Raw genomic sequence first — 72,089 nt, 5'->3', positions numbered from 1 at the left:
GAAAATCGTATTGAACAGGTATAAGAGGCATTCAAGAGTTTCCTCGGGTAGGTGCTTGAGCATCTCATAATTAATACTGTCTAATCCTGGCGCAGAGTTTTTGCAGTTGCGCAAAGCTATTTTTAATTCTTGCATCGTGAATAGGCAATTGTACCCATCGCTATGGGATTTTCGGAAGGAGAAGGGTATTGGACTCCGCAAATTTTTTATATGTTAGGAATGCTGTTGTGTAATTCGCGCAACTCGATATGTGCTCAAAGTGTTCACCTAAAGAATCTGCTTGCCCTTCTAATGTAGTAGCACTGCCATTTACCACGGGAAAGGGTAGAGTGGTATTCCCCTTCAGCCTTCGAACCCTACTGTACACTTTCTGGCTATCTTCATATGAGTTTACTGAGCCGATATAATTTCTCCAACTAGCTCTCTTGGCTTCCCAACAACGAATACGTCTTCCATTTGCTTTTGAACGTTTTAAATTTATAAAGTTTTCTTCTGTTGGATATTTGGAAAACGTACGCCACGCTTTGTTTTGTTCTTTTCGGTCTTGCTTGCACTCTTGATTCCACCAGGGCTTAGGATTCTATATTTTACTAGAGGTTTGTGGTATCAATTGTTTCGCGGCATGAATAATGTGTTCAGTTATATAGGCGGTCATTTCTTCAATGTCAAGCTGCCTTACGTATTCAAACACATACAAGCGAGCTCTTTGAATTCTTCCCAGTTTGCAGCATTTAGCTTCCAGTTTTTTGGATTTACAAGTGGATCATACGTATGTATCGCCTCTAAGAGAACTGGAAAATGGTCGCTTCCAAAGGAGTCTGTGAGAGCTCTCCATTCAAACAATGGCAGAAGTGTTGCAGAACCAACCGCCAGATCTATTGAGGAGTAGGTGTTATGTGCAGTGCTATAATAAGTCGGGAACGTTTTGCTAAGTAGGGATGTTGCAGAGGATAGAAGGAATTTTTCAATTACGCGGCCTCTTGCATCACAGCGTGAGTCCCCCCAGAGTCCACTATGAGCGTTAAAATCACCAACCACAATATACGGCTCAGGAAGCGCTCTATTAGTTTTTCAAACTCAGTAATGTCGATCCGCTTGTCTGGTGGAATGTACAAAGAGCATACAGTAACAAGCCTATTAAGCAAAATAGCTCGTATGGCTACTGCCTCATAAGGCGTGTTAAGTTGGAGATTTTGGCATGCAACAGTCTTTGATATTGCTACGGAATAGTATTACCGATGACGAAGAGGCGAGCAGTACGAAGACGACGACAACGATTGGAGGCTAGCGCGGGCTGTTGCATCTTGGCCAAGTGCGGCGTATTACGTTGTAAATATACTTGTATATAGCTTTTCATTTGCGTCTTCTTACGTAACATATCTGGTGGAGGTGGACGTTCCCTGTACCTCGTCACGGAGCTTCGCAGTGGACGGTACGTCGAGCCTAGCTTCATGGCTCCCGGCGATGACAATTCGACTCAGCCGCCTCCAACCCCTCCTGCCACTTCGACGACCTACATCTCTCTCCCTGCTCCTCGTGATCCTGGCGTATTCTCGGGCAAAGATGGGGACGACGTCGACGACTGGATCAGCCTGTACGAACACGTCAGCCGCAATAACCGGTGGGACCCTACTATCATGCTCGCCAACGTAGTCTTTTACCTCGGTGGCACACCTCGCGTTTGGTTTCGGACGCACGAAGAGGAGCTCACCAGTTGGGATTCGTTCAAGCAAAAGCTCCGAGACTTGTTCGGCAACCCCTACGGTCACAAACTTGCCGCGCAGAAGGCGCTTTCCGGCCGTGTGCAGACGTCAACAGAGCCCTATGTCACGTACATTCAGGACGTCCTGGCTCTGTGCCGCAAAGTTGATGCACACATGCCTGAGTCAGACAAGGTATCCCACATCCTCAAAGGCATTGCCGATGACGCCTTCAACTTGCTCGTGTTCAACAACGTCGCGACGGTGGATGCTGTTATCAAAGAGTGCCGCCGCCTGGAACTCGCTAAAAGCAGACGTATCGATCAGCAGTTTGCCCGTTTGCCCAACACCCCAGCGACTTCTTCCTGTGCCGACGCTCCTCGTCCCAACAACACCGGCGATATTACCAAGATCGTTCGGCGTGAGATTGAGGCCGCCTATCCGGCTGCCTTCGACTCCAGCCCCACCAACGCACCGGCAGTCACGGTTTCCCTGATCCAGGCAGTTGTCCGCCAGGAGTTCGAAAACATGGGCCTTCACACCATCTGCTCAGCCCATCACCCTGAAACCCATCCGGCTTCTTCGATTCCGCCCCGTCCCGCATCGTCTTACCCACCACGTTTCCGCAACCCAGCTGAATGGCGCACTGCTGACGACAAGCCCATTTGTTTTCACTGCCGTCGCATCGGGCACATTTCTCGGCACTGTCGCAGTCGCTGGACTTCCCCGACCCGGTCTGCTTATACTGCCTATTCTCGACCCTCGGGTGGCCCTTCTCGTCCTTATGCCGCACGCTCCGATAATGCCGCCACTGACTCTCCTGCGCCGAACCGCCCCTATTCTCGTTCACCTTCGCCCCAAGGACGACAATCTCGCTCTCCCCAGCCCCGTCGCTCCTTTTCGCCGACTCCCTTCGGACGCCGCTCCCAGCCGGAAAACTGAATGATGCAGCGCCTCGAGGTGACGCTGCATTGCTCCCTACGCCGCCAAATCCTCCACTGACGTTGCCCACTCATCTGAACCTTCTTGACGTGCAAGTCGACGGTGTTCCTGTATCTGCTCTCATAGAAACTGGGGCGCATTTGTCGGTAATGAGCGCGGACTTTCGTACCCGCCTGAAAAAAATAATCACGCCCGCCACGACGCTTGTTGTTCGTGTCGCCGATGGCGGAACAGCCCCCGTAATTGGTATGTGTTCCGCCCGCGTCTCCTTCGCCGATCGCTCAACAGTCGTGCTATTCACGGTCATCGCCCACTGTCCCCATGACATCATCCTCGGCTTAGACTTCCTCTCCGCACATTCTGCTCTAATTGATTGTTCCGCCAATACTCTCCGCCTTGACCTGCCTGTTCTGGATCCCGCTGAACCACACCCCAGTCGCCTCAGTTCCGTCGACTTTGTTCGCTTGCCACCTATGGCACTGACTTACGTTGACCTAGTGTCATCCCCACCAGTGCCCGACGGTCACTATATCGCGGCTCCTATACAAGACGTCCTCCTTACACACGGGATCACGGTGCCTCATACCGTTTTATCTATTACGGCTAATTGCGTCTGCCTGCCCGTGGTCAATTTTGGCTTGACGACACAAGTGCTGCCACGCGGGATGTCTCTGGCCCAGCTTTGCTCATTCGAAGATCACTCAATAGCATTTATTGAGGTAGACAGCCATTCAGCCGTCCCTCCTCTACCATCTCAGTCGACAACTTGCACCATCGCCGACTTACAGAAAATGATTGCGCCCGACATGCCGTCCGAGCACGCTCGTGAGCTCTACCGCGTTCTGTTTTCCTACAACGATATTTTTGACTTTCACGATCGTCCTTTGGCCCAAACTACAACTGTTAAACATCGCATTAATACCGGCGATGCCCCTCCTATTCATCGCCGCCCGTATCGAGTGTCACCGGTTGAGCGTCAAGTTATTCACGCTGAAGTTCGCAAAATGCTTGCCAATAACATCATAGAACCGTCATGTAGTCCATGGGCGTCACCGGTTGTACTGGTAAAAAAGAAGGATGGCTCATGGCGCTTTTGCGTGGATTATCGGCACCTTAACAGGGTTACCAAAAAGGACGTGTATCCCCTACCTCGGATCGATGACGCCCTTGACTGCCTCCATGGTGCTCGCTACTTCTCTTCTATTGACCTCCGCTCCGGCTACTGGCAGATTGCTGTGGACGATCTCGACCGCGAGAAGACTGCTTTTGTAACTCCGGACGGTCTTTATCAATTCAAAGTGATGCCGTTTGGTCTATGTAACGCTCCTGCCACTTTTGAACGCATGATGGACTCCCTTCTTCACGGTTTCAAATGGTCCATATGCCTGTGCTACTTGGACGACGTCATAGTATTCTCCCCAACGTTCGCTACGCACCTCGAGCGCCTCTCGGCAGTCCTGGACGTTTTTCGTCGCGCCGGTCTGCAACTGAACGCATCGAAGTGCCAATTCGGCCGTCGCCAGATTACCGTCCTTGGGCATCTCGTTGACGGGAACGGAGTGCAACCGGACCCAGGCAAGATCCATGCTGTTACGCACTTTCCTGTTCCGAAGTGTGTCAAGGATGTGCGCAGCTTCATCGGCCTTTGTTCCTACTTCCGCCGTTTCGTGAAAAATTTCGCGGCCATCGCACGACCACTAACCGAGCTTTTGAAAAAAGACGCTCCTTTCCAGTGGGGCGATAACGAGGCCTCTGCATTCTCGCATCTAATCGACGTTCTCACAACGCCTCCCGTTCTGGCCCATTTCGATCCTTCTGCGCCTACCGAAGTTCGTACTGATGCCAGCGGTCACGGAATTGGCGCAGTACTGGCACAACGCCAGCGCGGCAAGGACCGTGTTATCGCTTACGCCAGCAGGCTACTCTCACCCGCGGAGCGCAACTATTCCATCACTGAGCGTGAGTGTCTGGCCCTAGTTTGGGCGGTTGCGAAGTTCCGCCCATACTTATATGGCCGACCCTTTTCCGTTATCACCGACCATCACGCGCTTTGTTGGTTATGCTCATTGAAAGACCCTTCAGGAAGACTTGGTCGCTGGGCCTTACGCCTCCAAGAATATTCGTTCTCTGTCACCTACAAATCTGGCCGACTACACAAGGACGCTGACTGCCTGTCTCGCTACCCGGTAGACGAGCCTGACGACGCCGACAGTAGTACCGCCGACGGCATTTTCTCTGTGTCTGCCTTCGCTAACATCGCCGATGAGCAGTACCGAGACCTATCGCTGCGAGTACTCATCCGTTCGCCGATATGTCCTCCAGGGCGGCATTCTGTACCGAAGGAACTTCCTCCCTGACGGATCTGATCTTCTTCTTGTCGTGCCAAAACATCTACGACAGACTGTGCTCTTTGAGATGCATGACGCACCTACTGCAGGACATCTTGGCGTAACCCGCACGTACGACCGCGTCCGCCGCCGCTTCTATTGGCCTGGCCTCGCTCGCTCCGTCCGACAGTATGTTGCTGCCTGCGATACCTGCCAGCGTCGGAAAACACCTCAGGTGCTACCTGCCGGTCATCTCCAGCCGATCACCTTCCCTGTGGAACCGTTCTTTCGTGTTGGATTAGACCTCCTCGGTCCCTTTCCCACGTCATCCTCTGGGAACAAATGGGTAGCCGTCGCAACTGATTACGCCACCCGATACGCTATCACGCGGGCTCTCCCTACCAGTTGCGCCACTGACGTCGCGGACTTTCTCTTGCGTGACATTATCTTACTTCATGGCGCCCCGCGACAGTTGCTCACTGACCGTGGTCGTAACTTCCTCTCGAAAGTTATCGCCGACATTGTACGTTCCTGCTCCACTCAACACAAGCTGACTACCTCATACCATCCTCAAACCAATGGCCTGACAGAGCGGTTAAACCATACTCTTACCGATATGCTGTCAAAGTACGTTTCCAAGGACCACCGCGACTGGGACATTGCCCTTCCTTACGTCACATTCGCTTATAATTCTTCCCGGCACGACACCGCCGGATTTTCTCCCTTTTATCTGCTCTACGGTCGCGAACCGACCTTGCCCCTTGACACGGCACTTCCTCCTGCTTCGATCTCAACAAGCGAGTATGCGCGCGACGCCATCGCTCTCGCCGACCATGCACGCCAGCTTGCCCGTGCTCGACTGACGGACTCGCAAACCACTCAGCAGCGTCAGTACAACGCCCGCCACCGTGACGTACAGTTTTCGCCTGGTGCGCTCGTGCTCCTCTGGTCGCCCTCCCGTCACGTCGGACTTTCAGAGAAGCTCCTTTCGCGATACACAGGGCCCTACCGCGTGCTGCGCCAGGTGACGCCTGTGACGTACGAAATTGCCCCTGTGAGCTCAACCTCGTCATCTACTGTGGCACCTAGTGATGTTGTGCACGTCAGTAGGCTCAAGGCCTACTACACTGTTTCCAAGTCCGGCCTTTAGTCGCTCCGGGACGGCGCTTTTGCCGCCGGGGGTAGTGCTACGGAATAGTATTACCGATGACGAAGAGGCGAGCAGTACGAAGACGACGACAACGATTGGAGGCTAGCGCGGGCTGTTGCCTCTTGGCCAAGTGCGGCGTATTACGTTGTAAATATACTTGTATATAGCTTTTCATTTGCGTCTTCTTACGTAACAATATTATTATTTCCACGCCACCTGATGCAGCATGTCCATCATCATGATCTTTACAAAAATTCCAAACTGAGTTAGAAAGTTCGAGTCACATGATTTTAAGTGCGTCTCCTGAACACAGAACACTCTAGGCTTATACATAGATAACAATTCTTTGATGTCATCTAGGTTATGCAAAAGCCCTCTGGCATTCCATTGCAATATCTGAACACCCATTATGACAAAGGTGTTTTTGGGAGTGTTCTGTGTGTCCTGTCCTGACGCCTGTCCTGACGCCTGTCCTGACGCCTGTCCTCGACATTACAAAATGGTTTGAAGATAGACATAATATGAGCAGTCCTCAAATCGAAAGATGCTATCGTCTTGGAAGGCCTTCACGTGACCATCCATGCCCCGTGATTATGATACTTCTGGACTACCACGAGAAAGTGTCGGTTTTAAAGTGGTCTCAAGCTTAAGGAAACCGATTACCGTACTTCAGAAGATCTTTCACTATGTGTCCGGAATATTCGCAAAAAGCTTTGGGAAGCGTCTCAGAGCTTTAGGAACAACGGGTGCGCGGTCCGCATATGGTTTGACCATATATTTATCGATAAAGTACGCTACAACTGGAGCAGCGTTTCTAAAACATTAGATAAAGTACTTCGTAACACACCACTAAATAGTGTCAGACCTGCCACTCCACCTTGACTCCTACGTCGCAAAACCAATGACCTCCGTGTAATAAATGTCACCGCAAGAAGCCTTCTCAATAAATTTTCCGACTTCATCTCTCTAGTAACTGCTCATCCCCATATTATAGGCATTATGGAAACCTGGCTGCATGACGGCATATACGACTCCGAAGTTGCGTTAAATGGATATACGTTGGTAAGAGCAGACAGACCAAATGGTAGAGGCGGCGGTGTCGCCCTGTATATGCAATCCCACCTGAAATTTGCAGTTCTCGAAACCCCATTTGAAATTGAATTGCTTTTGTGTATGTTTCATTTGGAAATGTCATCCGCACTAATTGGAGTGTTTTACCGGCCTCCCGGCTCTTGTGGTGATCAGTTCGGTTTTGTTAGCAACATCTTGCATGATGTGAAGTCATCAAATATAATACTTATGGGAGATTTTAATGCACCAGGCAATAACTGGCCCTCTCTCACCATTACCAGCTACGACGTTTATCTCTAAAGAAAATTATTGCGCCTTTCCTATCACTCGGTCTTAAACAGATTGTCCACGAGAACCCCAGGTAAACGGCTGTCCTATATTTAGTTTTTCTTAGCTCAAGTCTTTTCGAAAGTGGCTTTCAGTGCTGCGTTACCGACGGGATTTGTGACCATAAAGCCGTAGTGTTCTCAGTTGGCTGTATTGTTCCCAAATCGCGGATTAAGTACTGCACTTTTCGTGATTTTAGCTGCACCAATGATGCTGCAGTCATCGACACACTTAGCGAATCATATGAGAAGTTTCATGAATTAGCTTTGAACAGTGATGTTGATGTTGCCGTAGGGTTTTTTGAGAATATTGTTGAAACATGTATTAACCAGTTTGTTCCCTTGAAAAAAAAATTACCGATGATTACGTTACTTCCTAATGCGAAATTTGAGCGCAGCAAATGCGAGCCTTTGTTTGCGTTTGGCCTCGGCCTCGGCCACGCGAACGGTAGAGTCTTCTCTGCGACGGCGATGAGCTTCTGCTTCAGCCTCGCTTACTGCTGGTTGCTCTCGACGGCGGCGATGAGCCTCCGCTTCGGCGGTGCGAACGGCAGGGTCTTCTCGGCGGCGGCGCTTAGCCTCTGCTTCGGCGACGCGTACTCCTGGATCATCTCGACGGCGGCGACGGTAAGCTTCTTCTTCGGCGGCACGCACCTCTGGATTCTGACGGCGACGGCGCTGGGCCACTGCTCTGGCAGCTCGTTTAGTAGCAGCAGCAGCAGCAGCAGACGGAGGACTTCCATCGGTCGTCTCGCTCATGGCTCAGAAAGAACTGGCAGATAATTTCGCAGTGGCGAACGGCAGCGGCAATTTCGGCTCGGGCGGTGCACATATACAGATCCGCCGCCACCGATCTGGCTCTCTGATTGCCACCGCACAGGGCGAACGGCAGCGGCAATTTCGGCTCGGGCGGTGCACATATACAGATCCGCCGCCACCGATCTGGCTCTCTGATTGCCATTGCACAGGGGTTGCATTGGAGGAGGAGCGAAGAAAGGAATTAAGTGCGAGCCGGCGCTTTGACAACCGGAGACTCGCAGGAAGAGGGGGGAGGAGGGCGGCGTGTACACCCAGCGGCAAACGATGGGGGCAGAAGCGCGCGCAGCAAGCGGACAACACGATAAAGGGAGGAGGGAAGAGATAGCAGCGACTGACTGATGCCGCTGACGCCGATAGTGAGTCAACCCCAGCTGCGGAGTTGATTTCAGGGACAACGCCGCCGATGCCGACACAAACAATATGATACCCTCGCTTCCGCAACGCTAAGAACCAGGTCTAGCCGTGGGAAGGTGGTCACGTATTCGTCGACGTGCCGGGGCCTACGTGAAATAACCGGCGCGTCGGCAACTGAAGAGCACCCTATTCGCCACACAAGAACAGGGGGGGGGGGACCCTTTCCTCCTCTTTCTGCATGGCGGCGACGGCGTTCTATGCAGTCACGTTATCTTGACTCTCTAGCGGCGTCAGCGGCATCCAGCGGTATCAGTCGGTCGCTGCTAGCGCTGGGGGGATGAAAGGGGGGCGGAGCTGGTTACGAGGCCGACGACAACGCCGACGACGACGCGAAACCCAGGAACGGACGCCCAAAAGCTGCGCTCTAAAAATCCCGGCAGGCACTTCTTAAATAAAAACAACTTGCAAGATGGGCTGCGTGGGAATCGAACCAGGGTCTCCGGAGTGTGAGGCAGAGACGCTACCACTCAGCCACGACTTCGACGCTTCCAAGCGGTACAAAACCACCTCAAGTGAATGCGGTGTTGTCTTAGAAACGCGCCGTAGAAAGTTATACTCCGGTGTATCTCGGTAATTATGAGCATGTAACTTGCAGTAGTTTCAGTTACACGAGTAGCGAAGTACGTTTCCGCTACATTTCTTCTGTGGTTTCCGCACACGCAGAGCCATCTTGCGGCAAACACGAAAGACCCCCTTCCTCTCAATGTACGGCGCTGCCCCGACAGGTGGCGCGCCACGCGCGCATTGGGGCATTGCGGAGACCGGTGCGAGGCGCGTCGCGGCCCCGACACCCTCTCCCCTGACGACACCTTGCCGTGCTCCCACACGGGTTGGAGAATCAAGCCTTTCTTTAGATCACTATCTGTATATCTCTCTGCCCGTGCCGATCACGACGTTTGGCTGGCGTAGATCGTTTCCCCCTCCGAGACACCGAATTCTTTGGTTCATTCCGCTTGCTCAGGCGCACGTTTTGTTGCCGCGCCGAACGCTGCGTTGCTCGACGCTCACCGCGTGATTGGTGGGTGCAAAGTCCGATGCGGGGCGCCTCGTAAGTGATCGCTGCGCCGTAGCGCATTGTCTTACACCCCTTGGCGGGTAGACGGGAACGCTGTCGCGTTCCACTCGTGAAGGCGAAGCTTAAGCGTCCTCCAATTTTTGCACGCGAGATTGAACCGCGATCCTCAGGTACGATTGCGCCCGGTCGTGGCTACCTTAAGTAACCGTCCCTTAACTTCCCTGCAATTAACACCAAAATCGGGGGTTCGACCTCCACATATGCTCGAGCGTTCGGCTCCCATCCAAGGTTGTGAGTTTGAGTGCCTGAATTAACTTAATCTTAGTTAACTTCGTCTTTTTTGTTTGGCATGATGAGTGGCATCGGAGCCAGCTGTGAAAGAAGACGACGAGCGCACGAGCAGTGACACGAGCGCATGTTTGCGCGAGGCGAGCTCACATGACTTTTTGCACTGCACGCCGCGTTTTTCAGACTATCTGGGTGAGGGGCCACTTAAGGCATTCGCCTTAAAGGGCCCCTCACCAGGCCGCATAGCAACTTTCGGTTATACGCTGGAAGTTGCTACGTGTCCTCTAGGGAGCGTTCTGCCACAAAAGTTTTCCAAATCTGTTCATTATTAGCCCAGATAGAAATACCTCAGTTCCGCGAACCCATGATTTCAGGAGGCGAGCGCCACAGCCGTGAGAGCTACTCATCCCGTCTAACCCCCGCAAGCGAAATTCCTTCCCTGCGTTCTCCCATGCCGGAGCTCGAGTATCACGTGACGCATACGTCATGGTCCCCGCCTTCATTTTTTCTATCCTCGCTTTTTTGCGGCGCCGCGCACCACCACTGATGGTGCCTAGCGCGAGCTGTCGCAATTGTCTCGCTTCGCGCAGCGCACGATTTCGCGCACTGTGCACGAGGACACCTGACTAGCGGTATAAGTCAGTGCTACATGAATACTGAGACAGACACAAGCGGATAACACAACAGGCGCGATAACATCAGGCGCTGGAACACCGTAAAAAAAATGGCATATAGTTTTGGTGTCACTGCACGACGTGGGAACAAACAGAAGTGGAAGTAAAGTTCTCTTGCTGTGGTGCGAAGTAAAACAGAAACACGTGGGCATTCCATCGGTTTGTATGTTTTATTATTTCTCTAAACTTTATTTCGTCTATTCAAGCAACATATTAGACAAACAACACCTGTTGCCTTGAATAATTCTCGAAATCACGTGTCACTACAAGGGACGTCACAGCACAAACACATGTGCGCAGTCGTCCTACCACCTGTAAGTCAACCTCCGGCTTCGAGCGCACGGCCGGGAGGACAAGGGCGAACGGCGTTCGTTTGAAATTCAATATCTTTCCGCGGCGCGTAGCGATGTAATACTTAAAATTATTTGCCTTTCATCATCCCTTTTTTATCTGATGCATATGAGTGCATACGTCTGTTCAGGAAATATATTTTCTGGACAACATTGCGTACCCGTGCTTAAAATTAAATGAAATTATGGGGTTTTACGTGCCAAAACAACTTTCTGATTATGATGCAAACCGCAGTGGGGGACTCCGGAAATTTCGACCGCCTGAGGTTCTTTAACGTGCACCTAAATCTAAGTACAGGGGTGTTTTCGCCCCCATCTAAATGCGGCCGCCGTGGCCGGGATTCGATCCCGCGACCTCTTGCTCAGAAGCCTAACACCATACCTACTGAGCAACCACGGCGGGTTCCCGTGCTTCAAAGCACCCGCTAACAAGCCCAGTGGTTCAAATTCGATCGGTGAGCGTTTCCTTAGCGCGAGCTGACGCCGCCATGCGGTAAGTCGTGTCCTGCCACACTGGCCACTGCAGCACACCATAAGATCTTGTGTGTGAGGAAGGGGCCAAAGCAGAGAGCAGATGCGGGGACAGACGAGAAGGAGACTGCGCAGCGGTGGACACCAACAGCAGCAGCAACATCCACCGCTGCAGGCTAGCGGCTGCCTGCGTAGCCGTCTGACACGGATGCAGTCAGCCTGAGACCTACCTGCTTAATAAAAATATAGAGATGAAAGCACGCACAAAGCGAGTAAGAATATATCTTTGCGGAGTGAAATGTGATGGTGAACATCGTCAAAGCTCCGACACACATCCGTATTCTTTGAAGACATGATAGGACTCAGCTCTAAATGCTCGTGGAATAAACAAACTAAGCCAATGTAACGCTCAAGGCTGATTGCCAAAGTAGGTTTCAATGGCACACTAGTCGTCTATGATTGCAATCATGAGTTCTAATAGTATCTTCTTTGTATTAGAATGGCGACGAACAGTAACCGAGCCTGTGTGAGCTACTTCCTTGTTAAGATGGCACAATGCGGCATCCTGCCAATCTTGAATTTACTTAGGCATATTAACTATTCCTCCGACTACGCCGTCATCATCCTTTCATTGCTTTAATGCGAAGCTTTCTTTGATTTTCCCCGACTTTGAGGGTGGTGGCTGTCAGCTGCGATCTTGCACAATTATCCGGTACAGGACATAGTGGAAACCTGCACCCGATATAGTATAAACCGAGGCAGCCCACGAGAGTAGGTGATATCCACAACTGTGGAAACGAGCTACAACGGAAACGTGCGTTCGTTTTCATGCCGTCGTCTTCATTCGATAGGCGTCACTTCCTCGCTTTTGTTCCATCATGATCATTTCTTCATATTTGTGCCCTGCTCATTATTCCACTGTTCTGTCCATCGTCGTCATTGCTTTGTCACTTCTTCGTTATCATGCCACCATTGTCCCGCCATCGTCAACATTCCATCGTCGTCACCTTAGTGTCATCATGCAGCCTCACCCCCGTATTCTTAAACACGCCTTCACTTGAAGCTCTTCCTCGACTCAGCCAAGTCGTGGCGACGGGGCTTCCTTCACTCAAGGCTCCGTTGCGTTTCATGAACACTACTTCACCTTTCCTCCGCCAAGGACCGCCTTGAAAATGCGCCCTCGACTCAAGTGAAGTGTATCGACCGAGAAAAGCGTCTGATATCGAGACTATTCTTCAATGTGCTTATCAAAAGTCTCATTATTTAAGACAAATATGTGTTTCAGTTCATTTGTCTTCCTAATCAAACAACTACACGGCGCGATGTACAACTTTAGCTCGGCAACGCTGCCACTGTGAGCGTTCGACTGATAGAGCAAGCGGGAGCTGTGTTTGAGGTCTGGCAACAATCGCATCCCAACAGCTGAGAGCATGGCGCATAGCTGAGAACCGAGATAATTTGCGCCAGCATTTGTCCGCTGCTCTTTTTTTCCTAGTGTTTCATTGGTGACTGACGTTGCGGTTGATAATCGCGGTTATGATGGGTGATTTTGTCCTTGTGCGCATGGTGACCGAGCCTGAATGACTTCTGACGCCACAGATAGAACGGCCGATGGGCAGCTTTGTTTACCTTCAAGACCGAGTGGTACTGTGAGTTTGCTGAAAGCAACAACAGGACAGAAAATATGGGTGAATGAGCCATTCTTTCATGGAAGCAAAGTATGTCAATGCGGTTTTCTTGAGGTTGCCGCTGCGCTGTCGATAAGCCGTTTCCGATGTACACAAGCATGATTGACTCCAGTTGCTCATGCTGCGGGCATTAATTAGTACCTGAAACATATTCGAGGCAACATAAGCTTGTCCAAAACATATATTATTATTTTTTTTGCTAATGAGAACTTGTGGAAGATTCGGCACGACAATCTGTTGTTGGTTTCGCTTTTTTAAACAATAATGTAGAAGGTACGGATCGGCGCCTGCATCCAACGATCATTCCAGTATCGCGTATGAAATGTTTCGGTAGAGGAGAAGCAGTTATAGTATACATGGGGCAGAATGCGTATATGGTTAAGTGCGTAGCTCCGGCAGGTAGAAAAAAAAAAGCGTCTTTTGAGTCCTGTACTTTGTTTTAGAAGCCGTGCTGGTAAATCAGCTTGCTCAACTTGTGGCACATATGGTCAACGAACCAGCACTGGTGCCTGCATTTCCTGTGCTTCCTTACTTCACATATACGCTACGCAATGTTTTAATCTTCCAAAAATTCACTTGTCAATACTTCATCACCGCCATTTGTTTTTTTGTGGTAGCAGCTGATGCACGTTCCATAAACTGGGCTTTCAAGTTCACGCAATGCCGACATATCTTTAGTTGTGCTACGTTTTTTTCATTTCCGTTGCTTAGGTATACGGAATTTACTTAGTGCGCGAGCGCCCTGTCTACATAAAAGTTTTGGCATTCTGGTGCAGGATGTGGGCCTTGGAAGGACCAGCTGATGAAAAAATTAATGCCTCTGCTACACAGTAAGGCTTCTGGCACACCTGAAAGCATCGATAGATATGGTGCCTGCCTGTTGGAATTGCACCAGCTCGCTTCCCTGAAAGAAGGTAGGTGCTGAAGAAGTACTTGACTAGCCTACCCGGTAATTAGTCTGGGCTCATTTTCATAAGCTTTGTAAAAATATTCATGTTACGTGTCCCCACATTCACAAAATGGCGAAATGGACACCCTGTTATTTAGAACCACAAACATGAAACAGCCATGTCAATAAAATCAAATTAATTTTTTATTCCCCTTCAGCTGTCATATAATTTTTGTTTTAAATCGAATGAATATGATGGGCGAGGTCATCAGTTGCCCGTGGTGCTTTGAAGCTGCGACAGGATCTTTTTGCTGCGCACAATTTGTGAAGCAACACTTTCGTAGTATTTGTAGCCAGCACTTAAGTATTTTGTGGCATGCTGAAGCTAGTTTAGCATGAGCAAGTGTAGATTAAAAATATGCCTTAGTTTTGATGGTTGATCTCAGCTTTTCTGAAATAATGGTAGTAATGCGCTCTATACTGTATTTTTCAGCATTTTCATTGTGACAGTCTGCATCACCATTTGGCCTATTTTGGGATCTCACAAGACACGCTGCTACCCTGGGTGTTGTACCTCAGTCAATTGCTGAAGTTCTGCAAGCCCCATTGAAGCCAACTGTCATCCGCATCCAATGGAAGAAACTCATTGTTCGAGCCATCATAATTTATTTTAAGCTGAAGCTAGAAGCTGAGTAGAAAGAGCATATATTCTACAAGAATATACCACTGCATGCCGTCGGGTGGCTACACCCGACAGACTAATGTCTTGAAGAGAGATGGTGTTTTATTCTAGAACATATTTGTCAGCAGTACTACTCCTTCTGCTTACATCCTTGGAAACAAACAAGCGAAGACACCAAAGACAACAGAGAAGAAATTACTTCTACTTACTAATTGAATTAAAGAAATGACAAATTAATGGCAATGAAAGTGGTTGAGAAAACTTGCCATAGGCGTGCGATGCTCTAACCAATGCCTAACCGCGGCACCGTTTTCCCATCCACTTTCTTGTGTATTTATATTTTACTGCTAGAACTAACTACTACTGCTGCTACTAGAACTACATCATTTCCCACCTGCGGCAAGTTATTTTTTCATCCACCTCCATTGCGATTAATTTATCATTTCTTTAATTCAATTAGTAAGTACAAGTAATTTCCGTTATGTTGTCTTTGGTGACTTTGCTTGTTGGCTTCTCATGATATGATTATTAAAAATCGCGCCCCTCGGTCAACCCCCTTTTCTTCTCCTTCATTACTGCTTCTGTTTGTAGGATCAGAGTTCACGCTGTATTGCACACTATCAAAGTACAAAAAGGCGAGAATAATGCTAATTTATTGTTTTAGAAAAAAAATGGCACTTGAATTGACCAGAAATTATTAAAGGGTACATACTGACTTAATAAGTATGACTGAAAAAAGGCCATCTGGATGAAGAATACAATGACTTCAGCTACAACGTGTCTATGAAGGCAAATACATGCAGTCAAACTGCTTTTAGTGGTGACGTTTGAGCTGGTAGGATATCAGAAAAATGATAGATGACTTAAGCAGAAGATTTCGACGGCTATTATAGTGCAGCAGGACATTAACTGGACCTCTCCTCCACTTGCACACCAATGCAAGCGCAGCACACACAGCACAGTTGGAAAGGCAGTTGCTCTTCGTGCGTGTGTTGGCAACCTGGTTCCTGCAAAGAGAAGGGGTTGGTAATAAACATACATGATGTTAAAGAAGGCCCATGAAACCAGCTTAGGTACTGTATTCGTTTTCTTTAGTTTACATTTCGTAATAATACATTAGTTTAAAAAGTTTGTGTTCTAGAGCGCGATTTTTTTACATGAATTAGCTCATACTGTTTTTATTTATTTTTATTTGCAAAGAAACATTTTTCAGTGGGTCTACCGCTAGCTCAGCAAGACCGACAACAGCGATCTAACACTTACATAATGAACCCTATAGAGGGCTGGTATGTTCGCAATAAAGGTGTGCGAGACAGTGGTGTAGCTAGGTCGTCTGGCACCCGGGGCCCATAGATCTTCTGTCACGCCCCCCCCCCCCCCTCCGGGTGTAGCCGGTGGAAAGAGGGATGTCTTCAGATGTATATGACACCCCCCCTCCCCCCACTGGCCCCTTGCACCTGGGGCCCACGGCCCCCCCTGTTGCTACGCCACTGGTGCGAGATATATCTGCTACTACTTGCTAGCACTGTCTGTATTAGGTGCTGTCACTACACTGCTACACCTTTATTTATCGGAATAAAAAATAATGTGATGCACAAAACTCTACCCTGTTGTATCGTTATTCTCTTTTATTCGAACAAAACATTACATTAACCTGTGTATACATGCAGGTATAATTCTGAATGCCATTTCATGGTTGGTGACTTCCTCGTTGAGCTTGGAACTTCATAGGGATGACAAGCTAATTAAACTGAATGGTTTGAGGCAAGGATTACGTAATTATTGCTTATGACTGAATTGCACCAACTACGCATGGTCTGCGCGAAATTACAGTCCATTTCTTATTTTCCTTAGCGCAACTAGCCGCATCAGATTAAAGAAAATTGCAAAAATTAAAGTGAACGCACCTGCTCGCTTATAAAGATGCTAGCTTCACTGCGGTGTGCTTCGCCGTCCTTGGATTAGCGTAGGCAGTGGCGATCTGCCCGAGGACAAACAGCGCCGACGGGGCGATGGCCAGCGCTCGCGCAAGCGACACGCGCACACAGGCAATACACCCACTGGTGACAGGAATCTTCGTAGCTGTTTTCTTTTTGCAAGTTCGAAGTCCGCCGCAGTTATGTATCGCGCCGTGCTTGAACTGATGCGGCTTTCTATGATGAGCCGCAAGAAACACGTGAATGCACTGACGCCGATAGTAGGTTCGGAGCACTGGCACGAAGAATACCAGTGTGCAGGTCATCAACTGGCTCATGCACGGAGTAAAACGACAATCACTGCACTAGCTCGCAGTCTTCTTGAAAGGACGGCCGATCTGTCTCGGCGCTGCGGTGGAATAATTCCGCTGCCGAAGCGCTCCAGAGGACTGCAACGGTCCCTAAAATGAAGCCCTTGAAAATGTGCAGCACGGTTAACCCAAGAAAAGCTACGGAGGCAACTGGCGTCCATCGGAAAATGCTGACGAGGCGAGCGACAGATCGCAAGGCAGCCATGTTTACGCACTAACTTCACTCGAGGAGCGATTCAAGGTAGCTGCGAGGCCACCTTGAGATTCTCGAGTAAAGCGCTCGAGCTTTCCTTCATTCAAGGCGCGTTTCAAGTGGAGGGTGATTTGTGAAATGAAAAACCGCCCCCAAGGAGCATTTCAATTGGAGGGTCAAGTCGAGGTGCGTTTGTGAATACGGGGGTTAGTCAAGCCACCGTAATTATGTGGTCGCCATGCAGGCGTCGTCATTCCATCGTCAGCAAGCTGTCGTCGATATTTCTTCGTCGTCATGCCAACCTTTTCATTGCCTCGTCGTCATAGAGTAGTAGTCATGCCGTCGTGGTCGTCATTCCATTGGTACCAATCTATATTCATGTCATCGCTGTCACGCTATCAGGGTTGTACCGTAATCGTCAATTCATGGTCGTTATCACTTCGTTATCATTTCTTCGTCGTCATGCGTGGGATCCGCAAGTTCGAGTGACACAAATTTATGTTCAGTATGGCATTTCTGAGCGAAAATGTGTCCAACTCGGCCGAGTGTTCTATAATTGGTCATTATAATCATTACCACAATCATTATCTCGATCGTCATTATCAGCCTATATTTATGTCCACTGCAGGACGAAGGCATCCCTCTGCGATCTTCAATCACTCCTGGGTTGCGCTAGCCGATTCCGACTTGCGCCTGCAAATTTCCTAATTTCCATTGCCACAATTGGTAATGGTCGCTAAAGAAGCACGACTTTCTTCGCAAACGCTAACGACAGCTTCAAAATGAATTCAGACACTACGTGCGAAGCCCACATTCTTTTCTCGTAACACTTCGTTGAAAAGGTTTTTTTAAAAAATAAAAAATAAAGTCAGGTTCCATTTATATTGTTCCCAGAAGAGTGTGAAAAATATAGAGGTATAGAGTCCTGTTGGAAAACAAGAACCAACTCGGGAAACATGACAACTTCGAACATTCTGAATTCACCTGCACCTATGATACATACCCCTGTATTTGCCGCACAACGATAGCGGCGAGCACAGACGACGCTCGTTCATACCGGATCTCCACGACAGACGCGTGGCATTTAACATCTGACTTATAGAAGGTTCAAGCGTAATCTCTAGTGTGCGCACACGTTATAGGATCTACAACATTATTCGCGTCGCGCATGCAATCTGATTACATAAGTTCCGGCGACAACACAGACAACATGTATAATCGGCTATAAGAATTGAGAATGTTCTATGCATGCCGCGGCGCCCTGCACCGAGCGATTACGTTTAACGTTTGTTAACATTCATTCGCTGGCGAAAAGCGGTCACCGGATAAAGATAAACAAATACACGTGCCAATATTTATTTATTCATGCATTTATGTATTTTGCTTTCAACATCTCACTAAGGTAATAGCACAATAATCGCCTCGTGTGGCTCCGTGCAGTGTGTGATAGCTCCTCTTTTCTTCTTTATATTGCAGTCTTTCTTAATGACTCGAAATATATAATGGCGTAATGAAAAAAGATGATACATAACGTTGAGATGGACTTTTCTTGGAACTTCGTCATTGAAAGTTATTCTCTAAATTGAAGGCTTGAGAATCGAAGCCATTATACGTTTGGAGAAGTATGCAAAAGTGTGACTTGTTCAACACATGGCGAAGGACACGGTTCTATACTTCGCTTTTTCCATAGCGCAGTGGTACGAACACGTCGCTAAATATAGCTGGGATGCCCCGTACGGCTTTTCTATCATCTTATACAGCGTTAGGTTATATGGATTATTAGGTTATATGGATCATAATCAGAAAGTGGTTTTGGCACGTAAAGCCCCATAATAAAATATAAATATATGGATTTGTTTAGCTCTGACATATCCCTGTGTCGATCGTTGGGTCTTGCCACGAAACTAGCTACCTGACACAAGCTCTCTGTCGTTGCTTCCCGCATTTCGGTTGAGGTTGTCCGAAAGTTTCTTCAATATTTGTAAGCAGTGTGGAACTCTAAAGGCTAGCCATAAATAATGCAACCACGAATACATTAGAGACTTATAGCTCGGTGGGTTTACGGGAACAGGGGGTGAGTGGAGACACTACTGCGCCTGTGCGGTACGCTGGGCGGGCAGCGTGTTTACGGAGCGAGTCGCTCGCTCGCTGGTATCCTCTCCCGAGCGGAGCGTGCGCAGCGGAGCAGCACTTTTGCGAAACAAACATGGCGACCACCTGCACGAACATCGGCATGTGGGCGGCGTCGTCTTAAACGGGCCGCTGGCTGACCTGCAGGCGACAAAGCATCAGAGACGTTCCACCACTGAAGAGGACCTCTGTATATCCAGCGAGAGGTTTTCAGCAACGAGGCCATTTCGCCACCGTTTGAAGTGGGTGACGGCGATCGGAAAGCTGAAGTGAGCGTACTGATATTTTCGCCGTAACTCCAATCTTGTTCCACAGGTGACGCAGCCGAGCGCTGTGCACTAAAGCCACGGGCTCTGCTCACTCTCCTCGACAGAGTGAGGGATCGCAGAACTGAAGCTGTACCTTTCGTGCGGCGCTACGCTGCTGCCTCGGCTCGACCGCTGGCCCGTAAACCTGCGGAGTTGTAACCCTCTGATCTGAACTGAAGGTGCTAAAATGACGGTGGACAAAGAAGGAACACACACACAGGGCGCCACTTCCAACAATGTTTAAGTGGTACCCTGTGTTTGTTCCTTCTTTGCCCACCGTCGTTTTAGCGCCTTCACTTCAGATCATGCTTAACCAACACGCCCAACTACCCATCCTGACGATGTAACTCTCTATTCTCTTGAACCTATCATCGCATTGGCGGCAAATCTATGTCTGTGTTCCGCATTATGCGGAGTGATAATTTTTAAGCTTGATGGAATATTTAAATACAGCCTGTTTCCTAACATAATCCAGTCCTTCAGTTGGATTGTTAAAAGAGACGGATTGAAGCATAAAAGTGACTTAAACGCCCGTCTGTTTCGTCCCACTTTGGGAAATAGTATCTAGAAACTGGTGTCATCCTGGATATTAAGTTCAAGTCGACGCGTCTTCTAAAATCACAGGCTACTATTCGTAAATTGCAATTTGTGACGTAAAGTAATTATTTAGGAAGTTAATTAGTCATTTTCATAATTAGTTGAATACCTGCTTCAATGCATCGTGCAAGTAATGTCCACCTCTCCGAACAATCCAGCTCAAGGACTGGAAATATGTTATCTTCAACAGGTGATTTCTAAAAATTCCATAAAAGATACAAATGATCACCTTGTAGTTGCTCTACTGTCCTAACAAATATTATCATAGAAGGGTCCCTACTGATCTTGAAAGCCCGTGGAACTCAATATCAACATCAGTCGAAACAGACACATGCACCGCCCTTTCAACAATGCTAACAACTGCAGAGAATGAGAGACAACTCACGATGTAGCAAACGCGTATTGTTTAAAGACATGGTAAAAAAATGACATACATAAAAACCCGGAAGCCAGATTTGGTGCAGCTGTTAACAGCGGTAGCTTTATTCCCATTTATGGCTAGACTTCCGCATTCGTTGCGACATCAGTGAGCTAGAGGAAGGGGCTGGAAAGAAAAATAATAGTAAAGGCTCTTTCAGAAGACCAGCGAGGGAAGAACTTCCGCTGCTAAAAGGTGATTTCGAGGCTTTGCTTTTGCTGCTCTTTGTAGTTTTCATGGCACTGCATATCCATTAAATATTCAAAAAAACTGTCCGTGGGTCATTTTCAAGCTGGAAGGAAAACTTTCACAACTTTTCTTACTATTTACTTTGCTCTCGTATTCTTTTCCTGCGTTCTCGTTCAATATAGTGGTGCTTGCTATCGTCATTTCTTATAATATTGACGATGCCATCCTCACATCCTGTTTTATGTATTTCAGAACCTTAGATATACACACCGAAATAAAAAAAATATATATTACAAAGCTGTCAAAATGTGGAATATCAGCTCTCAGGTAATTCACCACCTATAGCTGACAGGAAGGCACAACGAACGTTCATTTTGTCTATTGGCGTACTGTAAAAATTAAGAAATTGTGGAGATGATAATATTGTTAGAACTAATAAAATTATATTCAAAGCTACCGGCCTAAACCATCTCCGTCAGTTGAGGGCTACGCACCGTGATAAGCGCAATAAGACAGCGCTGACCGAGGCAGCTGGCAAGCTCCCGTATCATCCGGTTTTAGTGGGGGATGGTACGAACATTTCGAACTGATTGGCATAAATGATCAGTCCCAATGCAGCTTAATGAATTACTCATAAAAATTGGGCGATCGATTCTCAATATTTTTATATATAAGAAAGAACTGTGTCTACGCTTAAAATTGTTCGTGAAGGAAGAAAACTACAAAACGAAATATGTTTACTTCTCTCATATTTTCTGTTAGCTTGTTTTCCTGATTTCTCAGGAAAATTCTGTTTGCCCTTTTCTGTAATCTTACAGAAAAAAATTGTTTGATAGTTTAGTTCATTCAAGTAGTACATTCATTGCCCTCATGGCAACAGCTTTTATGTAGTACGAGAGTCAAATGCCGGTATGCGGCTGCGACAGCATATACAGATAAGCACGGCACGTACGGAACGCACGAGATGTGATCCCTCTGGGAAGTCATGTGGCGCCCTGGAGCTTGGCACTACGCCACAGCATCCAAGTATGCCCTCTCCGAGCTTATATATAGCCATGCAATGAGCGGCCTCACTTGCCCTTAATTACAGGTGTACCTTATTCCGAAACTCAAAACCAATCGACTCAGGCATAGGAAATATATCCGCCTATACTTACGTGACTGGTGGAGGCGCACAGAAAAGTAAATTGAGGAGAGTAAAGAGGCGCTAAAATTCCATTTTACCCACAGTGTTGACGACAAATTTTTCACTTTAGCGTATCGGGACCGAGTCTGTTAAATTTAAGAAAGTTTTTGTCATTGATGATAAACAAAAAAAAAGAAATCATTTAAAATGAAATTTGTTTCTTTCATTGAAAAAAAATGTGCTTAAAGGGACACTAAAGCCAAACAATAAATCAGTTTGGTCTTTATGACGCATTGTTTGAAAACCCTGCAAGTAGTGATTTCAAAAAAATTGTTTGATTATTAGATTAGAAAATGAAGGTCCAAGTATCAGTATTCGAATTTCGCGCCGAAACCCCAGTGCTGGTACGTCAGCGTGACGTCAGGGAATTCCAAAAGTATGTTTTCGCATTTGAGCCGCGTTCGCTGAATAAAGCTTCCCGAAACTTGCCATGCTTAATATTTGGTTCCTTTAGAACACAATTTAGTCAACCTGTACCGCTATATATAATTAGTAGGCCCTAGAAGATGCCATCAAAATCCAAGACGTCACAGCCCCCAGGTGCGAGAAATTAAGTAGGCGTCACCACCCGTATTTTGTTCTTGCGCTTTTTTTGGCTAACCAAACGTCTTATCGTTGTAAGTGTGGTGTTTTTGGTGCTGTACAACGGTAATTTACTGATGCAGAAGAAATCATTTTTCACTTTAGTGTCCCTTTAAGTAAAAAATAAAAATTTTCTTTCGTTTCCTTGTTCTCACACATTTTTTTTTAACATTCTACACTTGAATGTTGTGAGACGACACATTGAACACGTTAGAGTTCGTGAGCCTCCACTCACCGGACGAGCAGCAAGACGAGTTGCAACACGTAAACTTAGATAACTTCGGGAAAGAGAGAAAACCTCGCAAACAACAAACAGAACAGCGTCACCCGCAGAATTACGAAGGGACCTATACCGCAACACTGGGGCATTAGCGTGGCAAATTTCTATGCGCAGCAGTGAAGACCTTGCGGCAACTACATAGGTACGCGAAGCGAGACACTTAGGCCACGACGAAAAACCCTTCGCCGCGGTAAACCACTCGTGACACCTGCCAGCGGGAAAGACGCTTTCGAGGCCAGCGGAGGAAAGTTGGAAGCTGCACGCACGCGCCAGAACCGCTTCCAGCAGCAAATACTTTCTGTCGTGTTGCGTAACGTGCGCAGTTTCCGCAGCGCGCAGTACAGCTTGCAGCCCCTGGTGAATACCCAGGATGTCTCGGCGTAAATACGGGCGTTATTCGCATCGCTTTGTTTTACTGCGAAAATGGAAAACGGCGCGCGAGCTGTGCCATCACGCAATATGTAGAGACACGTTATGGTTTACGCCTGTCGCTAGAACCTCCAACCGGCGGCGGCGGTGTTTGACGCTTTCGAAACATTGGCGCGACTGTGTCGCCAGCAACTTGATCCATCTCGCCCGCTAGCATGCTTATTCGCGTGCATCTGGCGACCGTAAACATGGTAACGCAGCCTAATGGAGCACCGACATCCGGAAACGACGCCATAGGAACGACGGTGACGCCACGCGGTCGATTAATGAATGTTAAATTGTCTTCCGGCGTAATTTCCGCGATGGGTATCGCGCGCGTAAAGCGCGTGACAAACTTCAAAGAAACTAGTCACACGTCACGACCACGCTCGTTTAACACTTGTTTACGTCTTAGGCAGTGCAAAAGCTAAAACGCAGAAGTAAGGAAAACTGGGAACACATTTCGTTTGTATACCGCCTTGCCATCTCACGTGGCATGCCCGCGGCAGTAAACTGGTTTTCCGCCTGTCAGGCAGCTGGCCGACCTGCTGCTCGGAAGCCAGTTTTGGGGATACGATCCGCAAAAAAATGGTTGCGTAACACTTGAGGCACCCGCAACCACATTACGCAAAACACACAACAAACACGAGGTGTCCTTGAGCTCATAATAAAGAGAAATAGCTAGAAGAAAGAAGAAAAAAAAACGCGAAAAGAATGGATAACTGAAACAAAGATGGCGCACTTGGAAGGAACAGTTGCAATTTATTGTCGGTGGATACGCAGCCTAGTTATTCGGATTCGTGAAGGCAGCCGATATCTCTATGAGCAAGTCGATGAGGTTCTGTTTTGGCCCGGCATGAGGCGGTAGTTTTGGTAGGGCCTGGCAGTGAGTGGAACCCCGGGTATACCGTCCGCACACGAGACTCAACATTTGTCCGTATATGCGATCCATGACGTTAGCCAGGTATTCTTTGGCCTTCGAGCCCGGTTCACATGCGTCCACGGAGAGCTCCATGCAGTCCAGGAAGTCATGATACGTACTGCAGAAAACAAAAAGATGAAAACAACCGGTCCATTTCGCAATATTGAAAGCGATTGTGTTCTCAAGGCAATTAGGTTATCTGTCAACAAAGAACTGCGCATGTTTAAATGATTCATTATTAAGGGATTTCTTACCTGAAATTTTAGGAAGGCAGATATAAAATTTTTTCACAAAAACGACATTTAACGTAGGCCCACGAACGCTGTCGAAATGTTTCCGCCAAAGCTGAGGCATGCGGGGTGATAATTTTCTTGTTTTCTTGCAATTTTTTTCAATAAATTGCCTTTGGCCGATAGCATATTTCTTCTCCTTGAGATGGATTATTCAGAGGGACGGACATAACTAGCACGAGACATTTATATGCCTATTCAACTATATAATAAAAATTAAGTAATGAACTTCTTCATTCATTACTTTGCGACACGTACGTACTGCAATTAATTAATTCTAGCCGGTGCAATTGCCAGGCCTAATCCCTTGGAATGAGTTCCCAGAACGACGCCAGTTTTTAGATATGCGCCATGAAACTCGCCGCGAAAATCCGCCGTTGTTCCACTAACCTTTTTACCAAAGCGCTCTTCTATGCATTGAAGCACAAAATTAACTTGAACGTCGTTGTATTTTGCTCCGCGCTCCGGGAAACAATATCTCAAAACTGACGTCATCCTACATAATAATTTCAAGTGGATACGCCTTGCAAACTCCCCGGCTAAAATTTGTAAATTGCCATATGTGCCATGAAGTAATTAATTAATAAGTTGATTGGTAAAATTTTGTTAATTAGCTGAATAAATGTTTCGCTTTCTAGTGCATGTAACGACCACCTCTTCGGAAACATCCAGCTCAAGGAGAAGAATTACGCTCTATGCCACTGGCGATATTTAAAAAAAAAAAATTCCGGGAAACATGAAAAGGATTACCCCGTATATTATTTATGTAGTTTCTCAGAATGAGCCCAAGAATGTTTCTGGCCACGTCTCGAGTTCTCGCCTACAAAACAGTTTACTCGGGTCTTTATCTTGGTTCTAAAGCCTGTTGCTTTACGCAGGCAAAAGAAAAATAAGTGGTCTATGTTATACTTCAAAGTTCTATACGTAAAGGCCGGCTGAATGGTTCCACGCACTGTACCACGTAAGCCATGTTTTTTTTTTTTGTGTGTGTGTGTGCTTCTCTTATCCACGGGCTGACGTTCCACGCTCCGCCGAGGATTGAGGTCGTCTGCTATCGTCTGGTGCCATGTGCATGACCGAAATGTTATCGGCTCGTCTCGACCATCTTAAGAGGAAGCTTTAGCTCGGGCCCAACTCCGACGCGGCCTATTCAAATACATGTAAAAACGCAAAAACGTTTTTCTGAGATAACCCTTGGACCGATTTTGATGAAATTTGTTGCATTTGAGAGAGTAAGATGAATTCTAGTGACTGTTGGAAGCAGAATTTCGATTTAGGGCTTGAATTTTGTTAGAAAGATTTTCAAAAATTCAGAAGTTTGAAAAAAATAGAAGCATGAAGTTTACAAACTAATAGCTCTGCATCAAGAAGAGATATCGCGATTCTGTAAACGGTATTCATTAGATCATTCAAAGCGGACAAATATTATGTCATTTTACATCTTACGTGAATTTGTTACATTGTTTACGAGGGTTCTGCAAAAGTTGTAAATACATATTATTATATTTCTTGAGGTGCATGTGTAACATATAAATTTTGTCCGCTTTAGATGTGCTATCAGGTACAATTCACAGAATTGCGATATCACTTTTTCTTGCTGAGTTACGGAGTTGTAAACTTGATAGTTTCGTTTTCTGAAAATTTGCGATTTTCGCCAAATTTTTATAAAAAATTGACGACATAAATCGAAAATTCGAAACCAACAGTCACTAGATTTTAAGTTTTTCTTTCAAATTCAGCAAACTCCGTCAAATTTGGTGTAGTGGTTGCCTAGAAAAACGAATTCTCCTTTTACATGTATTTAGATAGGAGCACCCGAGCTAAAGCTTCCTCTTAAGTTTAATGAAATATTCGTGCAATGGGAGGGGGGGGTAAAAAGTAAGAAACAAGTTGAACGGTCTAGCCGAGACTGACGTTGTCCACGTTCCGTACAACACCGTAGGTTTCCTCTATGCGTACGCAGTGCGTGAACCTTGCACGCAACTTCGCTGCTGGTAAATTTTGCCCTCTGTCGAACGCACTCGAACAATGCAAAAGCAAACTGAACCACGCAATGTTAGAAGAATGGAAAAAGGTATTTGTAATGTTTGAAGCATCGCGGTCATTAGATGCTGTAGCACGTAGTCAGGTCAGTACACGTGCACTGGTGGTGGCCCTGCTGAAATTGGTCATGTGATGCATATAGCCACGCAGCTTTCCAGTATGTCATAATGGACACGTAATTAAGGTCAACGTTTAAATAGGACAGACTGGTGGGGTAGTCGGCGGGACATAATTTACACAGTAGCGCAAAAGCACATGGCTTGTGTCCTGGCGCTGTGTCCCGTCTATTTCTTTCGTCCACGTGCTTCTGTGCTACTGTGTGAATACGGTAACTCTTTCGCGAGCGTCATTGCCTCTAGGGTGAGGCCCTTAAAAGCGACGATCCCCAGGACCAACTAAGGGCTGTCCAAAGGGCCCGCGAACGGGTGGAGGACCATGGTCTTCCGGCCCCAACGTGGGAGCGGCCCGCAACTACGACTTAGTAGTTCCTTAGGATCTTAATAAAGTTTGTTGACTGACTGACTGATTGCCTCTAGGGCACCCTCAAGTGCAATCTTGAGCGAGCTGGCGCTGTATTATCTGGATGTCACTATTGCCTAATGAACAAGGGTGGGGGAGGGCAGTAATAAGTAACCCACACCTGTCGCTTTCGTATGAACCATCTCTACAAACACCAGAGCTCTCGTTGCTTTCTTTTTGTTTTGTTTTTCTTATGATGTTAGACGTTAGAAAACAACAACAATGCTACTATTATGGAGAAACGCGGATCAATTAAATCTGCAGTGGCATGCCTAGCTTTTGCACGCGGGCCCGTTATGCAATCCCGAGCACACTAAGCTTGGGAGCAATGTACTCAGAATGTCGAATGAGCCGACAATTATTGGACCGCTAAATTTGCACATCATGATTTTAAGCATTTCTGACCAGGTGTGTCTTACAGCAGATTCATTACTTCAGCTGTAGAGATAAGGGCGCCTGTGAAGACCACCTGGGGTTCTCTTCCGTGCACCTAGATCTAAGCACATGGATGTTTTCGCATTTCGCCCCCATTGATATTTGGCCGCCGTGGCCGGGATCCAATCCTGCAACTTCGTGCTTAGCAGCACAACACCATAGCCACTAAGCAACCACGGCGAGTGCCTGTGAAGACGAAACAGCGCGCTATTTACACGACGCTGCTTGACAAACGAATGCTTCGAATAGCAGCGTATTTCTGCGGTAGCTGCAGTACCGCCTGTAGCTCGAAAGAGCATTCCTCTCCATTATGTGGCTGTATTTTAATCGGCCACAATACGTGAACCTTGTTTATTTTTGAGTCTAAGACCCTCCATCTGAGCACCTTGACATTCGGAAGTTGACCTTCTTATGCAAAAGTCGGCAGACAACGAAAGGAGCAACGTTCGATAATAAAATAAGCCGCATCCAATGAGAGAATATTCGGCAGCTGGGCGTGAAGAACTTCGGCCCAGATACGCTTTACCGAGCCACAAATATATACATCTTCAGCTTGATGGTGGAGGATCATATTTTAATTTCTAGAAGACGACAGACGCTGTAGTTGCAATCTACGTTAGGCGAAGATTTGTGAAACCGTTTCAGTAAATGCAATGTAAAGAGATACATGATTCGTGCAATTTTATTTTATTTCCGACAACGTGCAAGGGACGTTCGCGGTCTTCTCCCACTGCAGAAGAAATCTTTGCGTTAAACGTGACGGAATCAACTGAGAGCGTCGGCATTGCTTATATTACGTAACTAATAATTCCTGAAGTTCATCGGCTTCCCATCCCGATTTTTCGCGAGAGTACTCTCAAAACTGCATAAATAGTGACGTTGTTGAGGCGATGCTCACGTAGATTAATGGGAGGCCTTACACCTCGAAAGTTTTGATCTCGCTATTTCTTGGAAATGCTTGTTCTGAAAAAAGTCGTCTCAATTAATGATAGCTATAGATTTCCGATGTATGTTACGTGGACATTGCAAAATCTCAGGTGATCTGGTAAAAAAAAAAAGAGAGATGTTTTACCAAAAGGAGTGGTGTTATGCAATTCATCGCATAACTAGATTACTCATTTGTAAATGTCATTGATTGCATTACTTATTTCTGAAACAAAAAAAAACTAATACAATTGTGTTGCAGTAAACATAAACATTATTTCTGGAGAGCCTTGGGTTGGAGGACTTTGAGGTGCTTTTATTTATCTATGAACATGCTGGGGCTCATATCCTCATGTATGCAATCGTAGGCGCATGTAGCCCTGGAAGTCATACGGCGTCGCAAATACTAGGCTTCACCAAGCTCTGTCTAGCCCTTGTATCCGAATTTTCACTTCTAGCACCGCATGTCACTTGCCCGAGGTCCTATTTCAGTAATGCGTGGCTTCGCCGCAGGTTAGCGAAGCAGCTAAGCATAACAGAGGCCAAACTTAATTTGCAGAGCCGTTTCATGGCAGGTAGAATGAACCCCCCTCCCTGCAATGCAAGTGTATATGTTATCAGCTCACACATCGGGCGATTCGACATTATGATGGCACCACAGTGTTTCTCGAATGAGTCGTTGGGCTACTTTAGGGCATTCTTGGTACCAAGACAGAACCGCATTGTAGCAGAAAGCGAACAGAGCCACCTTGTCTCTAACGCTCAGTGGAGTACGATGAGTGGTGGGTAGTAGACGCACATCGCAATGCAGACAGTGAGAACTGGAAGAGCGCTGAGTGTGGCGAATCAGAGAGTTTAGAGACCACAGTGATAACGCGTAACTGTCCCATTTTGCGACCGAATATATGATCCCCTTTGGCTGTTGCCTACAGCATCAGTTCGTAAACTATGAAAAAAAGAAATGCGGATGTATCTCGGTATTTTTTTCAGTAACTTTGCTTCGGACCTCGCGATGTATGTACATGCAGTAAGCGAACTAAGATGACCTGAGCTACGGCGCACTTTGATTCGCCATCGGTGACTATAAGTGCAGGTAATTCTAAAGGAAGCCACGCAACCCAGCTTCAGCAGTTCAGCATACGTAGGGTGGCAGAGCAACGACGCAATTCTTATATCAGTTTGAACGAAGGCTACAGAGCGGTTGTCACACGACACTACAATGTCGCATTTAGCAGTGCACCTCGAATTGAAGAATAAGCCGCAGTGCGTGACCTACCAGCAGGTGTAGTGGACGGTCCTTCTTGGCGGAGCTCCGAGGCTGTCACCCAAGCCATCACGAAGGACTTCGAAGCACTGGTTCAACTTGATCCCGGCTGCGTTCATGCACTTGATGCTGTTCTTGTACACTGCGCAAGCACAAAGCAGCGTGTATGACAGCGAACGATAGGGCGCCAGCAATGCTGATTCTGCCCAGACGCACGTACGCATCATCGCATCACATCTGCACCCCATATCCATGTGTCTTGCGAGACTGTTGGTATACCGGAAAGCGCTGCTAAGCACAATGTCCTGGGATCAGATCCTCGCCATGGCTGCTACCTTTATATTGAGCCCAAATTCAAAAACGCCTGCGCAATGGGTTCACGCTAAACAACCTTAGGTTGTTAAAACTATTCCGGAGTCCCAAACTACGGTGTGCCTCCTTATCAGATCGTGTTTATGGCACGTAAAGTACCAGAATTTAATTCTTTTATAATATACCAAAAAAAGGAGCAAAAGAAGTAGCTATATTAGGTAGTGCATATAAGAAACCATGCTCAGCTAGTTAAGCTGAAATAATGATCACAGGGCACACGTAGCGAAACACGCTAGAACAAAGTTACGAGGTGGCTTTCATGCGTTTTGCAATTGCCCAAATTATATTGGCCAGCTTATCGTTATTATGGTGAGTATGGGTAGGTGAGTGAACAGATATTGATTTATAGCGTTAAATATTTTAGCAAGAAACCAAGGGAAGCAAGACCAATGCACTATTCACGCAATAACAAGCTCTTAAGCGATAACCGAGCCATCGCATTTTACCTAATGCGCATTTCAATTGGCACCTTTCGAAAGGATGAATTGGGGTAAAGAAGTGAAGTCACAGTCATTGAAGAAAACTACTGTGAGGTTAATATTGTTTTTATATACACATTCCTCACCGAAATGTGCTACGACATACTATGCCATTTGCATTTTCCCAAAGTGTGTTATAGGGGAATCCTGCAGTAATGATAATTGCAAGTCTAACTTCTTGGACAACACATTTCAGGGAAGAACTTAGTAAAACTTGTGCTAGTTTCAGGAATTCTTCAGCAAAAGACGGGACCAATCTACTGCCGACCTTTGATTTTGCGATAGTATCGTATGCTCTATAAGAGAAAACAATTACAGAGCAACTTCGCCAGTAGCTACCAGTACCTTGCGTGCAATTTATCGTGCTAGTAATTTACTATTCAGTGAGTGATGCACTTGTAGAAGGGGAACTTCGCCACATTCCGCCGAAGCTTTCAGATGTCTGCTTGAAGTCGGCTAGTAGAGTGACTGCAGTATTTAGAGAAAAAAAAAAGGTCCCTCCTTTTGTTCTGCCAGTGCTTCCAGCTAAGCTTAGGCAAGGAAGTCTTGATTAAACTCACTTCGAAATAAATTGCATCCACAGACTGTCAAAACGCACTGCTAAAGAAGTATTGTGTCTAGCTTTACGGACAAGAGAACAGCCTTATTATGGGTAATAAGTCAGGTACGCATCAGTGCCATGTGCTTGTTCCGCGCTTTCATTCCGATCATTGAGCATGTTCGTTTTATCACAAAGTAGAATTCGTTTCGTATACCGAGAAGGTTAGCCTGTGCAAGTGTCATTGTTAGAAAAATTCTGACGGTGCACTGTGTGGCGTTTGATATCTCAGTGGATACCACGCCTCGGGACCATGCCATCGAGCTCTGGCGAGCACTGCTGTTGTTCCTCCTGGACCCAGCGGCACCACCGGTCGGCGATCGACTCCGCAGCAGCCTCAAGAGTCATGCGGACCCAACTTAGCTGCCTCCAGGACGTTCGTTAATACAACGGAGGCAGCCTCACACTTCCTCTTGCGCCATAATGCCCCTCCCCTTCCACCGCAGCGCGTTCGGCACATTCTAATTTGGAATAAACGTGGTTTCATTCATTCATTCACTCAGTGGAACATTGACATTGTTTATGACTACGTGGCACGTTCAGACTGTGTGACGGTGTCACGCAGACAATCCTACATTATTCTATATTTGCTTTGTTTGGTCTGCTTTCTTTTCTCCTTTCTGTCAATTTTCCACACACGTTTTCTCCTTCCCCAGTAGAGAGTATCGAAACGAAGATATCAACTGGTTGCCATCCCTATCTTGCGTTTACTTTTATCTCTTTCGCTCTCGGTGCATGTGCGTGCGTGTGTGTATGTGTGTTCGCACGCGTGCGCGCTACTATCTCCTTCTTGGTCCATTGTAACAGCGGGGTGGAGTGAACTTACTTTCGTGTTCGTCAGTGCCTTTGGTGCAAGCGGCTTCAAAGTCATCGCCCGCCGCTTCCATACCAACCAATGCCACGACGCGTGGAAGTCCGCTTTCCAGGCACCTCTCAGAGAAATCGAATGTGCAGGCAACCTGCTTGCGGAACAACCTGCATGGACGGTAGTCGGCTTAGCTGTAAATTGAAAAACGTTAGTTGCTACAGTCGACAATATATTGTATATTGATGTAATTATGAGTCAACTTCTTGAACACGTGAAGAAGTGCGTTTATCAAGGCCAGGTAGACCCAGGGGACACTAATCATGTGAAAATGTGGGTCGGAGCGCAAACGCCAAGCGCTTTGAAGCAGCACAATGCGTTGGCGGGCTAGTTGATGCGAATCCCTAAGCAGCCTACCGTTTTTTATTTCTTAAAAACTGTATCATAAGAACATTGTAGCAGTACTAAACAGTGATGAAATTTAGATGGTAAAACAATGGCACTTGAAAAGAATCTAAGGACCGCACACCGAGCGCTCGAACGGAAAGTCATAGGCGTTGCATTACGAGAGAGAAAGGAGGAATCAAGGATTAGTGAGCAAATGCTGGAGTCTGGTAAGATGAGATTAGAAGAAAAGTTTAGCAGGTGTGTTCTAGATAGCCGGTGCTCCTACTAACGTGATAGAACGAATTCCAAAATGAAGGAAACGCATTTGACGTAATATATCGGGCTGAGGCCTTCATCCTGCGCTGGACGATGACGACGACGATGGTGATGAGAACTAGTAGGGAACCGAGTGTAACGCATCAACGTGACCTAATGAGCGTGTACAGTTTGTATAGTGCAATGTAATGTAATGACCTGTAAACACAGCAGGTGATGTAAGACATACGTCGGCCACTTAAATTGCGAGTTGCTGCTAGAAAACCCCCGGCCCATGTCATTCACCCTGAAAAGACACCGCGTATTTACTGCACTTACCTCACAGAACTGCCATCCTCAATTGATCACTAATGCGGCGATAGTTTTTTTTATCGCACCCGGCTGTATATTAAAGGAGTACTAACACAACGCTTTAGACTTTTTATTTATTTCTTCAAATCAAGCTTCTGGGTCTCGAAAGCTTAAATGATGATGATCAATTCTGAGTTACCAGGTAATAGGTATGCGTGCTCTCGGAAAATGTCCCCTGCTTATACTACGGAGAACAAGATAGGCGATGAATAAGCGTTCACGTTTCAAATGTTGGACCTTTGGTTCACGGTCTGGGTTCGATGAAACCGTCATAACATAGCAGATCGAGAATAATGCTGGTGCATTACGTTGCCCGTGTAAAATACAGAGGTAAGGAAACTGTACATGTAGTTTTCGTCGGAAAGGGCAAATCACAAACTGTTTTAACCCTATTAGCGACGAGGACCTACGGAGTCGCCGTCTTTTGGAAGCGCCTCGCTTGCGTCGTCGTCGCCGTCGTCGTCGTCGTCGTCGTCGTCATCATCATCATCATCATCATCATCATCATCATCGCCAACGTCGTCATCGTCGTCATCATCATTATCGTCAGCCTATTTTATGTACCCCTGCAGGACGAATATCTCTCCCTGCGATCTCCAATTACGCCTGTCCTGCGCCAACCGATTCCAAATAGCACCTACAAATTTCCTAATTTCATCGCACCACCTAGCTTGCGTAGTATGAGGGATAACGCGGCCCGCTCCTCATAGGTTTGGCTGTCAGCGCTCAATAAAAACAACACACGTGAACCCTTCTGGACATTTCTGTAAGTACTCTCGCAATGACAGAAGTTTTTACTATTAAATTAATAATCTTGGCCAAACAGAAAGCGCACAAGGGTTTGCAGAGGCTATCTCTTTACCGAATACGTACAGTGAACGTCCACTGCGCGCGATCGCCAGCGTCTTGCGTAAAAGGTAGGCAGTCGCTGAGAGCAAACTAAGTGAAGTATGTTCTTATAGTGGATTGTCAGTGTAACAAATTGAAACATAAAAGAATGAAGCTTCAATGTAGCGATTGCACGGGTTCGCAGCGTCCGTCTGCGCGTCTGCATGCATGTCCGCGCTCAATGTTTCGCTTTCACTGGGAGCACGTTTTCGCACTGTGCCGTCAGCTTTAGGCCGAAGCATGGGCATTTGACCGTACACAAGCAACCATTGTTCTGTGGAAGCTATCAGAGCAGCTGAAAAATAAGTTTGAAATAAATGGTACTTGGGCGCCTACAGCGGCTTTTGATATGTCGTCAGGACGTTTCAATCTTGTTTTTTGTAAATTACTGGACGTTATAATATTATTATTTCTCCAGTCTCATTGCACTATATGTTGTCGGTCTTCTCAGCGAGGGATTTCTCAGTTTCTTCTTTTTTTTCAAAACTAGTAAATTCATTATTTGGTGCGAACAGAAACATGAGCATATGCCATGCCTCTTTTTAATGTGCTTCTTACCATTCCGTTTCCATTCCAGTGAACTTGCCGGTGTCTAACATCAACAAGTTCAAAGACTAGAGCTTCATGACATTAGCTGGGTAGCGCGCGCGGGCAAAAGTCTAAGTGCACGCTTTCTGCTACTCACGGAACATCGCAGCCCCGTTGCCGTATCAGAAACGTTCCTCACGGAATTGCTTGCTGCACACCCGAGTTGTGGCCGATAGCTGCTTGTCCGTTCTAACCGTCGTATTCAGAAATGCATCTTAAACTGAAGCTCATGCTTGACTTGATATAAGTGACGCCTAGTTCGAACGCTCCCAAGTTGCTCATTGCGTTTCTTTTCGTGTGCTCGTGACAGGCGTCAATTAAATCAAGTCAAGCATGAGCTTCAGTTTAAGATGCATTTCTCAATACGGGGATAAGTTTCGCAATGCAAGCTTCACGCAGCGTTTTGTCCTGTGGGTGAGTGTGACGGCTGACACCAGGCTACGTTGCGTACGTCCGGTACCGCGGCACCGAGCAGTCTACCATGTTGGACGACTTCAAAAGCAGCCACTAGATATAATATAATGTTTTCAAGTGTTGTCAAGCCGGCGCCCGAAGCGGGAAAACCTCCCCACTTATCAGAACCGCAGCGCATGTGGGGCTTTAAGCTTTCGTTGTCAGCTCGCTTCGGCGCTTCCGAAGCAGCCGACGCGGCCGTCGTGTCCACGTTATCATATCACGTCAAGCCAACGGAACCGGCAGTTTTCCAGTGGTGGAGTTCACCCCCCATACCTGCTCTTGGAGAGTTTCGTCCGTTAGAAACAAAGAAAACTGTTTTTCGCGCATATGCGCGCACGTTGAGGATATAGACAGCTCATGCTGCGATAAAACTGTTTCTAGAATATGGATACATTTACTCGGCTGTATTTCACTTCACAGAATATGAAACGTTTGTGAGAATGCACTCAGAAGCAATTCCTCGATGAGGACAAACAAATTTGATTCTCGGGAATATTATACGGCTCAGGTGCGTTTTCATCGCGCTCGATGTTTTGCTATAGACTCCATAACCTTGGCCAGGCCCAGGCAACGGCATTTAGTTAAGAGCGCCACCCTTGTGAAAGAATACGGGCGCAAGGTCGCTTCGGCGCTCCCTGAACGGTTTATTTGCATTGGCGTTGCGTGTTCTTTCTTTTCTTGCTTGCGACGCTAGCGCTAAATTTTGAACAGCAGCACTCAGTCTGCTTGCGAAATGGCAATGGGTAGACTCGAATGCGGTTTCCCGAAACTCTCTGACGCCGAACACCTCTTTCAGGACAGCAAAATCGAGGCAAACGTCTGCTGCGACACCCGTTTACAGAGTACAATAAAATACGGACAAAGACGCGATAACATTCGTCAGTTGGGGTTCGTACATCAGCAACCCAATATAGAGCATATATTCTTGAGGTATACGATGGCAATTCAGTGCAATGCAGAAGTCACTGTAGTTACAGATGTGTGAAACGAAGATGAGTACTGCTTTTTCTTCCAATGCGAAACATGATAATAACATTCCTGATTTGTTAAGTGTTATTATTGGTTAGGAACACATGTATACAAAAAATCACTTCCTTTAGTAGTCTCCTCCAGCAGAAACATGGGCGCGATGTTTTCTTTATTTTTTGTGGTCAATTACAAAGTTGTTGTACACAACAACTACATGCCTCACTACGACCAAGCACTTGAACAAAGCAGCTGCATTATCGGAATTTTTGCTGTGGGCTTTTAAAACCAATAACTTTCTTCGAAACATCCTACCATTTGCGCCGAAGAATCACGGCGCAAAGCCGTGATTCTTCGCAGTAGCAACGATGGCTTCGCCAACAATCGTCTCACAAGCGGTGTCCACCAACAGACACTTCCGCACATGTACTATATTCCAGTGGAACGCTCGCGGATTGCGCTCGAAGTTAGCAGACTTTAAGCATCTTACGCGAGTGTACCGATTCCCTTTTTTAGTCATTTCCGAGTCTCGCGTCGACGAGCACTTTAGGATAAAGGGGTATTATTTTCATCATTCAAGGCGACAAAATGGAATTAGCCGACTGCTCGTTGGATTTCGCAACGACATACCTGCCTCTGCGATTGACGTAACACCACATGACAAGAACGAATATATTTGCGCAACCACAGTGATTGCATCCAAAGTGTTTACCCTAATCGGCGTCTACTTGGAACCAGGATCACCTTTCGACGTGACCAGATTGGAAAACTTGTTGACAAACACTCAGTCGCCACATATTATTTGTGGCGATTTCAACGCACATAACGAGATCTGGGGCAGTTCACATACATGTGGTCGGGGTGCTAAGCTGGCGAAGCTTTTTGCAAAATACAATATAGAGCCCTTGAACGATGGCAGCATAACGTACCTGAAAAATCCGACGACTGTTAGCTGCATTGACATCACATTCGTATCAAGTCAAGTGGCCCCGATGTTCGGATGGTGTACAGATTTCGAGACTCGAGGTAGTGATCACTACCCGATCCTAATCTCTGCCCTTCATTTTCGGACGTCGCCCAGAAAAGTGAAACTGAAGTCGGTAGACTGGGAAGCTTACACAGCAACCGTAGACAAAGGAATCACAGCCTCGACTACAAATACAGAAATAATACCTACAATAGCTCAATGCCTCAAACAAAGTACCCGCTATGCCACTAAGCATTGTAATGCACCAACAAACGACGAGGAATTTGAAAGGTTATGTGCCATTCGAAGGCGTGCCGAAAGGAAGGCTCTACGTACTAAGAGTATCGAAGACCTCAGAACTTGTCGACGGGCACAAAGGCATATACGACGTTACCTCACCAAACTGGACCGAAAAAGGTGGAGGGACTTTTGTGGGACACTGGACATACGACAACCGCTGAGCAAAATCTGGCGAGTCGTCAGAGGCATTCGCAAAGAGCCGCAACAGCTTTATCCTTTTATCGCCCTCTCATTACATGAACGCGCATCCCTGAAAGAGGTGGCAGAGCAGTACTGCAAGCTCCTTTCCAACGGGGCACAACCTTTGCGGCAAATTGCAAGTCGTCAGCCTAGTCCACCTCGAGCTACCCTTCCTGACTTAGAATTACCATTCACCATCGAAGAGCTCACGGCAGCAATCAGCGACGTAAACAAGCGATCATCACCTGGCCATGACGGCGTGAGTTATGAAGCGCTCGCAAAACTATGTCACACATCTCGCCTACGCCTTCTGGAGTACTACAACGCCTCATGGATAACTGGGGAGGTTCCTACGGAATGGAAGCTTGCGAAAGTAATTCCTATATTGAAACCATCAAAGCAGCCAACGAATTACGCCTCCTTCAGACCCATATCTCTGCTTAGCTGCGTAGGGAAGCTATTCGAAAAAATGATCTACAAACGACTAAATTGGTTCCTGGAAACTGCAAAAGTTTACCCGGAGGAAATGAATGGCTTCCGGCAAAATAGATCCGCAATTGATAATGTCATTGCCTTGGTTTCATCACTTGAAGAGGAATTGGTCTCTGGAAACATACCTACTGCATTATTTTTAGACATTCAGGCAGCATATGATTCGGTCTATCATACAGCGATACTTGACGCTTTGGAAACTCTTGGTCTTGGAGGACGGCTCTACACATGGATTGCAGACTATCTTCAAGGACGCCAACTTTTCATGTGTACCCCGGATGGCCCCACAGCGCTTTATGCCGCCGAGAAGGGAGTGCCACAAGGAGCTGTGTTAAGCCCGATATTATTTAATTTAGTCCTCATCCATCTGAAAAGAAACCTGCCCCCTGGCGTCAAAATCACACTGTATGCGGACGACATCTGCATTTGGAGTGCGGCGCGTTCCCGCAGTACCACCCAACAACGCTTCCAGAGAGCGCTAGCAAATATATCGGCCTACCTAAATCCAAGGGGTCTGAAATTGTCCCCCGACAAAAGCGTTGCCATGGCTTTCACGCGGAGGCGTATGGAAAAATACCCACTAGTGTTGGGTGGTCGCGCCCTTCCATACGTCAAGACGCAAAGGTTTCTTGGAGTGACGATCGATAGGAACCTCACATGGTCGCCCCAAGTGAAAAAATTGAGTGAGAAGATTTCCTCGGCGTCGCACGTATTCTGATTTTTAGCCGGATCACAGTGGGGCAGCAACTGTCGATCAATGGTGCTCCTCCATAAGGCCTACGTCGACGGAACACTACGATATTACCTCCCGATCCTGCACAAAGTGTCTCCCACAAGCAAGAGAAAACTCGAGGCAGCACGAAACAACTGCCTTCGCGTATGTCTTGGCCTTCCGAAGGGGTCGTCCCGCTCAGGGACTGTAGCAGAAGCCGGATGCCTGCCTCTGGAAGTGCTATGTTCGCAGGAGACACTTCGGATACACCTCCGCCACGTCATTCATACGAAGAATCACTTTTTAAAGGATATTTCCAGAACCCGTGCTACATCCAGCTTTGGGCAGGCCGTCGGAAGCATATCTATTTCGATTCCTGCTCAGGCGTCACAAATTATGCCGCGAAACATTTCACCATGGACACTGTCCCCACTGGAAATCGTGCCATACATACCTGTAATCAGTTCGAAAAAGAAAATGCCTCAAGCAGCGACTTATCAGATAGCTTTAGAATATATGCACAAAGAATACGCAGCCGCAACGCACATTTTCACAGATGGCTCTACAACTCCACATCGTTCATCATGCGGACTTTTTGTTCCCTCTACAGGACAACGATTCTCGTTTCGTCTTGAGCGAGCGACATCATCTACTTCAGCGGAGCTCTATGGCATTAAGGAGGCCCTTGTGTATATACTTCGACAGCAGCCGACAAAGACATGGGTGATATTCACAGACTCAAAAGCAGCCCAACAAAGTATATGGAACAGGCACAAGCGTTGCAATAATCAACCAGCAGCATTTGACATTGCTTATCTTCACCACAGGGCTAAGATTGCTGGGCATTGCATAAAGTTCCAGTGGATACCTGGCCATGCCGGCATTTCGGGAAATGAAAGAGCGGACGAAGCTGCCAGAAATGGACTCCAATACCGCAAATTCAGAAGAACATATTTTACAAAAGCCGACGCTTCAACCATGGCAAAAAAATATGCCTATCAAGAAAAAGACCGCATCTTGAATCTGCCGCTTCACCAAGACAACTCCCTACGTTACATTGACCCAGAAATGAGACCGAAAATTCCACGACCACTTCCTCGACACTTAGAGACATTGTACCATCGTCTTCGACTGAACGTGGCATACACGAACAATTATCTGTACCGCATAGGACTTACCACTAGCCCATACTGTGATAACTGTCGCAACTTAGAGACAATTGAGCACGTATTACTAGAATGCCCCGCGTACCGCGACGAGAGACAATTTTTTGAGCGCCAAATGGACATGATTTGCCCCGGACCGTTAACGTTACCGACCATCTTAGGTCCAATGCCCGGCCCTTCGAAACAGCGACGGGTTTTGGATTTATTGTTCAAATACCTGACAGAAATTGGTCAAATAGGAAAGCTTTAAGAATTGCATCCTTCCTATACAAAAGCCTAAATTTACCCGCCATGTCACCTGTAAAAATTAGTATCAGGTCCAGTCGGACATTTCATATTTATTTTTATCCTTTTTTTTTCTCCCACTCTTATCTGGAATCTTTTAATCCCATTACCCATCCCTATACAGAGTAGCATGCCAGCGGTTATATACGCGCCGGCAAAATTCTCTGTTTTTCTAATAAAGAGCCCTCTCTCCCCCCCCCCTACCAATTTTCTTGCATCTAACTGTATTTTGGGCCAATCCAGAAAGCAGTGCAGTGTAACCAACGTCTCACATAACGCGAGCTGTCATGCTGGAAAAATGCTAGAAACTAGCACGCGACGCTGGCGCCAGACGTTTCAAAGAGCTACTGTGGCAGCATATATACAATTTTAACCTCATGGTTAGACTTGTTAGATGCTGTGATGGAAACTCAGAGGTTCGATCACACCATTATTCGCGCATTTCTTTACAGCATTGTAGACAAACTTTACTCAATATAGAGATATCTAACAGGAAGCTCGAGGTATGTATAGTGAGTGCATCACAGTGTGCACGGAAACGCAAGCTTGAAGAGATACGAAATATAAGATGGTCTCTTCATTACAGCAAATTGCTTTCTGGAATCGTTCGGCTATTCGCTTACATTGACAATCATCGTCTATGGTTCAATTTCGCCTAATTTATTGACATTGTTACAAACGTAAAAAAATGCAAATGTTGAAGAGCAATCATAATTATGGCCTTGCTTTTATTCCCTAATTTAAGAAACGTCGCTAGAAGAAAAGTACGTTATTTGGTTCGGAGGACCTTTAAACACTTGTATATCTTTTTCCAATCGCTCGGAAATGTAGAAATTACGGGCCGGCTCGGCGTACGATGTTGTCGAGTATGTTGTGGTCGTGGATGACACATTATTACGGTGTACCAGGCTTGCGGGATGACAAGGTTGCATTTTGCATCGGGAAAACGCATGGCGCGACCACTAGTATCGTGCGCGCCAACGCAGATGGGAGCTCCGACGAGATGGGGCGTAATTAAGCTCGAATGTGTCTGGAAGGAAATCAATCGGCGGTGGTGTCGCGGGAAGGAAGCTTCGCTTGCCTAGTCTATAATAAATGTAACATGATATTAAAGCGAAGCTGTAGCATCATAGTCATCATCATCATCATCATCATCATCATCCTGGTTACGCCCACTGCAGGGCAAAGGCCTCTCCCATACATCTCCAGCTACCCCGGCCATGCACTAATTGTGGCCATGTTGTCCCTGCAAACTTCCTAATCTCATCTTCGCACCTAACTTTCTGCCATCCCCTGCTACGCTTTCTTTCTCTTGGGATCCAGTCCGTAACCCTTAATGACCACCGGTTATCTTCACTCCTCATTACATGCCCTGCCCATGCCCATTTCTTTTTCTTGATTTCAACTAAGATGTCATTAACTCGCGTTTGTTCCCTCACCCAATCTGCTCTTTTCTTATCCCTTAACGTTACACCTATCATTTTTCTTTCCATAGCTCGTGGCGCCGTCCCCGATTTCAGTAGAACCCTTTTCATAAGCCTCCAGGTTTCTTCCCCGTACGTGAGTACTGGTAAGAAACAGCTGTTATACACTTTTCTCTTGAGGGATAATGGCAACCAGCTGTTCATGATCTGAGAATGCCTGCCAAACGCACCCCAGCCCATTCTTATTCTTCTGATTATTTCAGTCTCATGATCCGGACCCGCAGTCACTACCTGTCCTAAGTAGATGTATTCCCTTACCACTTCCAGTGCCTCACTACCTATCGTAAACTGCTGTTCTCTTCCGAGACTGTTAAACATTACTTTAGTTTTCTGCAGACTAATTTTTAGTCCCTTCCTTCTGCTTTGCCTCTCCAGATCATTGAGCATGCATTGCTGTTGGTCCCCTGAGTTACTAAGCAAGGCAAGATCATCAGCGAAGCGCAAGTTACTAAGGTATTCTCCATTTACTCTTATCCCCAATTCTTCCCAATGCAGGTCTCTGAATACCTCCTGCAAACACGCTGTGGATAGCACTGGAGAGATCGTATCTCCGTTTCTGACGCCTTTTTTATTGGAATTTCGTTGCTTTCTTTATGGAGGGTTACGGTGGCTGTGGAGCCGCGATAGATATATTTCAGTATTTTTACATACGGCTCGTCTACACCCTGATTTCACAATGCCTCCATGACTGCTGAGGTTTCGAAGCTCTATATAGCTAGCTGATTCGTCCATCTGTTCGTCCGCGTGTCGCCTGCAAGCCGAAAATTCCTCCGGCGCAATACAATGCGCATGCGCGAAAGAAAAAGAGAGATGCGCGTGATTGGCTGCACCAGTAGTGACGTCGCCCATCCCCGGCACAACCGAGCGCCCGCGCAGCAGTTTCTCTGCGGCTCCGAGATGGGTAGGCCACACGTCATACGTACTCCTGAGGAGCAGGCAGCTTTCGATTAGCAACGCCGCGGACAAAACCGGGAACGAGCTTGTCTTCGGCGTGCCGATGCTGCAGCCCAGGCACAAGAACAGGCTCGTGCAACCGAGCGCAAGCAGCAACTGCGTACCAAGGATCCGGCAGCCTACGAAGCCGTCGTTTAATGAAACGTCGGGATTAACCAAGTGATAAACACCGGGGTCTCACGTTTCATCTTCTCTGGTTAGCCATCTGTACGCAGTGCTCGGGCGGTGATTTTTTAAAATATTCTATTTTATTAAACTTCATCCTGTGCAACATTGAATTTTCCTTTTCTTATGTACCACCCGCCGCTGTTGCTTCGACGCTATGGCGTTGTACTGCTAAGCTCGAGGTAAACGGTTGAATGCCGGTCTATAGGGCGCTGCGTTTTGATGGGAGTTGAAATGCAAAGACGCCTGTGCCCTTAGATTTAGGTGCACGTCAAGAAACATCAGGTGGTAAAAATTATTGCGGAGTCCACCACTACAGCGTGCCTCATAATTAGGTCGTTGTTTTGGCACGCTCACTCCGAAATTTCATAACTATATTTGCCTACTTACGTTCCCCTGCCCCAAGAATCGGGTAGGTAAACGGAGGCGCCCTAATCAACCTTCTTTCCTTTCGTCCTTGTTCTTCGTCGCTCTTCTTTCATTATTTGAGCGTTTTAGCAGATTCACAAAAATATTTAGCACCTACTATCATGTTCTTGACATTTTTGTAACGGAATATGAAAGACTGTTCACCTTACTGCTAAATGACATTCATCTGCAGGAAGCGAAGTGCGTTCTTTAAGCTCCCGCTCATCTCCAGTTACATTGCGCAGTACGGAGACGTTAGGCTGCTGTAGGACGGGACCTACAATACTTGCGTAGTTTCTTGTAAAATGGGTAGTTTCACGCATTTTTCTTGACCGTACATATATGCTACAGCAGTTCCTATACGGATACGTAAAGTGGTATAAACTTGTAGGCACAACACGCCGTCTAGTTTAAAGAAATTGTTTGCAAAAAAAAAAAACATGCGGTCACCAAACCTCTAAAGTGGGGCTGCAGCTGACGCTAGTCGATCTTTAAAGACATGCGAGCGTTGCGCGAATAGCTACGACTTGTATTTGAATACAAGTGAAATAGTTCCTACTTGTTTAGTGCAACTCTGTCAGGACCTCCCGATATTCTTGTTATCTCTCTCTCTCTCTCTGCTAGGGCAACTTTATAAATTTTCTAGTTAGTGCAGTCAATAAGAATGTCAGCTAACACTAGTTTAATAACCATAACTCAGATGAATTAGCAGTTATGAAACTTTCTGCCAAGTTTTGATTGTAGACTTTTACATTGCAGTGCAAAGCAACAACGTCCATTACTTTGCCCTGCAGCACTCTTCAACAACTCAGTTTTCCCCTATTTTCTTCCACATATAATAACAGCCATGGAAAACAAAAAGAAAGTCGTAACTGTTTAACTGCCCCTACGTTTTTAAAGCTAATGCTTCCTTGCTAAAACACTACTAGTGCGTCCCAAGTTTAAGTATGCAGGTGCTAAGTGTGATTCTACTCAGGAAATTATTGTATTAGAATTTCTTGAGAATAATTCAGTTCATTTCATCTATATATAGTAGAATTGTAAGTATATCTGCTATGAAAACTAACCTGGAGTTTGCGCCGCTATTATATCACTGTAAAACCTCGCGTTTAAGTTTCTCCACAGGCTCTACCATCATTCGGCTCTACGCGACAGACTAATTCCTTAACCAAGGTGCACATCACTTTAATTGAACCAGTGAAATAACCTCGGTGTTGAAGCATGTCACTCTCATTTTTTTTCCCCATTCTTTTCTGTCTCGCTCATCCCATGAATGGAACCACCTTCCAGAAGTTGTATCTCTAAATGATAACCAAATATTTCGAACCACTTTAGATAACTTTGTATAATGAGATGTCTTTACTTTTATTATTTTTTTGATATAACCGACTATTCGTGCGTATGTGTCACGTATTTTTATGACCACTTACTTACTAAATTGTGAAGCACTTGCTGAAATTGTACAATCGGAAGCCTTTCTAACTCATTCTTATACCTCACTGTATTTCACGTTCAGGTATCATTGTTTCCTTGCTGCAACCACTCCCCTCTATAATGCCCTTGGTTGGTAGTGTATAACAAACAAGTAAATAAATAAAGAGATAAATAAATAAATAGCAAAGAAAAGCACCGCGACGTCGAAATTGCGTGCTGCTGTAAGGCCCTATAAACCTGTATATATGTTGAAACAGACAGTGGGGAATCAAAAGAGAAACGAACAAAACATAATGATTGCCTTTAGGTTATTCGCACCGCGATCGAAAAACACTCACTCGCAGATGGCCTCAAACTCGGGCTCGTCGGGCTCTGGCAGCCGCGTGCTGTTGCTATACACCAGGTAGTCCTCACCACAGGCGCGAAGCTGCGCTTTATCGCAGCCAGGTTTCAGCTGGGAATGACAGACGCCTGGATGCAACGGCAAAGCAGAAAGCGCACGTGTGAGTTCCATAATATTGTTACGTTGCAGAAGTCACATATAAAGATGTATTTGCAATATCTACACGAGAGACAATGACAGATAAACAAGATGGCTGTAGAGAGCGATTCCACCTCTACACGTCAAATTGCCTCCTTCCAACTGGCGCCACTCTTGATGGCGCCGTAACAATACGCTGCACTGATGCCGTTACTATACGTAGTGTGTTCCCCATTGACAGGATCGGAGCTATAGATAGTGCGGATAGTTAGGTCCTAGAATGCAAATTAAAAATCGCTATCCATTACATTCATTCTATAAAACAGAGCTCTCGAAAACTTGGCGCAACAAACGCTTTCCCAACTTTTTTTTCTTACGGTCATGCGAGCTGGTCACGAAGTATTTGGATGCAAAAACTCTGGACTCTAGATTCAAAACGGAACTACTCCTGGATGATTGAACGCATTCGCGGGATTGCTTATTCAGTGATAGTTTTGCAAGGGTCAGGGACTCATTGGATGATGGCGGTGATAAATAGCTATTTGTTCCCGAAATAAAGAAAGAACAACGCGAGCATCCTCCGCCATAACGATATCATTAGGAAACCTTAAATGCATTACCAGATAAAAATGGCATGTAAGCAACAACGCAAAGTAAACAGCTGTATAATAATGAAACCAGCTTGATCTAATATAGCCTGTTTCTAAACGTGGTCTCTCTTTTACAGGTTTCGCATTCTCAAATTTCACTGGCGATTAACGGCTTCGTTATGCCTTACATAACCGCAATCCCCACCCAAATTCGCATGTTTTGAGCATTTTCCTTTAGGTCAAAATTCGAGAGCAAGTGGAGTAAAATTTGCAGGAGCGAGCTGTAGCTGCCGCGCTGGGTATCATGTTAAGCCATGTAACAGCTGACGTCTGGTGCTGATATGAAGTGCATATTGTCACTGTAAACTTTAATGACATGTTCGCTCCTTTTGACATGTTCGAACTTTAATGTTCGCTCCTTCGAGCTTGACAAACAATAACCAAAACCTTATAGCGTTCGCAGTTGTTACTGTTACTTAGGATAAATCGCAGCCATTATCTAAACTGTGTTTTTACTAAAACCTGCAAATAGGGTAATTATTAAATTAGTTACATATTAATGTTACCATGTTTATATTGGACAAGTGGGAATGCGCAGCTAGTCAAACGACGTTACTCCCTCACTCAGAATACGACAATACCACACGAAGTGTGTGAATAAGCTGTTTTACGTAATATGACGTCACGCTTGCTGCAACACGAATGGTGAGTGTAGATAACGGCCCGTTTCAAACTAGACGCATGTCACTTTTAGAATGTTGCAAGCGCATCGCTGCGCTTGCACAAGCTAAGCCTTGCCTGCTGAACGACGTAACGTTCTCTTCACTGAGTATGCCCCTTACATTCAATAGGGTTGCTGTGCCTTTTGTACTTTTCGCTAGCGTACGCCATCTGATTCATCATCATCATCAACAACCAATTTTTATTTCTACTGCAGGACGAAGGCCTCTCCCAGTGGTCTCCAATTATCGCTGTCTTGCGCTTGCAGATTCCCGCTTGCGCCTGCAAATTTCCTAATATCATCCCCCAACAAAATTTCCTTCCGTCCTCAACTAGCGTCTTCTTTCTTGGCACCCATTCTGTACCGCCAATGGTCCACTCGTTAGCTGCCCTATGCTCTACATGGCTAGTCCACTTCCATTTTGTTTGCCTAATATCAACTAAAATATCGGCTAACCCCGTTTGCTCTCTGATTCACAGGGCTCCCTTCCCGTCTCTTTATGTTACGCCAAACATTTTTCGTCCCATCGCTCGTTGCGCAGTCCTCAACTTGTTCTTGAGTTTGCTAACCTGTAAGTTTCTGACCCATATGTTAGCACCGTTAGAATGCAATGATTGTACAGATTTCTATTCAACGTCGGTGGGGAGCTCCAAGCCAAGATTATATAATGCCTGCCGTATGCACTCCATCACGTTTTATTCTTCTATAAATTTCCTTCTTATGCTCAGGGTCCCCTGTGAGTAAGTGACTTAGATAACCGCACTCCTGCAGAGACTCTGGAGGCTAACTGACCATCATGAATTCTTGTTTCCTTGCCAAGGTATAAAACATTACTTGTGTTTTCTGCATATTAATATTCAACCATACTCTTATGCTTTCTCGGTTATAGTCGTCAATCATTTGTTGGAGTTCATCTCCAGTGTTCCTGAGCAAGGCAATGTCATCTGCAAATCCAAGGTTTTTATATATTTGCCACTGATACCCACCTAAGCCTTCACAGTCTAATTGCTTGACATACTTCTTCTAAGCCTGCAGTGAGTAGCATTGCATAGATTGTGTCTCCTTGTCCGACCCCTTTCATTATAAAAGTTTTTCCGCTTGTGTAGAATTAGGGTAGCTGTGGAATCTTTGAATATATTTCAAAATGTATTCGCGTATGCTTCCTGTATTCATTGATTGCGCAATGCCTCCATGACTGCTGGCTTCTCTATTGAATCAAATGCCTTTTCATAATCCATGGAAGTCATATAGAGAGGTTGATTGTACTCCTCAACTTTCTCAATGTGATTATTATAAGGTATATGTAACGTTTGTGTAAGCTAAGAAATAGCGTTAGTAAGCACGGCGGCAGCCGTGGTTGTTGATTGAGTGCGAAATATCACCTTGACTACGGTGTTGCTCTGGGTGATCGCCGATAAATCCTGAGTTACGATTTCCGTTCCTGTCAGCTCACCTGTGGCCGAATTCACAAAGCTATTCGTTTGCAAGTGACCTTTGCCATTAACGAGTCGCCACGCCACGTCTGGCACCAAACATTCTTTTTTTAAATACGAGCGCGCGACCCATACTCAGAAAAAAATTACGCTGGGATTGCTCCTAAGAAAAACAATTCATGCGAATCGGATGCTGGACATATCTTTACTGAAGACGGCAGGCAACTAGCACTTACGAAAGATCTTTTGCTAATTCGGTCCCTGAATCAACTTAGGAGCTCGTAGCCCACCAAGGTTTCGATATTATTCGATGAGTCTGATGTGCGCTTAAGCCTCACGAGACGAGTCGACATAAAACAGGCACGTTGGGCGTTGATTGAATGCCTTGGGCAGGACAGGCTTAAGACGGCACGCTTTGATCGAACCACGTCTTTTGGCGTTCTCTTTACATTCGCATTCCCCTGCATTGAGCTGAGCTAAGCATGGACAGCTGAGCTAGTTGCTTGTGAGCAGCACTATGACAAATCGTTTCAGCGCAAAAAAAAAACAAGAACGAGCAGAGAGGGACAACATGGACGCTGGACTTCAAGTGAAGTCAGGCTTTCTTGTCCCTCTCTCTGTTCGTCCTTTTTTGTGTGTGCGCGCGAAAAATGTTCTATAATGCCACTAAGCTAAGCCACGCTTGCGTTTAGCGAACCTAAAGCCAAATAGCTATTGTAAAAGTAACTGAATGGAATTCTGGGGTTTCACGTACCAAAACCATGATCTGGTGAGGCACGCCATATAGTGGGGGAGTTCGGAAGAATTTTGAGCACCAGTGGATTTTTAACACCCAATGCACGGCACGCGGGCGTTTCTGCATTTCACCCCCATCTAAATGCGGCCGCCGGGACTTGATCGAGCGACCTCATGCATGCAGCGCAACAGCATAGCCGCTATGCCACCACGGCAGGTATTCCAATATTGCTTATAGCTAGCGGCTTGAACGAGTATTCTATATAACAGCAAGTAAAAGAAGTGACAACCGCTCGAAAACTTACGGCGACTCTTAGAGCGAACAGCGACATTTTATAGTAAGGAACTTTTTGTTTGCTTGCCATTGCTCGAGTTCAGTTTTGCATCCCCATAGGAGAGAACCTTAGTTGTTCGCCAGCGAAGAAGGTGATTTACCACATCGAAATTCACGACACAACCGAAAGGAATACGATGAGATGTAAAATAAATACAAGGCACACGAGAATTCGGCAAAAGACTGGCGAAATAGCGACCACTTATCCTATGACGTCCCATTTTTGTTTTCCTTTTACATTATTGAGATATTGTACCCACAAGGGAAAGTCGAGAAATACTATGCTCAAACGTGTGAGAAGTGACCTGTGGTATGATATCGTATATAAAACAAGAGTATTAACGCCAGAGGTTGTCGCTAAACGGAAATGTAGGGGAGTAGTCTGTAACGATTCTTTCTATTTCAATTCCTTCATATTTTTCTTTTTCTATTGCTGCGCAACAAATGCCTTCGGTGGGGCCGGGATCGGCCAGCAGCCGTCATGGATCCTAAAAGATGAATAGACTCGGAGAAGATAATCATGTGAAAATACGTGCCCTACTGGCACTATTATGTAACGATTTCTTTCGCACCATTCTATGCCTTTCTTATCATCCACCTCTCCCGACCGGCCGATGATGGTGAGGACGCACACAGACGAAGCGCCGAAAGCAACAGAATAGGAATAGAATTGTTGCTTTATTCCGGCCCTGGTCAATTTGTTTCTTTTTCCTATGTGGTAGAAAAAGAAAGCAAATAATGGGAGGCACACCCGAAATATTCAGACAACTCGTGCGGAATTTGACGCAGTGGAGATATGGCGGGGTGGTCAGGAGGCTGCATGGTAAGCGCCTGTCTACGTACAGTTTTATCACTGTTCTGTGGCATCATGCCCGCAGCTGATTGCATCGCAGCTTATTTACAGAATTACGAAAAAAAAGCTGAATTTAGAATTGTATACACTACGAAAAAAGAAAAGACAGTTCGAAATATTGAAGAAACCCGAAAGGAAACGAGACAAGAAGAAAAGGTGCCATTGCTTACCCATGTAAGTCGCTACGAAGAAGAATGCTGTCGCCTTCCACATTTTCGACCGAGTGCTGCTGCCGAGCCGAAAGCGGGCGGTGTTGTGTTACACGAAGACGCTCTCCCAGCACTTCGGGGCTGCGAAGCTTCTATCGGCCCTAAATGCGGTTCGCAGTTAAGTAACACCGACGAAAGTAACTCCGTCACTTTCGAAGTGTTGCCGAGCCCGTCGGGTGGCGTCTCTTTAAGGCGTGGCGCGCTCTAGAACGCGACACCGGACGAGAGTTCAACAACATCCCCAGTTACGCTTTCCGCCAGCCGCTTCAACGCTGGACGTAATCATGTTCCATATGCAGTAAGCATCAGTGTGGAAAGTCGCGCTTGTTGACTACTCATGGCTGTGTGCGTACCGCGTGAGGAAGACAAGGTCGACAAAAATATGGGCGCGCATGACTTGCAACAAATTTTATTCAGAAAACAGCGCGTCGCATATGTACAGAGTGTCCCAACTGTCATGTACCAATATTTAAAAATATGCAAATGCCACTTAGCTGGATAAAACCAAGGTAATGTTTGTCGTCACTTGCACACGCTCAGATTATTTGTTTACATTCGGCCTAATTGGTCTAAAGTGGTCTTAGGAGGAGACTTTAACATTGACGTGGGTTCCGATAGTGCTAGGAAAACGGTATTTTAAAGAATGTCAAGCGAATGTCTAAATACAGTTGAAACCTTCACGAGAATAAGATAAACTGCGAAAACTACTGTTGATCTTATTATAACAAACTCTAATGCATTCTTAGTAGCTAGTGGAGTCTTAAACTGTGCTCTTAGTGACCACAAGTCAATAGTCATGTTTAGCCACACAAGAGCAAACGAAACCGAAAAAGATAACACTGAAAAAACATTTGAGACAATAAACAAGTACACATATACTGCCTTTCAAGATGTCTTGAGACAACTACCTTGGAAGGAGGTCTTTCAACCAAATGAGGCTGAGCCAGCATACAACATTTTCTTGAATAATTCTCAGCTGTTTATGCGCAACATTTCATACACAAGAAGAGAAACTACAAAGTTTATAGGAAACCTTGGATTATCAAAGATTTTCTAAAAAATATAAAGAAAAGAGATAAATTTTATGCCAAGTTCATAAAATTTCGGAACGGCGAGGATCTAAAATGTTTCAAAATTTTTAGATATTAGTTAAATAAAGAGCTAAGAAATACAAGAAATCGCTATTATTTACGTACATTTTCTTCATGCGAGGGACATAGAGAGAAGATGTGGAACAAGTTGAATGAGCTAATGGGACGTAAACAAAACATTGAACCTATAAAGAACGTTTCTCTAAGCGGGTGCCTTTTAACCGGAGATCATTTAGTTAACGCATTTACTGATTACTCTACAGACACTGATTCCCATCCATCAAAATGCCTACCATATACATTTCAGTTCCCTGCAACTGTGGACACAATTTTTTTTTTTCAAGTGAAAACCCCCACCGAGGTTTGTTACGTTTTTCTCAAACTTAAAAATTCATGTAGCTGCGATGCTGATGGCCTCCAAATAAGACCTATTAAACATCTCATTTGTGACATTGCACCTGTGCTTGCTTACATCTATAACTTATGCATAACTTGAGGCGCTTTTACTGAAAAAATGAAAATCTCAAAATTAATTGTATTATGTAAGAAAGGTGAGAAGCTCGATATAAAAGATTACCGTCTGATTTCTATTCTGCCGCAGTTTTTTAAAGGTCTTGAAAAAATAATTCTTAGCCGACTAACATCTTTCAGCAAAAAACGTAAACTAACAAGAGACGCTTGATACGGTTTTCAACAAGGTAAATCAACAGAAGTAGCACTTGTAACACAGAAAGAATATATACTGCAAAACCTCAAAATTAGTTACTTGTAATTGGTCTATTCACACACTTCACAAAAGCGTTCGACTGCATAAATCATGACCTCCTAATACTTAAGCTTGAAAGATATGGCATCAGGATCATTTCTCTTCAGTTACTTGACATCCTACCTTAGAAATCGGCAGCAATGTGTGTCTGTAAACACTAGCATAACATCTACACAACAAATACAAACACACTTCCCTCAGGGAAGTATCCTTAGTCCATTTCTATCTAACATATACATAAACGACATAGTTCATATGCACCGAGAAGCAAAATTCATCAACTACGCAGAAGATACATGTGTTTTTCTATCAAACAACTCTTATACAGGCCTCATTGGTGCAGCGAACGATCTCTTTACGAATCTCTCAAATTGTAGCCAGGACACATTTTTGAAAGTAAACTCCAATAAAACACACGCAGTCATCTTCAAAACAAGAGGTACGTGTACTCCATTGAACCACAACATATTTTACAACTCTGAGAATATAGAGGCTGTTGACGCGGTAAAAGTACTTGGCGTATACTTTACCGACACATTGCAATGGGACGCTCACGTGCATTTTATACTCCAGAAACTGAGCCGCATAACATGTATACTACATCGAAATCGGTACCTTTTACCAACGTCAGCTAAATTGATAATTTATAATGCACCGTTTGCCTCGCATGTAAATTATTGCCGTCTTGTATGGGGCACAATATCGGCTTCCAATCTCTGTAAAATACTACTGATGCGAAAAAAAATACGCGCTACTGAAAATGCGCCATACAATTCACACACTGAAGGTCTTTCCACCGAGTACAACATAAAAAGTCATCATCGCTACAAACAAACTCTCCTATGCCCCTACTACTTTCAGGTAAACGATAGAAGCAACTTAATACCAAATATAGCAAACGTAAAAGAGAATACACCCACATGACACATGCAGCCATGAAAAATGGCTCACACCTTTTTCGAGAACAAATTACGGCCATCGAATGGTCGCAAACACCTTGCCACGGCTACTAAATTCTTATCTAGAAGCCGGCATTGACATGCATGCCTTGACACCATCGGAGCTCATCTGTCTTGCAAAAACTATGATTTAAATCAGCATGGTACAGTGAAACCACCTTTATTCTTAGTGAAAGAAATGTAATTACTCCCTTTAAACGATTTAACCCACCGTTATTTGTTTTTCATTTCTGAAAGCCTTCTTTGCCACCGGTCTGCAAATATGTAAAGGGGGCCAGGGATCTCTCAAGCTGCCAATAAGCAGCTTTTACCTTGGCCCCCTCCATTTTTTTCTAAATGGGCCCAAATGAAATTAAATGAAAATGAAGTAATTACATAATTAGTCATAATTAATTACTCAGTCAGTGAACTTCTCAAATATTATATTTAGATGAAAATTGTCAATGAGAAATTGCAGAGCAACATGAAAAACGCCTGATACAGGTTTGTGTTGTTCAATGCGTGCTACATAAAAGTGTTTTTCCAAGCGTGAAAGAAGCCCGAGAATGCACGCAAAATTCTCGTGCGACTGGCCGCTCGAGGCACTTTGCGCATTTGCAGCAGTACTCCCGGAAACAAGCGGTATTGCGTGCGATATTTTAACGCGATAGCGTTAAGGAGCTCGTGTCGCAGAAAAGCCGGTGTCGGCGTCGGGTGTCGGCGTCGGCGTTTGCGGCGTTGACCGTGAGCGATAAATAACGGCAGGCGCTTCATAAATAAAAAGCAACTTCCAAGATTGGCCCGGTGGGAATCGAACCAGGGTCTCCGTAGTGTGAGACGGAGACGCTACCACTCAGCCATGAGTTCGATGCTTCCAAGCGGTGCAAACGCGCCTCTAGTGAATGCGGTGTTGCCTTCGAAACGAGCCGTGGAAAGTTATACTGCGGTGTATATCGGTAATTATGAACATGTAACGTACAGAAGTCACAATTACACGAGTTGCGAAGTGCGTTTCCGCTGCATTTCTTCTGCGCTTTCCGCACACGCAGAGCCATCTTGCGGCAAACACAGAAGACCCCCTCCTCTCAATGTACGGCGCTGCCCCGACAGGAGGCGCGCCGCGCGCGCATTGGGACCGCTGCCAGGCGCGTCGCGGGACTCCCTCTCCCCTGACGACGCTTCGCCGTGCTCCCGGTCGTTTCTTTAGATTACTATCTATCTCTCTGCCCGTGCCGATCGCGACGTTTGGCTGGCGTAGATCGTTTCCCCTCAGAGACACCGAGTTCTTTGGTTCGTTCCGTTCGCTCAGGCGCACGTTTCGTTGCCGCGCCGAACGCTGCGTTGCTCGACGCTCACCGCGTGATAGGTGGGCGCTAAGTCCGATGCGGGGCGCATCGTAAGTGATCGCTGTGCCGTAGCGCATTGTCTTATACCCCTTGGCGGGTCGACGGGAACGCTGTCGCGTCCCACTCTTGAAGGCGAAGCTTAAGCGTCCTCCAATTTTTTTTTAGTAGGATTATACTGAAATAGGTAGATCCAATCAGCCGTCCAACGCCTGTCAGGCAGTTAACAATGCAGTAAGCCTTGTCTAAAAGCTGATTTAAGGTTGCGCCGTTTAGGTCACACACCGAACAAGCACCACCGCGATAAAGTTGCAATTAAAACAAAAGAAAATTCCAAATAAACGTGGTTAGAAAGGACTATTATTAAATCTTCAGCAACGAATGTAGTAACCAACAAGCAGCTGAAATTGATAAAAATAATATACTTTAGGGGCTTTTACATGACAATACTATGACCTGATTATGTGGCACATTCGTAGTAGGGGCCTTCTGATTGATTTTGGCCACCTTGAGTTTTTTAATAATCACCGAAAACACGGTAGGCAAGTGTTATTGCATTCCCTGATCTGAATGTAATCCAAGCTTAAGGGATCGAAGCCACGAATTCCTGCTTAGCGGCGCAATGCCGTAGCCCCAAAGCTACCGCAGAGGGTACTGCTGAAGTTCTGACGCACAGAAACCATCAACATCATCTACACCATCATCATCATCATCATCATCATCATCATCGTCATCAGCTGGGTTATACCACTGCAGGGCAAAGGCCTCTCCCATACTTCTCCAACTACACCGGTCATGTACTAATTGTGGCCATGTTGTCCCTGCAAACTTCTTAATCTCATCCGCCCACCTAACTTTCTGCCGCTCCCTGCTACGCTTCCATTCTCTTGGGATCCAGTCCGTAACCCTTAATGACCACCGGTTATCTCCATTCCTCCATACATGCTCTGCACATACCCAGTTCTTTTTCTTGATTTCAACTAAGATGTCATTAACTCGCGTTTGTTCCCTCACCCAATCTGCTATTTTCTTATCCCTTAACGTTACACCTATCATGCTTCTTTCCATAGCTCGTTGCGTCGTCCTCAGTTTAAGTAGAACCCTTTACGTAAGCGTTCAGGTTTCTGCCCCGTACGTGAGTACTGGTAATATACAGCTGTTATACACTTTTTTCTTGAGGGATAATGGCAACCTGCTGTTCATGATCCGAGAATGCCTGCCAAATGCACTCCAGCCAATTCTTATTCTTCTGGCTATTTCAGTATCATAATCCGGATTCGCCGTCACTACCTGTCCTAAGTCGATGTATTCCCTTAGCACTTCCAGTGCCTCGCTACCTATCGTAAACTGCTGTTCTCTTCCAAGAGTGTTAAACATTACTTTTGTTTTCTGCAGACTAATTTTTAGATCCACCCTTCTGCTTTGCCTCTCCAGGTCAGTGAGCATGCATTGCAGTTGGTCCCCTGAGTTACTAAGCAAGGCAATGTCATCAGTGAATCGCAAGTTACTAAGGTATTCTCGATTAACGCTTATTCCCAATTCTTCCCAATAAAGGTATCTGAATACCTCCCGCAAACACGCTGTGAATAGCATTGGAAAGATCGTATCTCCCTGCCTGACGCCTTTCTTTATTGGGATTTTGTTGCTTTCTTTATGGAGGACTACAGTGGCTCTGGAGCCGCTATATATAGCTTTCAGGATTTTTAGATATGGCTGGCCTACACCCTGATTCCGTAATGCCTCCATGTCTGCTGAGGTTTCGACAGAATCAAACGCTTTCTCGTAATCAATGAAAGCTATATATAAGGGTTGGCTATATTCCGCACATTTCTCTATCACCTATAGTGTGAATATGATCTATTGTTGAGTAGCCTTTACAGAATTCTGCCTGGTCCCTTGGTTGACGGAAGTCTAAGGTGTTCCTGATTTTATTTGCAATTACCTTAGTAAATATTTTGTAGGCAACGGACAGTAAGCTGATCGGTCTATAATTTTTCAAGTCTTTGGCGTGGACTTTCTTATGGATTAGGATTATGTTAGCGTTCTCGTTAACGTTCTGCCGCTGCGTTAGATTCACGCAGTGGCGGCAGTGGACGGCAGACTGAACGCGTTCTTAAAAAATTCTACACTTGTTCACGGAAGCCACTTGGATATCACGAAGGCCTTGGGATATCATCGGAGCTGCGCCTGCACGCCTGGCTGCAAAAAGACGGATACCACCGGCTGTGCTGGCATTCACGCAGTGGCAGCAATGGACGGCAGACTGAACGCGTTCTTAAAAAATTCTACACTTGTTCACAAGTTGGTGGTACTTTTCGCCTCTCTTGTAAGGATTGTAGATCTGGTTGTGTCCGCTGCTGCCACAGTTAGGTGTTTATTAGAGCATTCTTGGTGATCTCTGATATGGAAGAAAAAGAGTGTTTGACATGTCATAGTGCGTTGCCTGAAGATGGCATGTATATAACATGCACTGGTTGCACGTACTCGTACCATCTAGGTAGATGCTCGGGGGTGAAAACCTCTAATTTCTGTGCCAAGGATGACTCACTAAAATCTAGCTGGAACTGTGCAACATTTGAACTTGTAAAAAAAGATGTGGCAACACCGTAACAGCAACAGAAGACTCAAACATTCAGAAGAGATTGAAAGAGCTAGATGAAAAGATAACCCTCATGCTTCCCGACGTCACTAAAGTTGACAATTTGACACAACTATTGCAATACGTCAGTGACATTGAAACATCGATACAGCACCTTTCCGACAAATATGATACAATATTAAGTAAGTTATACAAGCAAAACTCGGACATTGCAGCCTTGGAAAGTAGGGTCGAGCCCATAGAATCGGAAACGTCCGCAAGCACGAGGGAAGTCAAACTGCAGCTGAATGAGCTGGAACAGTACAGTCGCAGGCAAAACATGGAAGTACATGGCCTCGTAGTGGAGGAATACGAAGACCTGCTCGCGAAAATGAATGATCTTGCATGAAAACTTCAGCTACCGCTGCTTGAGAACAGTAACCTTGATGCGCTTCATAGGCTACCTGCACGAAAGGAAAGACGCCTATCCTTCTTGCTCGGTTTTCATCCGTCTTACATAAGGAAGAGTGGATGCGCAATCACTCGCGCCTTGAGAATGAAGCACCAAACGTGAAATTTTTGGACAACCTGGCACCTTTCAACAAACGCCTTCTTTGGCTAGCAAGTGGCAAAGGCAGGGAAAAGAACTATCGGTTTGTGTGGCAAAAGAATGGGCACATATTTGCACGTAAAACTGAAGGCGCCGATGCGATTCGCATCCGCGATGAAAGTGACATTGATAACACGATATGATGTGCTATTTAGATAGCGTATATCTACTGTGAATGACAGTTAAAATGGATAACAGCCCTTATAACAACGTTAACTCTTTTAAATGTATGAAGGTTTCAAAATCCGGATGCTTTTCCTTCTATCATCTCAATGCATGCAGTTTAAGAAACAAAGAAGAAGAAATTGATATTTTTTTGTCGTCACTGAGTCATGAACTTGATGCGCTGGTTTTCAGTGAAACCTCGTATACTGAATCGAATGATGTTGTTCACTTTCCTGGGTATAGGTGTGAAGCGCTGTTTAGGAAAACCAAAAAAGGGGGTGGTGTAGCTTTGTACATTAAAAACTGTTTTTCTTACGAAATAATGCCACAGTGCACAGTTTTGAGCCCTTCGTGCGAATCACTTTTTATTCAGACAAATGCATTCATCTTTGGCGTAATTTATCGGCCCCCTTCTGCGTCTCTTCAAGATTTCTTAAACTTTTTAGAAATAGTATTTGGCGACCTCTCCTTACAAGGTAGACCTGTGGTAATAATGGGTGATTTTAATAATAACCTACTAGAAAAGTCAAATTCTGTCAATGAATTTGTTGATATGATGTTGGCCGACGGCTTTTCCAATATAATCACAACGCCTACTCGTATCACAGGCTCCAGTGAAACACTTATTGATCTATGCCTAACAAACAGTGATATTGGTGGTACCACGGTAGGAGTAGTCCTGAGTGACATCAGTGATCACCTGTGAACCTTCTGCTTTATTGAAAGGTCAAATAAACAAATATTCGAACATACAAACCCACCAAATAGTTACTGCTTTATAAACCAAAGCAAAATTGAATATTTTCATCAAATCGCCTTCTCTGTCGACTGGAGCCAATTGCAGCATTACGAAGATCCTAATATTTTATACAGCAAATTCTTGCACAAGATGACAAAGTTGTATGAATGCGCTATCCCAGTTTTAACAATGGCGAAGTGTAGAAAAGGAAGGAAGCCTTGGATTACACGAGACCTGCTCAGGTGAATCAAGCCACGAAATTGGCTTTTCTCCAAGTTTATAAAATCTAAGGACGACAGTTCTGAAAGAGTATAAAGTTAGAAATCAATTAGGTGCAGATATAAAGAAATCTAGAATTCAATACTACGCTCATAAATTTTCATATATCTCCTTTGACCCTCAAAAAACGTGGCGTACAGTCAAAGAACTTCCACAGAAATCGGAAAAAAAAATATACCTACGCAAATGACAATTGGAGGAACGGTTCTGAGTGGTAAAGATCTTGCAAATGATTTCAACCGGCTTTTTTTGGCATTTGGAGATCTTCCTGCTGGAACGCCTAGTAATATTGGAAAATACATGGAATATAATCTTCAGCACAGCCTTTTCTTATATCCAGCTACTCCTGCAGAGATTAATGATATTATATTAGGTTTCAAAAATAACTGTTCTTGCGGTTTTGATGGCATTAAGGTAGCACCAATTAAAGCAATTGCTGACCTAATAGTTAATCTACTTTATCACATAACAAATGTAATCTTGACAACAGGTATTTTCCCCGAAAAAATGAAGATGGCAAGAGTTGCTGTTTTGTTTAAAGGTGGTGCTGCAAATATAATTGGTAATTATGGACCTATATCAGTTCTACCGTTGTTTTCCAAAATAGTAGAAAAAGTGATTAATACACGGAATACTACCTATCTTACCAACACAAGTTAATCTCTCCCCGCCAATACGGATTTCAGAGGAAGAAATCAACTGAATCTGCATTGCTCAGTATTAAGGATAAACATATTAACAACATACAAAATCAATTGTACACGTTAGGTGTTTTTCTAGATCTCAGCAAAGCGTTTGATTCTATTAAACATAATATACTTCTTAGCAAACTACCGTATTATGGAATACGAGGCACGTCACTTAAATTATTGCAGAACTACCTTTCCGGTCGTTCCCTATATGTTGTTATTCATAATGCTACGTCTAATTCTGAGCTAATAAAATTTGGGGTGCCTCCGGGGTCAATCCTAGGACCTACTCTGTTTCTTTTATACATGAATGACATGGTATCTATCCCACAAACCCCTTCTATTATCCTTTACGCTGACGACACAGGTGTATTTTTTCTGGTGAAAATCTAGGTTCTTTAATTCCGCATTTAAACTTATGGCTTAAGAATTTGTCAAACTGGCTTGTTACAAATGAACTCTCATTAAATATTGACAAAACTAAGTACATTGTTTTTACCCCTGTTAACAGACCTGTTTATAATAATAATGATGTGGCATTCCAGTCACGACAGCTAAAGAAGGTAACACAAATTAAATTTTTAGGTGTTCAGTTTCATGAAAACCTTCGTTGGTCTTGCCATATTCACTATATTAAGCGCAATATTGCACATTGTATTGGTATGCTTAATAAGTTTCGCTTATTGTTGCCTCGTTATATACGACGTCAACTGTATTTTAATACTGTTCATTGGCGACTGCATAACTGCCTGCTTGTTTGGGGCACCACTACTAGGTCTAACATGGAAAGCCTCCATCGATTACAGAAAAAAGTGTGTGCTTTATTGAAAATCTACCACAACGTGAATCATCATCTGTATATTTTTCGCAGAAACGCATCCTGGACATTGAATCACTATATAAACTGCGATTATCAGAGCTTGCATATTCTGATTTCAATATTGATCCACAACTCTTCTCTTTAAGTTATACCAAACATGAATCCCATTACGAGTTTAGGAGAACCAACTTCATCAAGTTTCAATGCAACACGAATTACGGGACACAACTGTTAAGTTGGCAAATTTCTAATGTGTTATACCTTTATGCTGCTCTGATTGATTTCATGGAAAACTGTTCCTCTTTGCCTGGTTTCGGAAACCAGACAAAGAGGTTTTTCTTAAATCGTGTATAAACCAGTTAGATTTTTTTCCTTTGTTCTTTTTTGTCAAGTGAACATTTTTTTATTGTCGTATAGGAGGTCCAGTTAGGATTCCTTGCTTTATTTTTTCTTTTTTTGTCAAGTGAACATGTTTGTAGTTATTATACATCCTTAATTAGATTGATTTGAATGTAGAGCGTATGTATATTGCTGTATGTGAATTGTTACAGTGTTCCTGTAAAAAAAATGGTACTTCGCAACTTACCATGCCGAAACTGTGCCTGCGTGAATTCAGGGTGTCAAGGGCCTAGTCAGGTGACCACGTGTGTCACCTTTAGCCCTCTTCACCCTGACAACTGTATATTGTCTAAATTTCAATACAGTGAAAGTCAAAGTTCTTCCAAGATTCCGGTACTCTGGAAGTCATGAGGCATTGCGTATACAGGGTGGCCAGTTTTTCTAGAACAATCTGCCTACCATCCTTCAACAAATCTGCTGTTACGTGGTCCTCCCCAGCTGCCTTCCCCCTTTGTATACCTCCCAAGGCTTTCTTTACTTCCTCCAGCGTTACGTGTTGGATTTCAAATTTCTCTAGCCTATTCTCTCCCATTATCGTCGTGGGTGCCAGTGGTACTGTGTATAACTCTCTGTAGAACTCCTCAGCCACTTGAACGATCTCATCCACATTAGTAATGATATTGCCGGATTTGTCTCTTAACGCATACAACTGATTCTTTCCTATTCCTAGTTCCTTCTTCACTGCTTTTAGGCTTCCTCCGTTCTTGAGCGCATGTTCAATTCTATCCATATTAGACTTCCTTATGTCAGCTGCCTTACGCTTTTTGATTAACTTCGAAAGTTCTGCCAGTTCTATTCTAGCTGTATGATTAGAGGCTTTCATACACTGGCGTTTCTTGATCAGATCTTTCGTCTCCTGCGATAACTTACTGGTATCCAGTCTAACGGAGTCACCACCGACTTCTATTGCACACTCTTTAATCATGCCCGTAAGGTTGTCGTTCATTGCTTCAACACTAAGGTCCTCTTCCTGAGTTAAAGCCGAATACCTGTTCTGTAGCTTGATCCGAAATTCCATTATTTTCCCTCTTACCGCTACTCATTGATCGGCTTCTTATGTACCAGTTCCTTCCTCAAGTCTAGGCTAATTCGAGTTCTTACCATCCTATAGTCACTGCAGCGCACCTTGCCGAGCACGTCCACATCTTGTATGATGCCAGGGTTAGCGCAGAGTATAAGGTATATTTCATTACTAATCTCGCCATTCGGGCTCCTCCACGTCCACTTTCGGCTATGCCACTTGCGGAAGAAGGTATTCATTATCCGCATATGATTCTGTTCTCCGAACTCTGCTAATAATTCTCCCTTGCTATTCCTAGAGCCTCTGCCATATTCACCCACTAACTTGTATCTAGCCTGCTTCTTACCTATCCGGCACTGAAGTCGCCCATCAGTATAGTGTATTTTGTTTTGACTTTACCCATCGCCGATTCCACATCTTCATAGAAGCTTTCGACTTCCTGGTCATCATGACTGGATGTAGGGGCGTAGACCTCTACGACCTTCAATTTGTACTCCTTATTAAGTTTCACACCTGCCACCATCTCATTAATGCTATAGAATTCCTGTATGTTACCAGCTATTTCCTTATTAATCAGGAATCCGACTCCTAGTTCTCGTCTCTCCGCTAAGCCCCGGTAGCACAGTACGTGCCCGCTTTTTAGCACTGTATATGCTTCTTTCGTCCTCCTAACTTCCCTGAGCCCTATTATATCCCGTTTACTGCCCTCTAATTCCTCCGATAGCACTGCTACACTCGCCTCACTAGATAACGTTCTAGCGTTAAACGTTGCCAGGCTCATATTCCAATGGCGGGCTCTCCGGAACCAGGGATTCTTAGCACCTACTGCTGCATCGCAGATCTGACCTCCGCCGTGGTCAGTTGCCTCGCAGCTGCTGGGGTCTGAGGGCCGGGGCTTGATTGTTGTGTTTGTATAGGAGGTTGTGGCCAAGTACTGCCCCAGGGTAGCCAATCCTGCTCTGGTCAGGGAGTGAGTTATCGGTTCTGGTCACCGAGATCAGGCCACACTCCAGGCCTGTTTATGCCATTCCCCACCGTTGTTGCTCAGCGGCTATGGTGTTGGGCTGCTGAGCACGAGGTGGCGGGATCGAATTCCGTCCACGGCGGCCGCATTTCGATGGAAGCGAAATGTGAAAACATCCGTGTGCTTAGATTTAGGTGCACGTTAAAGAACCCCAGGTGGTCAAAATTTCCGGAGTCCTCCACTACGGCGTGCCTCATAATCAGAAAGTGGTTTTGGCACGTAAAACCCCAAATATTATTATTATTATTGTTTATGCCATTTGATCAACACGCGGATTTTTTTTAATCCGGTGGAAAATTGCACGGCACCGGCATTCGAACCACGGTCCTCTTGCGCGCGAGGTGGATGTTCTACCTCTACGCCACCGCTGCACCTCGCACAGAAATAATTGCTAAAAATTTTAGGGCCGGTAGATTAATCGCAGCGTAAAGCATGGTCGAGCAGGCAAGGAAGGGGGGGTGCATTTTGACAGATATTTATGCAAGAACTCTTGTGCACCATGCTTTGGGTGCGCTGTTAAGAATCCCAGTTAGTCAAAATAAACCCAGGCACTTCAGCTACGGGGTCCCTCATAGTCCCCTTTTCAGGTTCTGGACGCTAAACCCCGCAATTTATTCTAACCGAACGCTTTTCACACTGCTGTGCACTGGAAGAACAGCGCAGCTTTTATGCATATTCATCACATGCAGGATAGCAGAGAAAAATAGTCTGAATGATCACTTCATTTCGTGTTGGCGCATACATGTCGTAAAAAGAAGCGCAGTATACAGTGCGACAATAATGAATTCACAGCCATCCGGCACTCACAGTGCGATATGGAAATTATAGACAGGACGCCCATAAGACCAATAAATACCCACAGTCACTGCAGACTCCTGAGAGCGAACATCACGTACCTCTTGCTGACTAGATTTTTTTTAAACAACAAATTTGCCATAAGGGTTAATCCTCGGCTTAATTTCAGCCACAATTGATATAAGTTCATAACGGAAAAAAAATTAAAGAGAACGCCAGAACTGACCTCACGCGAACGATTGCTTAAGTGCAAAAAATACCCTATCATAGCATATTTGCCTTATGCGAAATTTAAAATGTGCTGATATAAGCAGGAAAAACGCAGCTGGACAAATACTTTTTTTTCACACAAGCACTTTTTTTTTACTAATCACTTGCTCCGGGCCGTCGACGTAACCACGCAGAGGAAGCTGAGCTTTTGCGAAGTATGACCGGTGAAAATAATTGTTCTATTTGGACCCAGATGGGAGGGTGTACACGTGCTTCGACGCAAAGCACTCGTGGCGAAGTGTCGCCGCAAAGTTGACGCGCGCAGTAAGGCGCGTGCCTAAAATCGCGCTTCCATAATTCACCAAACTGGAGGAGGACAGCATGCTTTGCTACCTGCCATTTTTTGAAATATTTTTGCCGTAGCTGGTCTCCGTGAATGGCCCAGCAGCGCCAGTCACGGACGTCTATATCTGTGTTTGTCCATAACGCCGTGACAAATGGGACGCAGTAGCGTGGTGGAAGGTAGACGCGGAAGACGCGAGACTATCGCATGAGACACCTCATGTCCGAGTAACGGCAGCAAACTCCGTAATGAGCTCTATCATTACTTCCTCCGCAGTGGGAACAAGAGGGCGCCGCGGAGGCTATTTGCCCACTATGGCTGGCGACAGTAGCCTCACCTCTTTGTAGTGCTCCATTGACGCTGGCTTTAGTCCGCGTTAGCAGACACTCTTACAGCTTGCCCGCCAGGGAACAAGAGAGATGAAAACTGATTGCTTGTACGAGGTACGTTGCAAAAGTAAGTTTCGTCATTTTTTTTTAACAAAAGATGGTACACCAGGAGAAAAAATTGGAATAAGAATCCACGCTCGTTGCTGGTTCAACGACGGAGGGAGCGTCAGCGGAGGAGGAATGACGCATGAGCGGAGCGCCGAAGAAGAGCGAGTATCAAAAGACCGGCGTGCCCGAGTCACCAAAGTAGGTGCGTGCTGTTATCCTGTATGAATGGGCACTTGTTCTCTGCATTGAAAGCCGCACTCTCGTGATGTCGCTTCCAAAACAATGTTGAGGTGGAGCAGGCTGTGCGACAATTCTTTGCACATGCGGGTACCGAGTTTTAACAGAGTGGTTTCTTCAAACTGACCGCATGCTACGACAATTGTCTCGACGTCGGTGGTGAAAATGTGGAAACAGAGTGCAAGGTGTATTGTTATGACGCCAAGGTGTATTTTTTTCAATAATGTTACCGTGTGAAAATAAAAGGTGAAACTTATTTTCGGAACGCCCGTCGTATATGTCACGAGGGGTACTCCGAGGGGCGTATATGGCTGGGAATAAAGCCCCTCCATCCACGAGCCACTGGTCGGCGAAAACGAGTATAGAGGGGCTTTAGCTGGGAATATGAACGGGGCCCGCGCAAGCCTACTGCAGTGCATACGTGCGCAAAAAACTGTTACTCTTTGAAAAATGTAGCCATTTTCCTCACTAGCTCTCTCAAATTGCGGGCGTATAGTACATTGCCATGGCCAACGTGAATGTGTTGTGCACGATGTACACCGCGCCCATTGCAACGCGGAATTGATTGGAAGTGACAAAAGAAACCGGCACACCAATGTATTTTCTCGGTCACTTTGAAAACTAATATCTCGAAACGGTTCTGGTCCTGAGAACTCTTTCCAAGTTCCAATTTGGTCTTGGGAAACTCACCGGCTATAATTCGTAAATTTCATTATGTGCCGTAAGGTAATTATTTAAAAAGGTAATAAGTTCGATTATGACATTTCTTTAAAGAGCCATTTTGATCTGCCGTAGAAGCAATGCCGGCCGCATATCGAATAATTTAGCTCAATGGCTAGAATTGAGCTATCGGCCATAGCTGATTTTCAAAATGTGGTACAGCTAAGAAAAAGAAACACCTGTATATTAGCTGTAATACCATGCCAAACCTTCTGTTCGGCTACCCCCCCCCCCCCTACTTCTTTCTATCATTACCATATCTCTTACCAGCTCACGTATTGTGTGTACCAGCTGATATTATGGTATCCTTGGGCGCTGTAACGTAAAACTATTGCAAACTTTTTATTCCAACTCTGCAATCAGTCCTCGGCGATTGGTCAAAAAATTTTCGGATCAGGCCTCTCCGCCTGTCTGTCACACGACGTCACGAGAACGGCAAAAACGCGCCATTTGATATGGTATGTGCACACTGATTATGCGTGATTATGCGAAGCGGAAGAAACATAATTATTTATGATTCGACGTCATTTTAGCCTTAGCCCTCTGCCGTTGGTCAAGCCTTTTCGGGCTGCGCTCACTTCGCCTGTCTGTCAGCGCAATAACACAGGTAAGTGAATTTACACATGGCAGTTCTGTTAACCTCGACACGGGCAACCAGACTGAAGCAATTTTCATTGACTTTTCAAAGGCATTTGATAGAGTGATTCATTCGAAATTTATCTATAAACTTGACGCCATCCTTAATAATCCCCGCCTTCTCAGCTGGATTTCCAGTTTTCTTTCCGATCGATCTGAATTTCTGTCCTTTAACAGAGCTAATTCCAGGGTGACAGAGGTGCCCTCAGCAGTTCCACAAGGTTCTGTGCTGGGTCCGTTGCTTTCCTTCATCTTTATAAATGATTTGCCTCGTCACACAACGTCAAATATACATTTGTATGCTGATCACTGTCATAATATCATAATATCATATCATAATATTTCCTGCTTTCATGACTATTAAAGCTTCAAAAATCATTTTCTAATTTTAGCTCTTGGTGAGCTACCTGGTAAATGACAATTAACATCCGTAATACCGTTGTTATGCCTTCGACTAATAAAACGACGCCTTCCACTTTTTTTTACAAAGTTAGTAATACTCAGATTCAGAGTGTTAGTGAACACAAATACGTTAGGGCCGTATAACGTAGAACTATCCAAATATATTTTTATTCCAATCTCCTGACGTCAAATATGCGTAACCGCCGACGAAAGCATCGGGCGGTCACCCGCAGGGTTGTCTGAAGAAACCAATCAAACACTATCCCCATTTATAGGAGGTCACTTTTGTTTGCTTGAAAAACGAATAACATTGCCTGCACTGAGCGGCTTGTCTGATCTAATTGGCTCACAAGAGGCGAGGAGAATGCTCAAGTGGAGTGGGATTCGATGGGGCCGAGCCACAACACTGAATATCAATATCCGGATGAAGAGGGTGGTGCCGGCGTCTGCGATTGGTCCTTTTTCTCTTACTTAACTTGCGGTGGCTCGTCGACGATCGGGGCGCATGCAACGGAAACTTAAGAATGACGCTAAAATGGATCCTCGGCAAAGAAGAGTTGGCAGAACGAGGTCGTAAACGTACCGAAAGTGCTCTAAAACGTTACACGGTAACGCAAAAAGCTTTATTACATGCAAATAAATCCATGCTCTCCGGCACTCTCCATCCATGCTCTCCGGTACTCTCCTCCCATGAAGCAGCCTTGCTGTGTCACTTGGGGTTGGGCGCCGCATTTCCGAATTCCTATTCATTCCGAATAAGAATGACTAAAAGTGCGGCGCACAATTTGTGCGTGTGCGATGAGGCTCTAGAGCTCCTTCTGTGTCGTTGCCCATCCTTTGATGCTCAACGACATACCCTACGAGCTAAACTCAGCCTATTAGATGACAGAGTGCTCTCGGAGGAAGAGATCCTGGGACCATGGCTTATGCATTCTTGCATGCGAAAGGCCGCAAAAGCTCCTCTACACTTCTTGAAGGCTACTGGACTGGACGAGCGCTTGTGACAGCGGACATTCCTCTGCGACTTACTCTGTGAATCACTGACTCTTTATTCTATTGCAGCGAAGCTGTCTATGGCAGCTTCGCTCTGGAAAAGTCATGAGGACGAACTGAAAACACCTTGCGGCAAAGCCAACTTTCTCGGGAATACTCTGAAGCTCTCAATCCAATGCACGTATCTTGAAAAAAAGTACCATACTGAAATTGGTCGCTAAGACGATTCTGTCATTACGCCGAGTTTCATTTACTTGTCATAATTAGTTAGTTCACAGTGTCGTTGTAAACGTCGCAGAATTCCTCTCTGCTGTCAATACGTGGACATCTACGGAGGGAGTATGGTTGCAGAAAACGGCTAAGTCTTCTTTTATCGAAACTATCCCGAAAGAAATGAAATGAGGGTTAGCCGCTAAGACTACTGTAACATTACGCGGCGTTTCATTTACTTTTCGTAATTACGTAGTTCACAGTGAAGTTGTAAATCTTGCGGAATTCCCGTTCGCTGTCAATACATGAGCTTCTACGGGAGGGAAACGGACAGCCTCATGTTTGTCCGCTAGAATAAAACTGCAGCACTTCCTAGCTTCACTCAGCTAATTAACTAGGAAGTATGCTCCATGGCATATTAGAAAGAAACGTGTTTTGTTTTGTGCACTCCTTTGTACTGCTCCCCGGTCAACGCACATAGTCACTCGCGCCGAGGCTTGCTTCAACGGCCACCTGCGTCTAAACTGCACTCCATCACAACTTCACCGACAACACCTGCGTTTTTTGAGCGGCGTCGTAAAAGTCCTTCGGTGGTAGCTCTGTGTCTGTATAACGTAGTGCGTGACATAGTGCGCGCCTGATAACGCGGCTGTAACATGCACAGTGCAATGTATAACACAGTGCAAAACATATAAATATACCAGGCACGGCCTGCTGCTTGCTGAGGCCTAGTTTCGGCTCTTTAATCCAGCAACAGCTGCAACATTCTGTTGAGGCATAGTGAAAAAAATGTGTATGAATTCAAATTTAGCTGAAAAACAAACCCTTGGTGAGTAATATATTCTCAATACAGCATATCTAAAGCCCAGATGTACATTCTGGACATTAAGTTTAGTCACTATGTTTTGCATCCAAAAAGTACAAATGCACCGTGCTACAGACAGCCGCTTTTTGGTCACAGGATTATTGAGTTGCACCTTGATAAAGCCGTACTGGCAATGCTGAACGGCCCCGAGCTTTAGAGGTTTGAAGTGTGCAATTCAGTTGTTCTTCACTTGATTTCGCAGCTGGAAAATACGCGAGGCGAAGTGCAAAAGAATGTGACAGCATTGTAGACTGCACTGCGATCCAAGGGGAATTGTGGTACCATTTCGCTCAGCCGTTCGCTATGAGAAGGCAACACGTGGTCTGTATGCCTGAAGAGTTAGATGCCAACAAAACTCTATACCGATATAATCTGTACCAGCACAGCAGCTTCGCTGTTCAGCCACCTTCACATGGTGGAATGGCTCCTCGATTTTTTCCTTCTATCTTCTGCTCACCTATTCTTCCCTTTCACCTCCCCAATTGTAGCTTGGCCAACTGGGCACGTCCTTCATTAACCTCCCTACATTTATCTTTTTCTTTCTTCCCTCTCTCTCTCTCTAAAGGAGCACGAGATGCTGTATTTTTTGTTGATTCAGTTGATGTTGCGTTTTTATTACCGCACTCTTTACTGACTCGGACGCGACTGCGACACCAGTGCGCCGAGAGTAATCAGTGCTCGGAACGCTCACTGGGAACAACGCATGAAAAGAAATAATGGAAAATGAAATAACGGAAATAATGGCAGGAACTGTAAACAATGAAAAGTGAAACGAAACGACAAAACTCGGGCGTAGATTTATTTTTGGCGCTCTAAAGAATATTGCTCTCTCACTGTAGTTTCGACTGGCGACTATACGGGGTGACATTTCACTTATTTCGGTGTCAGTGCCGAGAATGTGAGATGCTGCCACTGCAATTTCGTCCTACCGGCACCAAATTGTATTATTATTTCGCCCAGACAGGGCGATGTCGAACCAAAATAAAGAAGGAAGGGAAAATCAGACATCCACCTGTTCGTAGCAATTGCTACAAAGGAAACTCAACGGGTTCCTCGAAAGAAAAGCCTCATAGTTGAAGAAAAATTCGTCCTGGTCCGGGACTCGAACCCGGGACCACCGCCTTTCCGGGGCAGCCGCTGAACATTGTAGGAGAACATCCTCTCATTATTGCCACCGACCCATTCAGCTCCAAGGCCAGCCTTCTGATGCCCCTCCGTGGTTGGCATTGGATTTTCGTCTTCAAAATTATCCATTGACACGACCACCAGTGCCGGACAAGTCCCTAAGTGTGCCCCATTTGAGAGTGCGGTGAACAATATTGCTGCTAATGTTAAGAGTTTGGCCGTCTTGTGACGACAGTGTTCGGCCTCGATCAGTGACGAGATTGGGGGTCGATGTGGGCTACAGCGTGCCATTTTCAGAAAATAAACACATTAGCTTGAAACACGGACAAATGCATGATAAAGATTGAAGTTGAGAAATGCCCCCCCCCCCAAAAAAAAATTGAACCACAATTATCCTTCAAAGTGAGCCACAGTAATTACTGCGCACCCTTTATACTGCGCAGGAGGCGCAAAAATTTTCGAGTCAGTCACCGCTCTGTATATATTTTGTCAACTCGACTGACTGTGCGGGTTATGTGAAACATTCCAGTCATTCGGTATTCACAGATCGAAAGAATACAACGATGTACGTCATTGTTACCATCATAGCAGATAAGTCGAAATAAGGAGCTTTAGCCTAGTGCGGTGCGTAGTGGCACAGGGATGAAACAGAAAGAAATATCTCAATGCTTAGCATTAATTATACATGCTTTCATATTTAAGGCTTACCACTAGTTAGCTGGAACACCCTGTATATATTTGTTGCAATGCTTGCGTAAAAATCACCGAGTCCGTCACCGCTCTATGTTTGTGTCTTGTGATCTTCGACTGCCTGTGCGTATTTTGCGAAACATTCGAGTCATTCGGAAGTCACTGAGCCAGCACATCACGCGTTTGCACATATGGTGGCGCTGTCAACACGCTGTGGCAATTGGTGCACATTCCTCCGGATTCGAAGCTTTAAAAACGGGCGTGGCTCTGCTGTCTCACGCGTGACTGCGTGATGGTGACGAGATGACGGCGGTAAGGAAGTCGAACTTTTTTTTTACTCGTATTTTTGCTCTCTCTTTTTTTTGCTCCTTTACTGTTCAGAGTGCGTGATCTCAAGCGCCATTTTAGCACTTTTACGCCTAAAGATCCGGTCACACTGGAGGTCGGCCCGACACTGATCCTGAAAGAGAACGACAAAACAAATACGTCGACGATAATAATAATATATGGGGTTTTACGTGCCAAAACCACTTTCTGATTATGAGGCACGCCGTAGTGGGGGACTCCGGAAATTTTGGCCACCTGGGGTTCTTTAACGTGCACCTAAATCTAAGTACACGGGCGTTTTCGCATTTCGCCCCCATCGAAATGCGGCCGCCGTGGCCGGGATTCGATCCCGCGACCTCGTGCTCAGCAGCCTAACACCATAGCCACTGAGCAACCACGGCGGGTACGTCCACGATCGACCGACTAGTCAGCAGACTGCGTTGTTGAGAGGCATTCTGGGACATTAAGTAGATAACACCACCAACGCGACTTACGACAGCGAGTTGTGGATGTGTGACAGGCTTTCGTAACGCTGATGCCGACAAAATCAGTCTACAGACTGTCATTCGCCCATTTTTTTGCGAAAATGGCCGCAGAGAAAAAACACTGCACCGGCAAGGCGACTGCCGAAGCAGCTGTGCTTTTACATATGATTAATCGCACTCAAAATAAATCAAAACTTATTATGAACACTAAAGTGCATTATCGTCAGCCCATGCCAGCCCTCAGTGTCGAGCTACAGCCGGTGTTGATATTTGTTCGCTCCCTGCAGCGGCAGGGTTCATGCATCACGCTATAATAGTGGGCCTGAACTAACGCCCTGGTCATGCACGCTAAGCCGGTACTGCGCTTATTTTAGTCTCCCGAGTCCAGTGTAGTGGAGTTCAGTGTAGGGATGTTCAGTGTATAATGGAGTTCAGTGTAGCCATAGCCACATGAAATGAACTGCTCTTGGTCTCTTACTGTCCGCACACAATTAAGAAGCGGTCGCGGCAAAAAGGCATGGAACGCGGAAACCTGCTACTAAATTCAGCAGTGAGAGCCGTTTGCGAAACCCGGCTGCGAAGATCAGCTCGTCTGTCAGCATTTCAACGCTGATTGTATGCTCCAAGCTGTATGTTTTGCAGCAATTCATCTATATTCCGGGTCAGCGCTGCATGGTTTCCACTCTATTACGAAGTAAACGGCTGTAGAACGACGAGTGACCGAAACGTAAATAATGATTATGTTTATTGTTATCCACTTTGAACGGAGGCGGGGACAAGCAGTCCCCTGGCCTCATGAAGGAAGGTAATAAAAAAAGCTGAAGAGAACCCCTACGTCAGTCTTTGTGAAGCCTCGGTGTCACCGGAAGTTGACGTTACTCCGCCATCTTATCGTTGCAGATTTTCCTGTTTGGTCTATATTTTATGCGGGAACAACCACGTGCAAACCTGCCGGCCTGCGCGGATTTGCACGCGCCGTGGCGATCTTACTAAAGGATCCAATCGCGGTGTACCACCGCGATGCCGTTGCCAAGGTCATGTCCTGCGAGTGTTGTGCTCTAGCGTTGAAATTACTTTATAATGAACCTAGCAAATTAGACCAAGGGGCCGGTGCCGGATACTGTTGCCGGCTTTTGTGAAAATAAACCTATGCATTGTCACTGCCCTGCAAGAATGCACAGACGATAACCGGCGCCACAATTGAGGCACTTGACGACACATCTACCTATGGCTAGCCCATCTGCAGCTCACCAAAACAAGCGCGTAAACTTTCCGTGTGGCATGATAAATGGTTTTGATTGA

At 45.6% G+C, this 72,089-nt stretch overlaps 1 protein-coding gene across 1 annotated transcript; it reads right to left on the bottom strand.

The window, feature by feature from the left end:
• Positions 1-24,126: 24,126 nt before the first annotated feature.
• On the bottom strand, positions 24,127-50,033 carry LOC139052534 (uncharacterized). Its single transcript, XM_070529647.1, has 5 exons — positions 49,812-50,033; positions 44,833-44,965; positions 32,057-32,205; positions 29,794-29,923; positions 24,127-24,424 (listed from the first exon to the last, which is right to left on the bottom strand). Exons 1-5 carry the CDS (start codon positions 49,852-49,854, stop codon positions 24,169-24,171), a joined length of 711 nt encoding a protein of 236 aa, XP_070385748.1. The 5' UTR covers positions 49,855-50,033; the 3' UTR covers positions 24,127-24,168.
• Between the last annotated feature and the right edge of the window lie 22,056 nt (positions 50,034-72,089).

Source organism: Dermacentor albipictus, unplaced genomic scaffold (assembly GCF_038994185.2).
Source record: "Dermacentor albipictus isolate Rhodes 1998 colony unplaced genomic scaffold, USDA_Dalb.pri_finalv2 scaffold_26, whole genome shotgun sequence".
Taxonomy (NCBI): Eukaryota; Metazoa; Arthropoda; class Arachnida; order Ixodida; family Ixodidae; genus Dermacentor; species Dermacentor albipictus.
The sequence above is the reverse complement of the archived record's forward strand: the minus strand, read 5'-3'. Positions and strand labels throughout refer to the sequence as shown.

What these genes read in the sequence shown, in the direction of transcription:
- LOC139052534 (XM_070529647.1), bottom strand. Translation starts at nt 49,854, where the DNA reads ATGTGGAAGGCGACAGCATTCTTCTTCGTAGCGACTTACATGG. An exon ending in CTTCGTAGCGACTTACATGG is followed by an intron (nt 44,966 to 49,811) that starts GTAAGCAATGGC and finishes CGTTGCATCCAG; the next exon opens with GCGTCTGTCATTCCCAGCTG. An exon ending in AGGCACTGACGAACACGAAA is followed by an intron (nt 29,924 to 32,056) that starts GTAAGTTCACTC and finishes GTGCTTGCGCAG; the next exon opens with TGTACAAGAACAGCATCAAG.